The sequence below is a fragment of the Barbatula barbatula genome (genome assembly GCF_947034865.1).
Source record: "Barbatula barbatula genome assembly, chromosome: 21".
NCBI classification, from domain to species: Eukaryota; Metazoa; Chordata; class Actinopteri; order Cypriniformes; family Nemacheilidae; genus Barbatula; species Barbatula barbatula.
In genome coordinates, this window is record NC_136784.1 from 21078332 (window position 1) to 21149172 (window position 70841).

Consider the following 70841-nt stretch of genomic DNA (forward strand, 5'->3'; position numbering starts at 1 on the left):
AAAAAGTTAAACTGGCAAATTTCAGGGTGGGGGGGTCATCATAATGGAATTATGCTTAGGGCACCAATATGACTAGCAGCGGCACTGGGTGTGGATATGGCAATTAAAGTTCGAGCATATTGTTTGCAAACTACAATTGATTAATTAATTAAAAACAAAGTAGTTGATATGCTGTGTTGTTTTATTTGTTTAGTAGCATTAATATGCAGTTATTACCCGTGTCCACTGTATTTTCTGTTGGTTTTCATGAGACCCCCCTTTAAATGACCAGGACCCCCCATTGACCCCCCAATCAAAATTGTCTGGAGCCGCTACTGCCAGTATGTATGAGATCTTGTCCTGTTGTTGTGTCAGTGTTGTGTCAGTGTTGTGTGTGTTGTGTCAGTGTTGTGTGTGTTGTGTCAGTGTTGTGTCAGTGTTGTGTGTGTTGTGTCAGTGTTGTGTCAGTGTTGTGTTGTGTGTGTTGTGTCAGTGTTGTGTGTGTTGTGTCAGTGTTGTGTCAGTGTTGTGTGTGTTGTGTCAGTGTTGTGTGTGTTGTGTCAGTGTTGTGTGTGTTGTGTCACTGTTGTGTGTGTTGTGTCAGTGTTGTGTGTGTTGTGTGTGTTGTGTCACTGTTGTGTCAGTGTTGTGTGTGTTGTGTCTGTGTTGTGTTTTGTGTGTTGTGTCAGTGTTGTGTTGTGTTGTGTCTGTGTTGTGTCAGTGTTGTGTTGTGTTGTGTTGTGCTGGTTGTTTCTCTTCTGTCGTGACAGGACTTGACGTATCTCGCCGTCAGGTTTGAGCTGATGGGCTTTTCTCCCAGTATGTATGAGATCTTGTCCTGTTGTTGTGTCAGTGTTGTGTGTGTTGTGTCAGTGTTGTGTGTGTTGTGTCAGTGTTGTGTCAGTGTTGTGTGTGTTGTGCTGGTTGTTTCTCTTCTGTCGTGACAGGACTTGACGTATCTCGCCGTCAGGTTTGAGCTGATGGTTTTTTCTCCCAGTATGTATGAGATCTCGTCCTGTTGTTGTGTCAGTGTTGTGTGTGTTGTGTCAGTGTTGTGTGTGTTGTGTTGTGTGTGTTGTGTCAGTGTTGTGTGTGTTGTGTCAGTGTTGTGTCAGTGTTGTGTGTGTTGTGTCAGTGTTGTGTGTGTTGTGTCAGTGTTGTGTTCTGTAGTGCTGGTTGTTGCTCTTCTGTCGTGACAGGACTTGACGTATCTCGCCGTCAGGTTTGAGCTGATGGGCTTTTCTCCCAGTATGTATGAGATCTTGTCCTGTTGTTGTGTCAGTGTTGTGTGTGTTGTGTCAGTGTTGTGTCAGTGTTGTGTGTGTTGTGTGTGTTGTGTCAGTGTTGTGTCAGTATTGTGTGTGTTGTGTCAGTGTTGTGTCAGTGTTGTGTGTGTTGTGCTGGTTGTTTCTCTTCTGTCGTGACAGGACTTGACGTATCTCGCCGTCAGGTTTGAGCTGATGGTTTTTTCTCCCAGTATGTATGAGATCTCGTCCTGTTGTTGTGTCAGTGTTGTGTGTGTTGTGTCAGTGTTGTGTGTGTTGTGTTGTGTGTGTTGTGTGTGTTGTGTCAGTGTTGTGTCAGTGTTGTGTGTGTTGTGTCTGTGTTGTGTGTGTGTTGTGCTGGTTGTTGCTCTTCTGTCGTGACAGGACTTGACGTATCTCGCCGTCAGGTTTGAGCTGATGGGCTTTTCTCCCAGTATGTATGAGATCTTGTCCTGTTGTTGTGTCAGTGTTGTGTGTGTTGTGTCAGTGTTGTGTGTGTTGTGTTGTGTCAGTGTTGTGTGTGTTGTGTCTGTGTTGTGTGTGTTGTGCTGGTTGTTGCTCTTCTGTCGTGACAGGACTTGACGTATCTCGCCGTCAGGTTTGAGCTGATGGGCTTTTCTCCCAGTATGTATGAGATCTTGTCCTGTTGTTGTGTCAGTGTTGTGTCAGTGTTGTGTCAGTGTTGTGTGTGTTGTGTCAGTGTTGTGTGTGTTGTGTGTGTTGTGTCAGTGTTGTGTGTGTTGTGTCTGTGTTGTGTGTGTGTTGTGCTGGTTGTTGCTCTTCTGTCGTGACAGGACTTGACGTATCTCGCCGTCAGGTTTGAGCTGATGGTTTTTTCTCCCAGTATGTATGAGATCTCGTCCTGTTGTTGTGTCAATGTTGTGTGTGTTGTGTCAGTGTTGTGTGTGTTGTGTTGTGTGTGTTGTGTCAGTGTTGTGTGTGTTGTGTGTTGTGTCAGTGTTGTGTCAGTGTTGTGTGTGTTGTGTCAGTGTTGTGTGTGTTGTGTGTGTGTTGTGTCAGTGTTGTGTTCTGTTGTGGTGGTTGTTGCTCTTCTGTCGTGACAGGACTTGACGTATCTCGCCGTCAGGTTTGAGCTGATGGGCTTTTCTCCCAGTATGTATGAGATCTTGTCCTGTTGTTGTGTCAGTGTTGTGTGTGTTGTGTCAGTGTTGTGTCAGTGTTGTGTGTGTTGTGTCAGTGTTGTGTCAGTGTTGTGTGTGTTGTGTCAGTGTTGTGTCAGTATTGTGTGTGTTGTGTCAGTGTTGTGTCAGTGTTGTGTGTGTTGTGTTGTGTCAGTGTTGTGTGTGTTGTGTCAGTGTTGTGTCAGTGTTGTGTGTGTTGTGTCAGTGTTGTGTGTGTTGTGTGTGTGTTGTGTCAGTGTTGTGTGTGTTGTGCTGGTTGTCGCTCTTCTGTCGTGACAGGACTTGACGTATCTCGCCGTCAGGTTTGAGCTGATGGGCTTTTCTCCCAGTATGTATGAGATCTTGTCCTGTTGTTGTGTCAGTGTTGTGTGTGTTGTGTCAGTGTTGTGTGTGTTGTGTCAGTGTTGTGTGTGTTGTGTCAGTGTTGTGTGTGTTGTGTTGTGTCAGTGTTGTGTGTGTGTTGTGTCAGTGTTGTGTTGTGTTGTGCTGGTTGTTGCTCTTCTGTCGTGACAGGACTTGACGTATCTCGCCGCCAGGTTTGAGCTGATGGGCTTTTCTCCCAGTATGTATGAGATCTTGTCCTGTTGTTGTGTCAGTGTTGTGTGTGTTGTGTCAGTGTTGTGTGTGTTGTGTCAGTGTTGTGTCTGTGTTGTGTTGTGCTGGTTGTTGCTCTTCTGTCGTGACAGGACTTGACGTATCTCGCCGCCAGGTTTGAGCTGATGGGCTTTACTCCCAGTATGTATGAGATCTTGTCCTGTTGTTGAAACTGCTTGAAGTCTTTGTGGAAGTTTGTGAACTGGGGGAAGAATGTTTCTCTGATGTCCGTATAGTTTGAACACGAGGTTAAGAAGTGCAGCTCTGTTTCCACTTGTCTCTGTGTGCAGTGTGGACACAGTCGCTCTTCTCTTGGAGTCCATGTCTGTCTGTGTCGGCCCGTCTCAACAGTGAGCTTGTGTTCACTGAGTCTGTACGTGGTCAACACTTTTCTTAGTTTAGGGTCTGATACGCTTTTGAGGTATTCTGCCGCTTTATATTCTCTGTTTAATGACCGATAGCATTCAAGTTTACTTTGCTGAGCTGTTGCTTCTGTCCAGTGTTTGAGATATTTTTCTTTTTGTGTTTTTATCATTTGGTTAATTCTGGCTGGAGTTTGGGGTTCAGTTGGACACGTTTGGGGTTTTAGAGTTAGTTCTGAGATCAGTTGGATGAGACAACTTTTCTCTGGGTTCAGCTCCTGATGACGTAAGGCTTTGTGATGGAGTGTTTCTGTATCGCTGTTCTTAAGCTGTTCTCTCTCTCTGTCTTTCTCTCTCTCTCTGTCTCTCTCTCTGTCTTTCTCTCTCTCTCTGTCTCTCTCAGTCTCTGTGTCTCTCTCTCTTTCTGTCTCTGTGTCTCTCTCTCTGTCTCTCTCTCTCAGTCTCTGTGTCTCTCTCTCACTCTCACTCTCTCTCTCTCTCTCTCTCTCTCTCTCTCTCTCTCTCTCTCTCTCTCTCTCTCAGTAAATCGCTCATAAATTAATCCAGACCTGCATCTGTTCGCTAATTCTCCCGTTTGATATGTAGGTCAGCTGCTGTCCTCACGTGCATCATAGAACACTTTGTGTGGACAGCTCCGCACCGGTTGGCTTGATAATAAGATACTTCTTGCAATTAAATCAGTTCCCAGCAACAGGCAAGTGTTCCAACATTTAAAAACAGGAAAATGTATTCAGTTTTGTATAAGTAATTATAAATATAAAAAATAAATAAATAGTTACATTTAACTGAATAAGACTCACACTGAACCAGACTCACAATGAACCAGACTCACACTAAACCAGACTCACACTGAACCAGACTCACATTGAACCAGACTCACATTAAACCAGACTCACATTGAACCTGACTCACACTGAACCAGACGCACATTAAACCAGACTGGAATAGCGCGCTTATCTGACGTGCGTACTGGACACAACACGGTTCCTCCGTCTAATTTACTAAATGGTCCGTGAAGGCCAAGCCAGGATCTCAGCACCACGTGGGAGTTGCCCTGCCCGAACTCTAGGCTCTCACTCATTGGACACAGAGAGTGTGTGCAGATCCCCTACACTCTTGATGAAAGCGAGTGCCACTAGGAGAACCGCTTTCATTGTGAGATGAGATAGAGCGGCTTCTCTTAGGGGCTCCAATGGGGCCTTACCACATTTAGTTGACACTTTTATCCAAAGCGACTTACAAAGAGTTAAGGGATCAATAAACGATATGTCATAAAAGAGCAATAATACAATAGGTGCTAATAAAAAGTTAGTTTCAACAAACGCTAGACCACTACCTGCTGAGAGAAGAGAGAGAGAGGGTTAGTGTACTTTATTTTTATTCATTTGTCTGTCTAGTATTCACAGAAGAGGTGTGTTTTAAGTAGTTTTTTGAAGGTTGTGAGAGATGTGGTTGACCGGACCGCATTGGGAATAATGTTCCACCAGGAAGGAGTTGTGAAGGAGAATGAGCGGGGAAGGGATTCTTATGAGAAGACAATACAAGACGCTGCTCGTTTGCTGAACGCAGGGATCTTGTTGGGGTGTAGGAGGCTGTGGAGGTTCTTTATGCGGTGTAGGAGGTTGTGAAGGTTCTTGATGGGGTGTAGGAGTTTAGGAGGGTGTGCAGGTTCTTGATGGGGTGGAGGAGTGTAGGAGGGTGTGAAGGTTCTTGATGGGGTGGAGGAGTGTAGGAAGACGTGAAGGTTCTTGATGGGGTGTAGGAGTGTGTGAAGGTTCTTGATGGGGTGTAGGAGTGTGTGAATGTTCTTGATTGGGTGTAGGAGTGTAGGAGGGTGTGAAGGTTCTTGATGGGGTGGAGGAGTGTAGGAAGGCGTGAAGGTTCTTGATGGGGTGTAGGAGTGTGTGAAGGTTCTTGATGGGGTGTAGGAGTGTGTGAAGGTTCTTGATGGGGTAGAGGAGTGTAGTAGGGTGTGAAGGTTCTTGATGGGGTGTAGGAGGGTGTGAAGGTTCTTGATGGGGTGTAGGAGTGTAGTAGGGTGTGAAGGTTCTTGATGGGGTGTAGGTGTGTAGCAGGGCGTGAAGGTTCTTGATGGGGTGTAGGAGTGTAGTAGGGTGTGAAGGTTCTTGATGGGGTGTAGGTGTGTAGCAGGGCGTGAAGGTTCTTGATGGGGTGTAGGAGTGTAGTAGGGTGTGAAGGTTCTTGATGGGGTGTAGGTGTGTAGCAGGGCGTGAAGGTTCTTGATGGAGTGTAGGAGGGTGTGAAGGTTCTTGATGGGGTGGAGGAGTGTAGGAGGGTGTGAAGGTTCTTGATGGGGTGGAGGAGTGTAGGAGGGTGTGAAGGTTCTTGATGGGGTGGAGGAGTGTAGGAAGGCGTGAAGGTTCTTGATGGGGCGTAGGAGTGTGTGAAGGTTCTTGATGGGGTGTAGGAGTGTGTGAAGGTTCTTGATGGGGTGGAGGAGTGTAGTAGGGTGTGAAGGTTCTTGATGGGGTGTAGGAGGGTGTGAAGGTTCTTGATGGGGTGTAGGAGTGTAGTAGGGTGTGAAGGTTCTTGATGGGGTGTAGGTGTGTAGCAGGGCGTGAAGGTTCTTGATGGGGTGTAGGAGTGTAGTAGGGTGTGAAGGTTCTTGATGGGGTGTAGGAGGGTGTGAAGGTTCTTGATGGGGTGTAGGAGTGTAGTAGGGTTTGAAGGTTCTTGATGGGGTGTAGGAGTGTAGTAGAGTGTGAAGGTTCTTGATGGGGTGGAGGAGTGTAGTAGGGTATGAAGGTTCTTGATGGGGTGTAGGAGTGTGTGAAGGTTCTTGATGGGGTGTAGGAGTGTTTGAGGCTGTGAAGGTTCTTGATGGGGTGTAGGAGTGTAGTAGAGTGTGAAGGTTCTTGATGGGGTGTAGGAGTGTAGTAGAGTGTGAAGGTTCTTGATGGGGTGGAGGAGTGTAGTAGGGTATGAAGGTTCTTGATGGGGTGTAGGAGTGTGTGAAGGTTCTTGATGGGGTGTAGGAGTGTGTGAAGGTTCTTGATGGGGTGTAGGAGTGTGTGAAGGTTCTTGATGGGGTGGAGGAGTGTAGTAGGGTGTGAAGGTTCTTGATGGGGTGTAGGAGGGTGTGAAGGTTCTTGATGGGGTGGAGGAGTGTAGGAGGGTGTGAAGGAGCTTGATGGGGTGTAGGAGTGTTTGAGGCTGTGAAGGTTCTTGATGGGGTGTAGGAGTATAGTAGAGTGTGAAGGTTCTTGATGGGGTGTAGGAGTGTAGTAGAGTGTGAAGGTTCTTGAAGGGGTGGAGGAGTGTAGTAGGGTGTGGAGGTTCTTGATGGGGTGGAGGAGTGCAGGAGGGTGTGAAGGTTCTTGATGGGGTGTAGGTGTGTAGGAGGGTGTGAAGGTTCTTGATGGGGTGTAGGAGTGTAGTAGGGTGTGAAGGTTCTTGATGGAGTGTAGTAGGGTGTGAAGGTTCTTGATGGGGTGGAGGACTGTAGTAGGGTGTGAAGGTTCTTGATGGGGTGTAGGTGTGTAGGAGGGTGTGAAGGTTCTTGATGGGGTGTAGGAGTGTAGTAGGGTGTGAAGGTTCTTGATGGGGTGTAGGAGTGTAGTAGGGTGTGAAGGTTCTTGATGGGGTGGAGGAGTGTAGTAGGGTGTGAAGGTTCTTGATGGTGTGTAGGAGGGCGTGAAGGTTCTTGATGGAGTGTAGTAGGTTGTGAAGGTTCTTGATGGGGTGTAGGTGTGTAGGAGGGTGTGAAGGTTCTTGATGGGGTGGAGGAGTGTAGTAGGGTGTGAAGGTTCTTGATGGGGTGTAGGAGTGTAGGAGGGTGTGAAGGTTCTTGATTTGGTGTAGGTGTGTAGGAGGGTGTGAAGGTTCTTGATGGGGTGTAGGAGTGTAGGAGGGTGTGAAGGTTCTTGATGAGGTGTAGGTGTGTAGGAGGGTGTGAAGGTTCTTGATGGGGTGTAGGAGTGTAGTAGGGTGTGAAGGTTCTTGATGGAGTGTAGTAGGGTGTGAAGGTTCTTGATGGGGTGTAGGTGTGTCGGAGGGTGTGAAGGTTCTTGATGGGGTGTAGGAGTGTAGTAGGGTGTGAAGGTTCTTGATGGGGTGGAGGAGTGTAGTAGGGTTGAAGGTTCTTGATGGGGTGGAGGAGTGTAGTAGGGTGTGAAGGTTCTTGATGGGGTGTAGGAGTGTGTGAAGGTTCTTGATGGGGTGTAGGAGGGTGTGAATGTTCTTGATGGGGTGGAGGAGTGTAGGAGGGTGTGGAGGTTCTTGATGGAGTGTAGGAGTGTAGGAGGGTGTGAATGTTCTTGATGGGGTGGAGGAGTGTAGGAGGGTGTGAAGGTTCTTGATGGGATGTAGGAGTGTAGGAGGGTGTGAATGTTCTTGATGGGGTGGAGGAGTGTAGGAGGGTGTGAAGGTTCTTGATGGAGTGTAGGAGGGTGTGAAGGTTCTTGATGGGGTGGAGGAGTGTAGGAGGGTGTGAAGGTTCTTAATGGGGTGTAGGAGTGTAGGAGGATGTGAAGGTTCTTGATGGAGTGTAGGATGGTGTGAAGGTTCTTGATGGGGTGGAGGAGTGTAGGAGGGTGTGAATGTTCTTGATGGGGTGGAGGAGTGTAGCAGGGTGTGAAGGTTCTTTATGGGGTGTAGGAGGGTGTGAAGGTTCTTGATGGGGTGTAGGAGTGTAGTAGGGTGTGAAGGTTCTTGATGGGGTGTAGGAGGGTGTGAAGGTTCTTGATGGGGTGTAAGAGTGTAGTAGGGTGTGAAGGTTCTTTATGGGGTGTAGGAGTGTAACAGGGCGTGAAGGTTCTTGATGGGGTGGAGGAGTGTAGTAGGGTGTGAAGGTTCTTGATGGGGTGGAGGAGTGTAGTAGGGTGTGAAGGTTCTTGATGGGGTGTAGGAGTGAAGTAGGGTGTGAAGGTTCTTGATGGGGTGTAGGAGGGTGTGAAGGTTCTTGATGGGGTGTAAGAGTGTAGTAGGGTGTGAAGGTTCTTGATGGGGTGTAGGTGTGTAACAGGGCGTGAAGGTTCTTGATGGGGTGGAGGAGTGTAGTAGGGTGTGAAGGTTCTTGATGGGGTGGAGGAGTGTAGTAGGGTGTGAAGGTTCTTGATGGGGTGTAGGAGTGTGTGAAGGTTCTTGATGGGGTGTAGGAGTGTGTGAAGGTTCTTGATGGGGTGTAGGAGTGTAGGAGGGTGTGAAGGTTCTTGATGGGGTGGAGGAGTGTAGTAGGCTGTGAAGGTTCTTGATGGGGTGTAGGAGTGTAGGAGGGTGTGAAGGTTCTTGATGGAGTGTAGGAGGGTGTGAAGGTTCTTGATGAGGTGTAGGTGTGTAGGAGGGTGTGAAGGTTCTTGATGGGGTGTAGGAGTGTAGTAGGGTGTGAAGGTTCTTGATGGAGTGTAGTAGGGTGTGAAGGTTCTTGATGGGGTGTAGGTGTGTAGGAGGGTGTGAAGGTTCTTGATGGGGTGTAGGAGTGTAGTAGGGTGTGAAGGTTCTTGATGGGGTGGAGGAGTGTAGTAGGGTGTGAAGGTTCTTGATGGGGTGGAGGAGTGTAGTAGGGTGTGAAGGTTCTTGATGGGGTGTAGGAGTGTGTGAAGGTTCTTGATGGGGTGTAGGAGGGTGTGAATGTTCTTGATGGGGTGGAGGAGTGTAGGAGGGTGTGGAGGTTCTTGATGGAGTGTAGGAGTGTAGGAGGGTGTGAATGTTCTTGATGGGGTGGAGGAGTGTAGGAGGGTGTGAAGGTTCTTGATGGGATGTAGGAGTGTAGGAGGGTGTGAATGTTCTTGATGGGGTGGAGGAGTGTAGGAGGGTGTGAAGGTTCTTGATGGAGTGTAGGAGGGTGTGAAGGTTCTTGATGGGGTGGAGGAGTGTAGGAGGGTGTGAAGGTTCTTAATGGGGTGTAGGAGTGTAGGAGGATGTGAAGGTTCTTGATGGAGTGTAGGATGGTGTGAAGGTTCTTGATGGGGTGGAGGAGTGTAGGAGGGTGTGAATGTTCTTGATGGGGTGGAGGAGTGTAGCAGGGTGTGAAGGTTCTTTATGGGGTGTAGGAGGGTGTGAAGGTTCTTGATGGGGTGTAGGAGTGTAGTAGGGTGTGAAGGTTCTTGATGGGGTGTAGGAGGGTGTGAAGGTTCTTGATGGGGTGTAAGAGTGTAGTAGGGTGTGAAGGTTCTTTATGGAGTGTAGGAGTGTAACAGGGCGTGAAGGTTCTTGATGGGGTGGAGGAGTGTAGTAGGGTGTGAAGGTTCTTGATGGGGTGGAGGAGTGTAGTAGGGTGTGAAGGTTCTTGATGGGGTGTAGGAGTGAAGTAGGGTGTGAAGGTTCTTGATGGGGTGTAGGAGGGTGTGAAGGTTCTTGATGGGGTGTAAGAGTGTAGTAGGGTGTGAAGGTTCTTGATGGGGTGTAGGTGTGTAACAGGGCGTGAAGGTTCTTGATGGGGTGGAGGAGTGTAGTAGGGTGTGAAGGTTCTTGATGGGGTGGAGGAGTGTAGTAGGGTGTGAAGGTTCTTGATGGGGTGTAGGAGTGTGTGAAGGTTCTTGATGGGGTGTAGGAGTGTGTGAAGGTTCTTGATGGGGTGTAGGAGTGTAGGAGGGTGTGAAGGTTCTTGATGGGGTGGAGGAGTGTAGTAGGCTGTGAAGGTTCTTGATGGGGTGTAGGAGTGTAGGAGGGTGTGAAGGTTCTTGATGGAGTGTAGGAGGGTGTGAAGGTTCTTGATGGGGTGGAGGAGTGTAGGAGGGTGTGAAGGTTCTTGATGTGGTGGAGGAGTGTAGCAGGGTGTGAAGGTTCTTGATGGGGTGGAGGACTGTAGTAGGGTGTGAAGGTTCTTGATGGGGTGGAGGAGTGTAGTAGGGTGTGAAGGTTCTTGATGGGGTGGAGGAGTGTAGTAGGGTGTGAAGGTTCTTGATGGGGTGGAGGAGTGTAGTAGGGTGTGAAGGTTCTTGATGGGGTGGAGGAGTGTAGTAGGGTGTGAAGGTTCTTGATGGTGTGTAGGAGGGCGTGAAGGTTCTTGATGGAGTGTAGTAGGGTGTGAAGGTTCTTGATGGGGTGTAGGTGTGTAGGAGGGTGTGAAGGTTCTTGATGGGGTGGAGGAGTGTAGCAGGGTGTGAAGGTTCTTGATGGGGTGGAGGACTGTAGTAGGATGTGAAGGTTCTTGATGGGGTGGAGGAGTGTAGTAGGGTGTGAAGGTTCTTGATGGAGTGTAGGAGGTTGTGAAGGTTCTTGATGGGGTGGAGGAGTGTAGGAGGGTGTGAAGGTTCTTGATGGGGTGGAGGAGTGTAGTAGGGTGTGAAGGTTCTTGATGGGGTGTAGGTGTGTAACAGGGCGTGAAGGTTCTTGATGGGGTGGAGGAGTGTAGTAGGGTGTGAAGGTTCTTGATGGGGTGGAGGAGTGTAGTAGGGTGTGAAGGTTCTTGATGGGGTGTAGGAGTGTGTGAAGGTTCTTGATGGGGTGGAGGAGTGTAGGAGGTTGTGAAGGTTCTTGATGGGGTGGAGGAGTGTAGGAGGGTGTGAAGGTTCTTGATGGGGTGTAAGAGTGTAGTAGGGTGTGAAGGTTCTTGATGGGGTGTAGGAGTGTAGGAGGTTGTGAAGGTTCTTGATGGGGTGGAGGAGTGTAGGAGGGTGTGAAGGTTCTTGATGGGGTGTAAGAGTGTAGTAGGGTGTGAAGGTTCTTGATGGGGTGTAGGAGGTTGTGAAGGTTCTTGATGGGGTGGAGGAGTGTAGGAGGTTGTGAAGGTTCTTGATGGGGTGGAGGAGTGTAGGAGGGTGTGAAGGTTCTTGATGGGGTGTAAGAGTGTAGTAGGGTGTGAAGGTTCTTGATGGGGTGTAGGAGGTTGTGAAGGTTCTTGATGGGGTGGAGGAGTGTAGGAGGTTGTGAAGGTTCTTGATGGGGTGGAGGAGTGTAGGAGGGTGTGAAGGTTCTTGATGGGGTGTAAGAGTGTAGTAGGGTGTGAAGGTTCTTGATGGGGTGTAGGTGTGTAACAGGGCGTGAAGGTTCTTGATGGGGTGGAGGAGTGTAGTAGGGTGTGAAGGTTCTTGATGGGGTGGAGGAGTGTAGTAGGGTGTGAAGGTTCTTGATGGGGTGTAGGAGTGTGTGAAGGTTCTTGATGGGGTGGAGGAGTGTAGGAGGGTGTGAAGGTTCTTGATGGGGTGTAAGAGTGTAGTAGGGTGTGAAGGTTCTTGATGGGGTGGAGGAGTGTAGTAGGGTGTGAAGGTTCTTGATGGGGTGTAGGAGGTTGTGAAGGTTCTTGATGGGGTGGAGGAGTGTAGGAGGGTGTGAAGGTTCTTGATGGGGTGTAAGAGTGTAGTAGGGTGTGAAGGATCTTGATGGAGTGTAGTAGGGTGTGAAGGTTCTTGATGGGGTGGAGGAGTGTAGGAGGTTGTGAAGGTTCTTGATGGGGTGGAGGAGTGTAGGAGGGTGTGAAGGTTCTTGATGGGGTGTAAGAGTGTAGTAGGGTGTGAAGGTTCTTGATGGGGTGTAGGAGGTTGTGAAGGTTCTTGATGGGGTGGAGGAGTGTAGGAGGTTGTGAAGGTTCTTGATGGGGTGGAGGAGTGTAGGAGGGTGTGAAGGTTCTTGATGGGGTGTAAGAGTGTAGTAGGGTGTGAAGGTTCTTGATGGGGTGGAGGAGTGTAGTAGGGTGTGAAGGTTCTTGATGGGGTGGAGGAGTGTAGTAGGGCGTGAAGGTTCTTGATGGGGTGGAGGAGTGTAGTAGGGTGTGAAGGTTCTTGATGGGGTGGAGGAGTGTAGTAGGGTGTGAAGGTTCTTGATGGGGTGTAGGAGTGTGTGAAGGTTCTTGATGGGGTGTAGGAGTGTGTGAAGGTTCTTGATGGGGTGTAGGAGTGTAGGAGGGTGTGAAGGTTCTTGATGGGGTGGAGGAGTGTAGTAGGCTGTGAAGGTTCTTGATGGGGTGTAGGAGGGTGTGAAGGTTCTTGATGGAGTGTAGGAGGGTGTGAAGGTTCTTGATGGGGTGGAGGAGTGTAGGAGGGTGTGAAGGTTCTTGATGTGGTGGAGGAGTGTAGCAGGGTGTGAAGGTTCTTGATGGGGTGGAGGACTGTAGTAGGGTGTGAAGGTTCTTGATGGGGTGGAGGAGTGTAGTAGGGTGTGAAGGTTCTTGATGGGGTGGAGGAGTGTAGTAGGGTGTGAAGGTTCTTGATGGGGTGGAGGAGTGTAGTAGGGTGTGAAGGTTCTTGATGGGGTGGAGGAGTGTAGTAGGGTGTGAAGGTTCTTGATGGTGTGTAGGAGGGCGTGAAGGTTCTTGATGGAGTGTAGTAGGGTGTGAAGGTTCTTGATGGGGTAGGTGTGTAGGAGGGTGTGAAGGTTCTTGATGGGGTGGAGGAGTGTAGCAGGGTGTGAAGGTTCTTGATGGGGTGGAGGACTGTAGTAGGATGTGAAGGTTCTTGATGGGGTGGAGGAGTGTAGTAGGGTGTGAAGGTTCTTGATGGAGTGTAGGAGGTTGTGAAGGTTCTTGATGGGGTGGAGGAGTGTAGGAGGGTGTGAAGGTTCTTGATGGGGTGGAGGAGTGTAGCAGGGTGTGAAGGTTCTTGATGGGGTGGAGGACTGTAGTAGGGTGTGAAGGTTCTTGATGGGGTGGAGGAGTGTAGTAGGGTGTGAAGGTTCTTGATGGAGTGGAGGAGTGTAGTAGGGTGTGAAGGTTCTTGATGGGGTGGAGGAGTGTAGTAGGGTGTGAAGGTTCTTGATGGGGTGGAGGAGTGTAGTAGGGTGTGAAGGTTCTTGATGGGGTGGAGGAGTGTAGTAGGGTGTGAAGGTTCTTGATGGGGTGGAGGAGTGTAGTAGGGTGTGAAGGTTCTTGATGGTGTGTAGGAGGGCGTGAAGGTTCTTGATGGAGTGTAGTAGGGTGTGAAGGTTCTTGATGGGGTGTAGGTGTGTAACAGGGTGTGAAGGTTCTTGATGGGGTGGAGGAGTGTAGTAGGGTGTGAAGGTTCTTGATGGGGTGTAGGAGTGTAGGAGGGTGTGAAGGTTCTTGATGAGGTGTAGGTGTGTAGGAGGGTGTGAAGGTTCTTGATGGGGTGTAGGAGTGTAGGAGGGTGTGAAGGTTCTTTATGAGGTGTAGGTGTGTAGGAGGGTGTGAAGGTTCTTGATGGGGTGTAGGAGTGTAGTAGGGTGTGAAGGTTCTTGATGGGGTGTAGGAGGGTGTGAAGGTTCTTGATGGGGTGGAGGAGTGTAGCAGGGTGTGAAGGTTCTTGATGGGGTGGAGGACTGTAGTAGGGTGTGAAGGTTCTTGATGGGGTGGAGGAGTGTAGTAGGGTGTGAAGGTTCTTGATGGGGTGGAGGAGTGTAGTAGGGTGTGAAGGTTCTTGATGGGGTGGAGGAGTGTAGTAGGGTGTGAAGGTTCTTGATGGGGTGGAGGAGTGTAGTAGGGTGTGAAGGTTCTTGATGGTGTGTAGGAGGGCGTGAAGTTTCTTGATGGAGTGTAGTAGGGTGTGAAGGTTCTTGATGGGGTGTAGGTGTGTAGGAGGGTGTGAAGGTTCTTGATGGGGTGGAGGAGTGTAGTAGGGTGTGAAGGTTCTTGATGGGGTGTAGGAGTGTAGGAGGGTGTGAAGGTTCTTGATGAGGTGTAGGTGTGTAGGAGGGTGTGAAGGTTCTTGATGGGGTGTAGGAGTGTAGGAGGGTGTGAAGGTTCTTGATGGGGTGTAGGAGTGTAGTAGGGTGTGAAGGTTCTTGATGGAGTGTAGTAGGGTGTGAAGGTTCTTGATGGGGTGTAGGTGTGTAGGAGGGTGTGAAGGTTCTTGATGGGGTGTAGGAGTGTAGTAGGGTGTGAAGGTTCTTGATGGGGTGGAGGAGTGTAGTAGGGTGTGAAGGTTCTTGATGGGGTGGAGGAGTGTAGTAGGGTGTGAAGGTTCTTGATGTGGTATAGGAGTGTGTGAAGGTTCTTGATGGGGTGTAGGAGGGTGTGAATGTTCTTGATAGGGTGGAGGAGTGTAGGAGGGTGTGGAGGTTCTTGATGGAGTGTAGGAGGTTGTGAATGTTCTTGATGGGGTGGAGGAGTGTAGGAGGGTGTGAAGGTTCTTGATGGGGTGTAGGAGTGTAGGAGGGTGTGAATGTTCTTGATGGGGTGGAGGAGTGTAGGAGGGTGTGAAGGTTCTTGATGGAGTGTAGGAGGGTGTGAAGGTTCTTGATGGGGTGGAGGAGTGTAGGAGGGTGTGAAGGTTCTTAATGGGGTGTAGGAGTGTAGGAGGATGTGAAGGTTCTTGATGGAGTGTAGGATGGTGTGAAGGTTCTTGATGGGGTGGAGGAGTGTAGGAGGGTGTGAATGTTCTTGATGGGGTGGAGGAGTGTAGCAGGGTGTGAAGGTTCTTGATGGGGTGTAGGAGTGTAGGAGGGTGTGAAGGTTCTTGATGGGGTGTAGGAGTGTAGTAGGGTGTGAAGGTTCTTGATGGAGTGTAGTAGGGTGTGAAGGTTCTTGGTGGGGTGTAGGTGTGTAGGAGGGTGTGAAGGTTCTTTATGAGGTGCAGGTGTGTAGGAGGGTGTGAAGGTTCTTGATGGGGTGTAGGAGTGTAGTAGGGTGTGAAGGTTCTTGATGGGGTGTAGGAGTGTAGTAGGGTGTGAAGGTTCTTGATGGGGTGTAGGAGGGTGTGAAGGTTCTTGATGGGGTGTAGGAGTGTAGGAGGGTGTGAAGGTTCTTGATGAGGTGTAGGTGTGTAGGAGGGTGTGAAGGTTCTTGATGGGGTGTAGGAGTGTAGGAGGGTGTGAAGGTTCTTTATGAGGTGTAGGTGTGTAGGAGGGTGTGAAGGTTCTTGATGGGGTGTAGGAGTGTAGTAGGGTGTGAAGGTTCTTGATGGGGTGTAGGAGTGTAGTAGGGTGTGAAGGTTCTTGATGGGGTGTAGGAGGGTGTGAAGGTTCTTGATGGGGTGTAAGAGTGTAGTAGGGTGTGAAGGTTCTTGATGGGGTGTAGGTGTGTAACAGGGCGTGAAGGTTCTTGATGGGGTGGAGGAGTGTAGTAGGGTGTGAAGGTTCTTGATGGGGTGGAGGAGTGTAGTAGGGTGTGAAGGTTCTTGATGGGGTGTAGGAGTGTGTGAAGGTTCTTGATGGGGTGTAGGAGTGTGTGAAGGTTCTTGATGGGGTGTAGGAGTGTAGGAGGGTGTGAAGGTTCTTGATGGGGTGGAGGAGTGTAGTAGGCTGTGAAGGTTCTTGATGGGGTGTAGGAGTGTAGGAGGGTGTGAAGGTTCTTGATGGAGTGTAGGAAAGTGTGAAGGTTCTTGATGGAGTGTAGGAGGTTGTGAAGGTTCTTGATGGGGTGGAGGAGTGTAGGAGGGTGTGAAGGTTCTTGATGGGGTGGAGGAGTGTAGCAGGGTGTGAAGGTTCTTGATGGGGTGGAGGACTGTAGTAGGGTGTGAAGGTTCTTGATGGGGTGGAGGAGTGTAGTAGGGTGTGAAGGTTCTTGATGGGGTGGAGGAGTGTAGTAGGGTGTGAAGGTTCTTGATGGGGTGGAGGAGTGTAGTAGGGTGTGAAGGTTCTTGATGGGGTGGAGGAGTGTAGTAGGGTGTGAAGGTTCTTGATGGTGTGTAGGAGGGCGTGAAGGTTCTTGATGGAGTGTAGTAGGGTGTGAAGGTTCTTGATGGGGTGTAGGTTTGTAGGAGGGTGTGAAGGTTCTTGATGGGGTGGAGGAGTGTAGTAGGGTGTGAAGGTTCTTGATGGGGTGTAGGAGTGTAGGAGGGTGTGAAGGTTCTTGATGAGGTGTAGGTGTGTAGGAGGGTGTGAAGATTCTTGATGGGGTGTAGGAGTGTAGGAGGGTGTGAAGGTTCTTGATGGGGTGTAGAAGTGTAGTAGGGTGTGAAGGTTCTTGATGGAGTGTAGTAGGGTGTGAAGGTTCTTGATGGGGTGTAGGTGTGTAGGAGGGTGTGAAGGTTCTTGATGGGGTGTAGGAGTGTAGTAGGGTGTGAAGGTTCTTGATGGGGTGGAGGAGTGTAGTAGGGTGTGAAGGTTCTTGATGGGGTGGAGGAGTGTAGTAGGGTGTGAAGGTTCTTGATGTGGTATAGGAGTGTGTGAAGGTTCTTGATGGGGTGTAGGAGGGTGTGAATGTTCTTGATGGGGTGGAGGAGTGTAGGAGGGTGTGGAGGTTCTTGATGGAGTGTAGGAGTGTAGGAGGTTGTGAATGTTCTTGATGGGGTGGAGGAGTGTAGGAGGGTGTGAAGGTTCTTGATGGGGTGTAGGAGTGTAGGAGGGTGTGAATGTTCTTGATGGGGTGGAGGAGTGTAGGAGGGTGTGAAGGTTCTTGATGGAGTGTAGGAGGGTGTGAAGGTTCTTGATGGGGTGGAGGAGTGTAGGAGGGTGTGAAGGTTCTTAATGGGGTGTAGGAGTGTAGGAGGATGTGAAGGTTCTTGATGGAGTGTAGGATGGTGTGAAGGTTCTTGATGGGGTGGAGGAGTGTAGGAGGGTGTGAATGTTCTTGATGGGGTGGAGGAGTGTAGCAGGGTGTGAAGGTTCTTGATGGGGTGTAGGAGGGTGTGAAGGTTCTTGATGGGGTGTAGGAGTGTAGTAGGGTGTGAAGGTTCTTGATGGGGTGTAGGAGGGTGTGAAGGTTCTTGATGGGGTGTAAGAGTGTAGTAGGGTGTGAAGGTTCTTGATGGGGTGTAGGTGTGTAACAGGGCGTGAAGGTTCTTGATGGGGTGGAGGAGTGTAGTAGGGTGTGAAGGTTCTTTATGGGGTGTAGGAGGGTGTGAAGGTTCTTGATGGGGTGTAGGAGTGTAGTAGGGTGTGAAGGTTCTTGATGGGGTGTAGGAGGGTGTGAAGGTTCTTGATGGGGTGTAAGAGTGTAGTAGGGTGTGAAGGTTCTTGATGGGGTGTAGGTGTGTAACAGGGCGTGAAGGTTCTTGATGGGGTGGAGGAGTGTAGTAGGGTGTGAAGGTTCTTGATGGGGTGGAGGAGTGTAGTAGGGTGTGAAGGTTCTTGATGGGGTGTAGGAGTGTGTGAAGGTTCTTGATGGGGTGTAGGAGTGTGTGAAGGTTCTTGATGGGGTGTAGGAGTGTAGGAGGGTGTGAAGGTTCTTGATGGGGTGGAGGAGTGTAGTAGGCTGTGAAGGTTCTTGATGGGGTGTAGGAGTGTAGGAGGGTGTGAAGGTTCTTGATGGAGTGTAGGAGGGTGTGAAGGTTCTTGATGGAGTGTAGGAGGGTGTGAAGGTTCTTGATGGGGTGGAGGAGTGTAGGAGGGTGTGAAGGTTCTTGATGGGGTGGAGGAGTGTAGCAGGGTGTGAAGGTTCTTGATGGGGTGGAGGACTGTAGTAGTGTGTGAAGGTTCTTGATGGGGTGGAGGAGTGTAGTAGGGTGTGAAGGTTCTTGATGGGGTGGAGGAGTGTGTGAAGGTTCTTGATGGGGTGTAGGAGGGTGTGAAGGTTCTTGATGGGGTGGAGGAGTGTAGTAGGCTGTGAAGGTTCTTGATGGGGTGTAGGAGGGTGTGAAGGTTCTTGATGGAGTGTAGGAGGGTGTGAAGGTTCTTGATGGAGTGTAGGAGGGTGTGAAGGTTCTTGATGGGGTGGAGGAGTGTAGGAGGGTGTGAAGGTTCTTGATGGGGTGGAGGAGTGTAGCAGGGTGTGAAGGTTCTTGATGGGGTGGAGGACTGTAGGAGGGCGTGAAGGTTCTTGATGGGGTGTAGGAGTGTTTGAGGGTGTGAAGGTTCTTGATGGGGTGGAGGAGTGTAGGAGGGTGTGAAGGTTCTTGATGGGGTGGAGGAGTGTAGCAGGGTGTGAAGGTTCTTGATGGGGTGGAGGACTGTAGGAGGGCGTGAAGGTTCTTGATGGGGTGTAGGAGTGTTTGAGGGTGTGAAGGTTCTTGATGGGGTGGAGGAGTGTAGTAGAGTGTGAAAGCATACCAGTGCAGATCCAGTGATAGTCCGGTATGCAAACATCAGTGACTTGAATTTGATCCGGGCTTCAACCGGTAGTCAGTGGAGAGAGATGAAAAGGGGTGTCACATGAGCCCTTTTGGGTTTTTGGAAAATGAGGCGTGCTGCTGCATTTTGAACCAGATGAAGTGATTTGATGGCCTTTGCAGGAAGACCAGCAAGGAGAGCATTGCAGTAGTCCAACCTTGAGATGACCAGGGCCCAACAGGACCACGTTAAAGGCCCAAGAGTGTACGGAGCGCGATAAAAGGTCTCTGTTACATGTTAAGGTACAATCACACTTGTCTTTTTGCCCGATGCAGTATTCTCTTCTTGAGGTCAGTAGTTTTTCTGATGCTTCAGATACAACTCACATTGACTTCCATTCATACCATGCGAATGCGAAAAAACTTTAAACACAAGATTCTGCTGCAAAGTTGCGCATGCTGTTGTGTTCCAAAGTTCAAGTTTGAAGACATGCGACCAGATGGGTTCGTCACATCTAGCCTCTCTCCTGAGTGCATGACCCTCCTCCGTTCTTGCACTAATTTCCTCATTTCCTGCTCCTAGCCCAAATTTACAGCTGCATAAAAGAAATAAATGTATGCTCAAACTGCAATGTGACTGCGGCTTTAGTCTCTCCTCTTTTTCTGTTTTTACATTTGACATTGAATAAGAAGTGCTGAAATACATCACAAGTACATTGAAGACAACTACTCAGCATTTATTGGCCATTTATTGTTATTTTTATTGCTGGGTAACAATTTAAGAAATTAAAACAATAACATGACCTTAAATATTTGATTGTCAATCCTTCATCCAATCTATAAAAAAAATTAATACAAACATTGTGTTGTGCATCTCGGTAAGTGCAAAAGAATAAACATGTTTACTTGAGCATATCATTACTCTACTGTCCCTGAATTGATTATATTCCACATTAACACTTGAATATATGTAGCAACAGTTGTGTTGAGAAATTTATGAAAACAGGCAAACACAGGACACGATATACCGAATGTAAAAAACATAGAAAAACTGCTGAGAAACATTTAGATTGGCATATATAACTTAAATCTAATGGTTGTGGTCCCTTATAAAATAATCTGTCAGACAAGATCTTGTATGGTATTGACTTGGCCTATAAAAGCACTCGATCGGAGTAAAGACACGATCAGTTTGATGTACAGTAGTTTATAAAGTCCCTGTGAAATGTTCCTGCATTAAATATCAACAAACCCATGCGGTGTCCAGCCTCCCTTTCTCAGCTGCGAATCAGACAGAACCCAGGGCTGTTTCTCACACAAGGCCTCATGTGTTTGATCATATTTAGATCAAATATCGCACATATGAGTTCATATGTATGAAAAATATCAGCTTGTGCAGCAGCGTGAGCGGTGACTACTTATGGTGCTGATGTGAATGAGACACAGAAATTAGGTTTATATCTGTTAAAAAAGTGCCAATACTTCATCAGGGGCATCATTTCTCTTGATCTGAACACATTAAACACTAAGCATATTCATATACATGAATTAAAGACCGTTTTAATTGGAAGATTATGATTTTATCATAATTAAAAAAGGGATAGAGGCCATTTTTATATTCTGGAGTGTTATCTCGGCCAATCGCAGACCAGCTGATTCCCTTCATGAAAGAAAAACACTATACACGATTGCTGCTTGTTTTCACGTGTACAGATGTGTGGCCTTAAAACACATCATGCTCACCATAATTCTGCTTGCAAAAACTAGAGAATACAAAACTTCAGTTCGTATTTACGTAATAAGACATCAGGACCAGTGGCGATCCGTGACTCTTCTTCAGGGGAAGCAGTAATGTGACGTTCGGCAAAACACGTATTTAGCCAGTCATGTCAAAATATGTGTTCAGTGAGTCACGTGAACCTATGTGCATCACACATCATTTCAAAATACATGCCTGTTGGAGTGTTTATGATAAAAAAAGATGCTTAAACACTTCTGATTACACATGAGATTAAGTGAGTATCTAGCAAACATGAGCCTCCCTTTTATCATAAACCCTTTTGACGCACGTATTCTCACATGATGCGCGATGCACATTGGTTCACATGACACGCTGTTGAAACACTTGAAACACCGGAAAATGTGGACAGAGAGTGTGTGTTCTTCTACTTGAGAGCCTTCACAACAGTGGAGTAAGCCATGTGAATCTCCTCATCGCTGGGGCAGGTGGAGGAGAACTCCTCGCGAGCATACGCTGCATCCAGATATCTCCAGAGAGCCGTGAGAGAGCGAGGGATGGAGAAACCTCTGAACTTCTGACACACCACCTGTACGAGACACACACACATCATCAAACCCGACACACACTTCCAGACGTTTATTTGCCTTAACGGTCTTACCTTCACAATGTGCAGTTTGGGCAGCAGGTTACAGTCAGCCAGCGTGAGCTCCTGACCGTCCAGAAAGGGGCGGCCAGAGGATGTGACATCATCAGCGCTGTTCTCGTCGATCTCATCCGGGAGAGGGGAGTTCAGGTAATCATCTAACTTCTTTAGGGCCTTCAGTAAACCCTTCTCCAAATCTGAACACACAACACACGCCTTCACTTCACACCAAACACCTTTTCTTCCCTCTTTAATAATGTTGTCAGTGGCTCATTCAGACAAAGAAAAGTGTCATGATTGTAATAACAGAACATTTCAAGATGATTTTTTGCATCACATAAACTAAAGACAATAGAACGCATATTACTATGACATATTAAAAAGCTCACAATTGTATGTATCATGGTATTTAATAAACGCTTCCTCCCATGAAAGAGAATGATGTCTTGTTTACACAATGACCATGGAGTAGAAAATGGAAAGTCTTTTGTTTGGGTTTTTTTTAAGTTGCCAAAACAATCTGTGTTTGTACAGAAAGCAAGCAACACACACACATACGCAGTTTTAGGTCAAAAGTGCTTTTTAACAGCCTTTGTCTGTGTATGTGTGTGTTGAGAGTCTGATGAATGTAAATCTCAGTCCTAGTGGTGCAGTGCATCTACATTGTGCTGGAGAAATGTATGTTGAGTTTGTTACCCAGGGAGCAGATTAAAGGTGCAGCCTAGATGCTCTGTAAGTCGCTGAGTAAAAGCATCAGCCAAATGCATAAATGTGAATGTAACGTTTCTTGGGAATACTCATGCATGCCTACAGACTGAGCATGTGATACACACAATTTACATGGAAACGAGAACTGTCGTTTTTAAAACCGTGCGCATTGAACCCAGTTTTCAAAAGTGCCCCAAAATGCTGCTGTAGCGTAAACGAGTCAAAATTTGAGTCTTTAGTTGAAACGCCTGTCCCTGAGATTTTTTTTTTACTGTAATGAGAATCTGAGCAAAAATAATGATTATTCGTCATAAATAAACAATCCCAAACGTGATGAGTGAAAACGACAAAGCGCACTCACTGTCATTCATCTGAGGGTTGGAATTTTTGATGTATGCTGAGAACTTTGAGAACACATCTAGTCCTGCAGTGTTGGATTCTGGGTTACGCGCTGCCAGTCGTGGGTATCTGTGATGCAGAGAGAGAGAGACAGTTAAACGGACGTCACAGCCGGACGGATGGATACAGGATGAAGTGATGGAGGTACTTCGGAGGGCTGAGGATTTCCTCCAGAAACTCTTCAATCTTGTTGGTGTCCGTCTTCACCTCAGTGCCGTACAGCAGGAACGGAGGCTGAGCGCCCGGAGCCAAATCTTTCAGAATATCTGGCTTCCTACAGAACACAGAAGAGAGAAACGTCACTCTCCCTTCAGTCAGAAACACTCATAAACTACACAACACAAACCTCTTCATGTCCACGGTGGTGACATTAAACGTCACTCCTTTGAGCCACAGAACCATGAAGAGCCGCTGAGAGAACGGACAGTTCCCGATACTCTGACCATCACTCCCTGCCTACACACACACACACACACACACACACACAGTTAAACGCGTACAAACGTTTCTTTTCATTCACTCACTCCTGCGTGGAGCGCGCGGAAGCAGCAGGTTACGCGAACGCGCCTTAACGGAAGCAAACCGTGCAAACAAAAGCAGCTTTTAGGATTTCAACGTAAAAACAAAACGTTGTTTTTGAACGTTATCAAAAATTCAGAATGAAATTAAAACACGAATACAAAATAATCATTCATGTTATTCTTGTAAAACGGTGTATTTGCACCGTTAGACAGAAAGCGGAAGGCTCGAGGGACAACGCCCCTCATAATAAACTTCTTTATTTTATAAACTATACTCAAATATACAACACAAACACGACTGAATGAATCACGACGTGTACATCTATTTAAAACACACACTGATTCTGAATTTCCTCTAAATTTAGCTCTAAATGATACTTTATAACACGTATGAATAAAAGTGTAGTTATAAGCGCTGTTATTAACTCACCTTCACAAACAGCTCGACCTCTGACCTCTGTTCACTCATCCTGAAGACTTGATGAGAACGATAAAGAAATAAACACACAACAGATAAACGACGTGTACACGCTTCACAGTGAGTTCATTTCCGTCTAAACCGCTTTACCCTTCAGACGCGACGGAATGAAGCAAGTGCAAATATTCGCTACAGTTTACAAACTAAACCCAAAGCAGCCGCTGGACTTATAGACAAAGATGCTGTTCGCGTTTCAATCGAAAGCTAACAGTAAAACTTCCTTCAGCTAGTAACCGGTGAGCTGCGTTGAGTGACGCCGATCCCTCTGCCGGTAGAGTGTCGCGATGACACCGCGGTCCGTTAGAAGCAGTTCTTCTGGAAGCTTTTCACGCGTCGACATCCTTTACTTCATATGTTTACGGTAATTACTACACGCCACCGCCATGTTGGACCGGGCAATACATAGAAGTGAATGGGGTGTTGCTGTTTTACTGGATATAAATAAACCTGTCGTCTGCATTTCTCACAAGTACTCGTTACAGTTAGTAGTTTAATGCAACTGTTTGAACCTTTTTGTACCTCAGGTAGATTGTAATCGCCTGACAATTGTATCATAAATTACTTCTGTGTGTTTAAAGGACACTCTTGCCCGATCCAAACTGGCGGCACCGTTCTGCCTGTCAACCCTGCGCATCGACGCAAGTCATCCGTTAATCGCCCACGCGTATATACATGTTGTGAAGATATCTGTGCTAACTGCAGTGGCGGTCATCGGTCACAATGTTAAACAATCGGTGAGGGATTTAGGTCTTAAAAGGGCACCACAACGTGATCAAAATTCAAGGGCCATGCAAATGTTATATAATCATGCAAAACACACCAACGAGTCGTTTAAAAGGCTTCTATACTCAAATTGTAATAGGCTGTTGATATAGGCTTCTGTCTTGTTTTATTTGCAAGTCTAATTCATAGATGCAGCAAACACCTGTCACGTGAATAGCATGCTTCTTTATGGAAATCTGTAATCCCCATGAATGTCAGTTGGAAATGTAAATGAAACAATTGATGCACATAATTGGTTATATGTATTTTCCTGGTAACAACTGCCTATAAGCTGTAGTAATAAGTAACCTGTGTAGCTCAGTGGTCGAGCATTACACTAGCATTGCAAAAGCTGTGTATAAGGGAACACAATAGTGATGTCACCATGAGCCGCGGGATCACACGATCACATACAATAGTGATGTCACCACACCACGGAATATATGTGCTTTTCGAACTCTTAGAGATCTGCACCCCATTTACATCCATGTAAACTTCAGCGCAAGTTCTGCTGGGAAGACTCAATGCTACGTCACTCATTACTTATAGACCTAACCAATCATCATTTAACACCTGTAGTTTATAAAATCGTTTTGCTTGCTCTCTGTATGCGTTTGCATTTGAAGCCGCTGATATTACGCCAAAGAACTTTGCATTACAATATTGTTTTATATAATATTATGTTAAATATCTTTAACAGCTGTTTATCAAATGTTCATTGTCACTCGTCTTGCCTCCTGAGTCTTTCTGGTAGAAATGATATGAAGCACAGAGGACTGCGGACTCGAGAGAAAATGTCACCTACATCTCGGATGGCCAGAGGGCGAGTAAATAAACAACAAACCTGAAAACCTGAATTCTAGGGTGAACTATCGCTTTAACTACATGATGTCACATTATTGCTGCAGTCACACATGACCTTTAGTATATGGACGTTATACAGAGATATAGTGTTGTTTCCTTAACAAGACTTCACTTGAATCATTGTGATATATGTGTGGATATCTGACGACATAGCCAACAAAGAACTGCACACTGGCATATTTGCATTGAAACAATAGTGAAGATTCATCAAAAGCTCGACTATAGGGGAACTCATCCCATGTGTAAAAAAGTCTACACAAACTTCAAAAGCACGTTTATCTGACACTGGAGTTTTATTTTCCCGTTGGCACATAACAACATAAGGTTTTCGAAAAATAGCTTTCAGCTTGTGTGCTCAGTGATGTGCAACCACTCAGAACAAACAAACAAAAGCCTGAAAGTCATCACAGTGTTTTGTGGCCAATGCATGTACACCTGTGACGCACTGTGTGTTCTGTACTCATGAGGACTGTGCTGATGAAGAGAAGAAGTTTATTCACATGTGTTATTGTAAAGGCTTTAAACGCATCAACTCTTTATCTAATGCTAGATCTTTCGACAGCAATAGAAAGTCACCTCGGCTGGTGTGGTGTTAGATGTCATGAGTGAAATTTACCGACAGGGGGCGCCGTATGTCAACACATTGCGTGCTGTCATGTTTCGTGTGTTCATCACGTGTCTGTAGCTCAGTTGATAGAGCTCACGGCTTTTATGTTTTTAGTTATACTACACACAATATATCTAAAGTGTATTCAAAACATTGCACAAAAAATTGCGAGAATTAAAATTGCAACACCATCCAATTGATGAATCTTCTCCCCTGTGTAAGGGTAGGACATTAGGACCCAGGAGGTGCCACCTCAGAGCGCTTAATTGCTCAGTCGGCTATTTAGGGAGACGCAGTCAGAGCGACAAGCAAAACTAGCGTTCCAGCATAGCGTGTCGTTACAGCGTGGGGAATGAAAGCACCAGGATTGTGGGTTTAAACTAGTGCTGTTGTCGTTGCTTGAGGCTGGAGATTGGCCAATGGACAAATCTGTTGTTTTGGGCAAACTGTTGCAGTAACGCAGTGTGAGATTGTGGTGAAGACACATTGTGCAAACATTTGTTTGCTACTGAGGGAACGTGTCCAGTCACTATTTTTTTCTAATTATTTTAGCTATACCAACTGCCTACCATAATTTACAACCTACTGTTGCCAACACCCTAGAGAGAGAGAGAGAGAGAGAGAGAGGGGGAGGGGGGGTTGTGTTTTACATTGTATGTATGTTTATGTTGGGTCCTTTTTTATAATCTGATGTATACGCTGTGGGGTTCATTTATTTGAAATACTTATTGGGTAACGAGTAGTTTTCCAAGGAGACAAACGCCTGCAGTGGTGTGTGTGAAGTGAAGGGTGGAGAATTTTTTGTAAATCACGGCTACCATATTTAACTGTGGTGTTTTACCTGTGTATTCTTAACGTATTTATTAAGTGATGTGTGGTGTGCTGTGAATTCTGACACGTCTCCGGAAAAAAACTCACTCTTAACCATTTGGTGTTTTGATTAAGGGAAGTTTCATAAATAATTGATTTGAAATTCCACCCATTATGAAACAAAAATAAATAATGCAATATATTACACAACACATTTAAGTGCATCTGTTGCTGATGAATGTATGAAAAGTGGCAATTCTTTGTGTATTATTCATTATATTGTATATATTTTAACTCAAAATGCCATTCTATGTATTTTTAAATCTATATTTAATGATTTTATATTTTTTGAATAGATCATTTAATTGAGAGAAACACTTATTTTCTTTCGGAGTAGCCTAGTGTCAGTCTTTGCACCCTGTAATGGAAGTGTTGATTCTGTAAAATGAGAGTTTCTGTAAAATGAAGTGTTTATCCCTGCCCTCCATTCCGAAGTGATCATCCCTGCGCTCCATTCACTTTGCGCTCCATTCTGAAGAGATCATCGCTGCCCTCCATTCCGAAGTGATCATCCTTGCGCTCCATTCACTTTGCGCTCCATTCACTTTGCGCTCCATTCCGAAGTGATCATCCCTGCCCTCCATTCCGAAGTGATCATCCCTGCGCTCCATTCCGAAGTGATCATCCCTGCCCTCCATTCCGAAGTGATCATCCCTGCGCTCCAATCCGAAGTGATCATCGTTGCACTCCAATCCGAAGTGATCATCCCTTCGCTCCATTCCGAAGTGATCATCCCTGCCCTCCATTCCGAAGTGATCATCCCTGCCCTCCATTCCGAAGTGATCATCCCTGCCCTCCATTCCGAAGTGGTCATCCCTGCCCTCCATTCCGAAGTGGTCATCCCTGCCCTCCATTCCGAAGTGGTCATCCCTGCCCTCCATTCCGAAGTGATCATCCCTGCCCTCCATTCCGAAGTGGTCATCCCTGCCCTCCATTCCGAAGTGGTAATCCCTGCGCTCCATTCCGAAGTGATCATCCCTGCGCTCCATTCACTTTGGGCTCCATTCTGAAGAGATCATCGCTGCCCTCCATTCCGAAGTGATCATCCTTGCGCTCCATTCACTTTGCGCTCCATTCACTTTGCGCTCCATTCCGAAGTGATCATCCCTGCCCTCCATTCCGAAGTGATCATCCCTGCGCTCCATTCCGAAGTGATCATCCCTGCCCTCCATTCCGAAGTGATCATCCCTGCGCTCCAATCCGAAGTGATCATCGTTGCGCTCCAATCCGAAGTGATCATCGCTGCGCTCCATTCCAAAGTGATCATCCCTTCGCTCCATTCCGAAGTGATCATCCCTGCCCTCCATTCCGAAGTGATCATCCCTGCCCTCCATTCCGAAGTGATCATCCCTGCCCTCCATTCCGAAGTGATCATCCCTGCCCTCCATTCCGAAGTGATCATCCCTGCCCTCCATTCCGAAGTGATCATCCCTGCCCTCCATTCCGAAGTGATCATCCCTGCGCTCCATTTACTTTGCGCTCTATTCTGAAGTGATCATCTCTGCCCTCCATTCCGAAGTGATCATCCCTGCCCTCCATTCCAAAGTGATCATCCCTGCGCTCCATTCCGAAGTGATCATCCCTGCCCTACATTCCGAAGTGATCATCCCTGCCCTCCATTCCGAAGTGATCATCCCTGCGCTCTATTCCGAAGTGATCATCCCTGCGCTCCATTCCGAAGTGATCATCCATGCCCTCCATTCCGAAGTGATCATCCCTGCCCTCCATTCCGAAGTGATCATCCCTGCCCTTTATTCCGAAGTGATCATCGCTGCGCTCCATTCCGAAGTGATCATCCCTGCGCTCCAATCCGAAGTGATCATCCCTGCACTCCATTACGAAGTGATCATCCCTGCGCTCAATTCACTTTGCGCTCCATTCTGAAGAGATCATCGCTGCCCTCCATTCCGAAGTGATCATCCTTGCGCTCCATTCACTTTGCGCTCCATTCACTGTGCGCTCCATTCACTTTGCGCTCCATTCTGAAGTGATCATCCCTGCCCTCCATTCCGAAGTGATCATCCCTGCGCTCCATTCCGAAGTGATCATCGTTGCGCTCCATTCCGAAGTGATCATCGCTGTGCTCCATTCCGAAGTGATCATCCCTTCGCTCCATTCCGAAGTGATCATCCCTGCCCTCCATTCCGAAGTGATCATCGCTGCCCTCCATTCCGAAGTGATCATCCCTGCGCTCCATTCCGAAGTGATCATCTCTGCGCTCCATTCCGAAGTGATCGTCCCTGCGCTGTGATTGGTCGGTTTGAATCTCTCCCTCGGTTAAAAAAAACTCTGCGTTAGCGTCATGTTTACTCAATCGCATTTCTGAATGAATTATGGAAGTCAATTATTTGTTCTTCTGTATTTAAGGTGACATTTTACTTGCCACTATCACTGCTAATGCTTCTCAAACGAGCTGCTTCTTCTTCGCCTCTTGTCGTGGTTACACAAGCAACATGTGCATGGACACTGACGCCTAGTGGTCAATGCCTGTCGACACGAACAACGACGCAGAAGCTTAAATGAAAACCGACACGTAGCCTACAGCGTAGGTAGGTCCGATGCACAAGTAAAAGCTCTTGATGTGTAAACTCCAGATGGAAAAACCCAATTGTATCTCTTAAAGTGTCTGTTTAAAATTCACTTGGTAAAAGGAGCAATAAAAAAACACAATTTTCTCTTTATTTTGTGTGGTGTCCTTTTCCCGGAGAGCCCTTCGGAGGGTGATATATGCAGTTTGGAAGACACCATCTGTATTTTCTGAGCACCCTACTGAACACTTAATACGGAGTAACCCGGAAGTAAGGTTTGATTAACAAAGGTTTATGATGTTTACAAGTTTTGTCCGTATCATCTTTACAGATTAACACAACATTTGTTACTTTTGAAGCTGAAATACAATCGGCAGAAGTAAATAGTCCATCCTAAATCATATACATACAGACATCTTCTAGAAGTCCATATGACATCTGACAGCAACAATCTCAGAGACGTATTACAGATGAGCAAACTATGTATTGTAGATGTCAAATATACGTAAACCAGATGTTGTGCGCTATCAGGGAATGGAGGGTATGGACGCGTCGTCACTTTGCCATGTGAGCATGCCGGAGCGTGCCCTCCTGGGTTGCAAAATACTCAGCAAAATGACTGCTCACAATATCAGGAGATGCAATCTCGCGCAACATTTCAGTGTCCAGGAACACCGGATTCCTTTGTAAGTCATAGTGAAGTTGTAAGGATCACCATCGAGTCTAGCTGCTTGTAATTTCAGGAAATAATTGCGTGTTTTAGTCACAGTTTCATTGTTTCTCCTATTCTCCTCAGCCATTTTGCTGCATGTTTTACCACTCAAGGGAACATGTCCTGGCACTCAAGGTGGGCGTGTCCAGACGTGTTCACATGGGAAAGTGATGTCAATGCATTCTCTATATAAATGTTTAACAAAATCACGAGCGGGTTATTACTGGTGTTTAACTTTATTTATAAAGCGTTCTTACAAAGTAGCTGTACATGGGAACATCTAAACAATAAGAAATAGGCTACGTTCAATTTATAAAATAGAAAATTATCAAGATCAAAGAGAATGGATACACCGTGGCAAGCGTATCAATGCCCAATCATCGTCGCCATGGAAACTGCCCAATCACGTTGGCACACCTGCTCCCAATCAAGCCTCCCCTGATAGAAAGAGAACCAGCAGGCGAGGATTGGCAGATTTACATCACTTATCACCCACAGAGCTGTCTCAGAAAGAGTCACAACCACAGCGGACTGAGCTATTTCCCCACGCCACGCCTCACAGTGAATAAATCACCTTCTATGGCTATTTTCTGAACTTCTGTGCCTGTCATATTACTCTGCCTCCCACAACTCTCATGCACAGCGGACATACACAAAATACAGGCACACACTCAGCAAACACAAACAGTCGCAGAACCCATACGCTTGCCCGCCCACACCGAACATAACATACACTCACTGACACACACACACACACACACACACCAAACATACATACATACATACATGCACACGGAAACACACAAATTCCTATATGGTGTATAGCATAAAACACAAGTCCACATGCACAGAGCACAAAATACCCAAACACACACATTGTGGTTATCACAGACAAGCACACATTTAAGATAAAAGAGAGAAACACAGGTGAAATATTATACAGACTATAAATTCCTAAATATAATAAAAAAAAGAATTTTACATTTAAAAGTTATATTTGTCATGATAACGGGTGGTGAGACAAGGACAGAGGACTCAGGTGCAGACAGCCGGAAAAGGGTTAACAGAGACTTTACTATAAATAACAAAACAAAGACTCCCAATGGGGTAACATAACAAAACATGGATACAACGACATGACAAGAACCAGGAACATGGACAGGACAGGACAGGACAGGACAAGACAAGACAAGACAAGACTGAAGATAACTAGACTGTACTACACTAACAAGACATGAACTCACCAAACAACCACAATGTACCAGCACAAGACAGAAGACAGAAGGGCATTAAATAAGGGACCCATCAAAAGGGGAACAGGTGAAGGGCATGAATCCATGACAAGAGGATGGGAACACAGACAAGACCGGAGAGAGTGTATGGAAGTACACAAGAGCCATAAATACCTCTCTCCACACAAAACATGAGACTCTGCCATGATCCTGCCACTAAATCAAGAAAAACATGACGCGGCAGAATCTTGACAATATTAGTACGAGATTAAATTCTAATGCTGATGTCAGCACCCCCCCCAGTCTTGCAAACAGTATGTAAACTATGGCACCGAAAACCGTCTCTTTGGGAGAACCCAGACCCTACCAGGGGAACCAGTTCTCCTCTGGCAAAAGCTGCAGCCTCTGCACAAGCTTAACGCTAAATAAACAATAGCTGTGATGAAACTGCCGTTTCAACTACTTTAGAAATGAAAGGTTGATTTGATATAAGTCTATAGTTGGCCTATAGGTCCATAGGGTCAAGTTAATATTTTTTGACAAGGGGGCCTTATAACAGCCACCTTATATGGCCTTATAGGGACATGTCCTTATGACAAAGAGGAGTTAATAATTCTAAGCAGAGGATTTATAATTTCAGGGAGCATCTCTTTCAATAACTTAGTAGGTATAGGATCTAGCATGCATGATGTTGATTTAGATCATCTTGCTGCGGCAAGAGTGGTCTTCAATGAACCAAAGAGAGCGCATGTAACTCCGCTCCTCATCAGGTTACACTGGCTCCCTTGTTGCCGCCCGCATAAAGTTCAAAGCTATGCATGTGGCCTACAAGACCAACACCGGGTCTGCACCATCGTATCTCCACTCGCTAATGCAGATCTATGTTCCTGCCAGATCACTGCGGTCTGCAAAGGAACAACGACTAGTAGTACCATCCCAAAAAGGAAAAAAAGTCACTCTCCCGTACCTTCTCTGGATCTGTTCCACATTGGTGGAATGATCTACCAGCTACTACAAGATCATCAGACTCGGTTGCCATCTTTAAAAAACGCCTAAAAACGCATCTCTTCCGTCAACACGTCGCTGTTAAAAAAACACGTACTAACCTCACTATTCTTAGCTTTGTATACTGTGCTAGGCTTTAATGGACTAGTTTGATTCACTTATGTATTTTGTTGCCTATGTTGTTATAATTGCTTCCAATGTTTTCTCGTCTGCTAAAAAAAAAAATTAAATGTAGATGATCTAATGATTTTAAACCTCATCCTGACCTACAGTAGATAATTATTGCAATTGCTCCTGAGGGGAGCTGATATTTATTATGATTATCCTCAATCACTCTCTTTTGAATCTCTCTCAGGCGGATTACATTATTGGCAATGACCATGTTTTCAAGCTCCCTCTCTTGCTCCTCTGACAAAAGTCTTATCCTGCCCCCACCAGGTGGTGATCTCTGTGTCCTACAATGCATAGAAGCACTCATTACTGTAACATACTGAAACTGGTAATTTATTGCATTTCTTTACAGTTTTACAGTAATATAGTGCAACAGTGTATGTGTTGTCACAGCACAGAGCACAGCACTCAAGTTACTGTACAGAGCTGTCTTACTTAAAGTACACCTTTCTGTTTTACTCCCTGAAGGTTCAGACGATGGAGGCGACTGTACTTGTTGCCCAGCCTCCCTCATATTCAACCAAGGTGTGTCTCTGCCGATCGTTTTAGGCGCTGGTCTCTGTGGGAAATAAGCAAAACAAAGCATTAGCGTTTAGACTTCAGTCCGGAGAACAAGCTCACCCTCTTCTCCTCTGCTTCTGCTTATATCTTGTGTGTTTGATGAGGCGCAGGTGAAAACGATCGGCAGGTGCCGAGGCTTGATTGGGGTGTATCCATGGCGACTCTGATTGGCCATTGGCCCGCTCGCCACAGTATGTACTATGAACAATATATACAGAAACATGAACATTAATGTACAGGTGGGGACAGCTGTTGCCTGGTGGTAAGAGAGTTGGGCTTGTGATCAGATTCTGGTTCTAATCTCAGTGTCAGCAGGTCATGACTGAAGGGCCCTTGAGCAAGACACCTTACCACTGATTGCTCTGCAGTAATGTGCCACTGTAAAAAAACTACTTGTAAGTCGCTTTGGATAAAAGTGTCTGCCAAATGAATAAATGTAAATGTAAATGTAGGTGGCTATGAACAGATAATAATTTAGACTAAACAATAGTGCAAGTGACTTAAGTGTGCATAGATTGACATTAGCTATTAAAGTTGCAATGCAATACATGGGTTAATGCGGTTATTAAAGTTACAGTGCAGTGTATGACTTAATAATAGGTTGCAGTCCAGAAGAGGAGTAGATGCAGTTAATTAGGTTACAGTGCAGTAGATTAGTTAATGCAGTTATTGAAGTTACAGTGCAATAGATGAGTAGATGCAGTTAATGGAGAAACAGTGCAGTAGATTAGTTAGTGCAGTTATGAAAGTGGTCCATTAGTGCAAATGAGCATTCCGTATAATATTCCTGGTGTGCAAGTGAGCAGTATAGAGTGTACATTCACTTTCAGTTCTCTATTGTTCTCTATTCCTGTTCTGACAGTTCCTCTGAACCCTGAATTTTAAGTGTTTTATTTTATCTTACAAACTTAAAATTCTTTAAATATACACTCAAGAAACACTATATTTTCTAAGATACCTAATGAAAAACAGTGGATGGTATTCATACTTTGAGATTTTGTTGGATACTATCTTGGCCTACTTGATCAGCTGAAGCCTGAGGATTTCCTAGTAGAGAATCTCAGCACACCATGCCACCCAAGAAGGACCAAAGCAGCAACCAAAGTAATGGAGAAGAGTTGGTGTCGCTTTCACAAATAAAGGATCTAATGAGTCAACAAAGGGATCTGTTCATGCAACTTCTACAGCAGCAAGAAAGTAACTTTAAGACTGTTGTGGAAGTAATTGTGAACAATGTGAACACTCGGATTGACAAATTGATCAAGGAGACACAGGAGCTGAGAAGCAGCTTGCAATTCTCCCAGAAGGACATTGATGATCTAATGAAGAAAAATGATAAAACTGAGTCAGAAAGGACAATTGTTTGTGCTGAAACCAAAATAATACAGGCGCAATTGGTAGAGATGACTGAGAAAGCAGATTACTTGGAGGGTCAAACAAGAAGGAATAACCTTGTTGTGGATGGTATTCCTGAGGCCCAGAATGAAAGCTGGAAGGAGACTGAGGACAAAGTCAGGTATGTGATAAATGAGAAACTTCACCTGGACAGTAGCCAGATGGTGATTGAACGTGCACATAGGACTGGCAATCCATCCGGATATGCTGGAAAGAGACCTAGGCCTATCATGGTCAAATTCCTCAGATATAAAGATAAAATGGCTGTTTTGGGAAAGACTAAGGATCTTAAAGGCACCAACATCTATGTGAATGAGGACTACACTGAAGCCGTCAGGCAAAAGCATAAGGCACTCATTCCATCCATGAAAGCTGCCAGAGAACGAGGTGACATAGCCTACATCCGACATGACAAGCTTATTGTCCATCCCCCTGCCCAAAAGCATAAGGATAGGAAAAGCACCAACAGCCAGGAGTTGGAGCCAAGAGCTGGAGCGAGAGACTAGTTCTCTGGTTTCCTTAACTTGAGCTCATATAGACTGAACTGATTTTAAAGAAAAAAAAAATTATAATAATTATGGATAGTAGGCCTATTGATGATAAACATCTCCTTTCTGTTTCAAAGGGTCTTGTTATGGCCCATTTGAATGTTTGCAGCATCAGAAATAAGGTATTTGAACTTAATAACCCAATTACAAAAAACACCATTAATATCTTGGCAGTATCAGAGACTCATCTAGATGCTACTGTTCTTGATACTGAGGTTTCCATTGATGGCTATAATATTTTTAGAAGGGACAGGAATAAATATGGGGGTGGCATAGCATTATATATCAGAGATAACTTTCCGGCAACACTATGCTCTGAGTTTATCTCAGATGGTTTAGAAATGTTATGGGTTAAAGTGCATCTTCCTCACCTAAAGCCGGTGCTAATCGGTTGCTGCTATAGACCTCCTGGGGCTGATGAGCAATACCTGAATGATTTATGTGTGTTAATTGACAGAGTTACAGATGTGAATAATGATATTTTTTTACTTGGGGATATGAACATTGACTGGTTTGCGAAACAATGTCCAATGAAACAAAAGATAGTTTCATGAATCCTGCATTAAACCAGTTTCTCGATCTGTGGGTTTTAGTGACCATAATATCATAACAATTACCAGAAAAACAAAAATTCCAAAATGTAGAGTCAATATAGTTCATAAAAGGATGTTTAAGAAATTTATTCCGGAGAGTTTTTTGGCAGATGTTGGTGGTATCGATTGGACTGATGTGTATGCTGCTGAGGAGCCTGAGGCTGCCTTAAATATATTTATGGAAAGATTTATGAAGATTGTTGATAGGCATGCCCCTATGAGAAAGTGTATTGTAAAAGGGAGAACAGCCCCATGGCTGAATGAAAGTATAATGAGCCTCATGAAGGAAAGAGACAAAGCCAAATCTATATTGGTAAAGACTGGATTGGTGGAGGACAGATTCATGTACTGTCAACTGAGAAACCAGGTTACTAAACTGAATAGATCGATGAAAAAAGAATATTATATGAAGAGAATAAATGCTGTAAAGCAAGATGGTAAAGAGCTCTGGAAAACCCTTAATGAAATAATGGGGAGGCAAACATCTGGAGGGGCTTCCTTTGTGGAGTCAGAAGGCAAGTTTTTGACCAAACCATCTGATATAGCAAATTATTTTAATGATTTTTATATAAATAGGGTCCATGCACTAAGGCAGAATATGGACAATACTGATTCGAATTACCTAAAGCTCATAAAAAATCATGTGATGTTAGATAAGAGTTGCACTTTCCAGTTTAATAGTGTAGAGGAGCCGGAAGTTAGAAAGTTGTTGAAGTCTCTGCCCGACCACAGCTCAGTAGGTACTGACCTGATGGACAGTAAAGTACTTAGCCTGGCAGCTGACTATGTTTGCGGTCCATTATGTCAAATATTAAATGCATGCTTAATGAAAGGTGTTTTTCCCACTATTTGGAAAGAAGGTAAAATTATTCCCATACCTAAAGATGGCAGGCTAGCACTTACTGGGAAGAACAGTAGACCTATTACTATTCTCCCAGTTCTTAGTAAGCTGATGGAGAGAATAGTTCACTCACAAGTAAAGGAATACTTTGAATGTAATGGTTTGAACACAGATTTCCAACATGCTTATAGACATAACCATTCAACTTGTTCTGCCCTTACAGTAATGACAGATGACTGGCTCAAGGAAATGGATAATTTAAAAATGACTGGTGCTGTATTACTTGATTTTAGTGCGGCATTTGATGTCATAGATCACAATCTACTCATTAGTAAACTAGAATGCTATGGATTTAGTCCAACTGCCATTCATTTTATGAAGAGTTATCTCACATGTAGGACGCAAAGGGTTTATTACACTGGCAGCTGGTCTCACTCTAAGGTCTTGGACTGTGGGGTCCCGCAAGGGAGCTGCCTGGGACCTCTTTTATATGCCATCTTCACTAATGATTTACCATCTGTTTTATGTAAAGCAACTGTACAAATGTATGCTGATGATTCCACATTGTATTATGCTGCAAAAACTGTCAGTGAACTGGATTATGTTTTATCAGCTGAGTTAAAAATGGTTTCTGATTGGATAAAACGAAATAAGTTGGTGTTGAATGTTTAAAAAACCAAATCAATTATCTTGGGATCGAGTCATAAATTGTCATTTACACCAAAGTCAAGTCAAGTCAGCTTTATTTATATAGCGCTTTTTACAATTTTCATTGTTACAAAGCAGCTGTACAAGAAGAAAATGACTATAAGTAAAACATAAAAGGTTATGGAATTCAAAACACAGGTCAAATATCAGACACACAATAAATTCCTATATGCAGTGTTAATTAAATAAGACAACCAAATTCTAGCAGCCCCCCCGGCCAGGCAAAACAGTGCAAAACAGTATGCAAACGGTGGCGAGGAACCCAAAACTCCATTGGAGGAGAAAAAAAACCTCGGAGGGAAACCAGGCCTAACCAGGGGATTCCAGTTCCCCTCTGGCAAAAACTGCAGCCTCTGCACAAGCTCAACAGTGCTTGCACAACAAGGCGAAAATAAAAAAAAAATTAGATTTAAAATTATCATTAATAATCTAATAGTGGCTGAAGTTTTGTAGGGACGTCACTTCCTTCGTCCAGCATTTGTCAGGTCTAGGAATGGATTGCGCCCTGCCCGCTCCGCTCTTGTAACCTTGGAACAATGAGACAAGACTGGCTGAGAGTAGAGTACTGTTCTGTACTCTTTGATGCAACAAATGCATCAGTTGTTATTGGAAGTGTCCCTGGTTCCGGTTGATCTAACTAGTGCAGCCTAGATCTTTGAAATACATGTATTATGATAATCTAGTGTATGCAAGATTAAAAAGATGCGTCTTTAGTCTAGATTTAAACTTACAGAGTGTGTCCGCCTCCCGGACATTGCAGGGAAGACTGTTCCAAAGTTTAGGCGCTAGATAAGAAAAGGATCTGCCGCCTGCACTTGATTTTGAAATTCTAGGTATTACCAACTGACCTGACGCCTGAGAGCGTAGTGCACGTGATGGACTATAAAACGTAAGAAGTTCTCTCAAGTAGTGAGGAGCTAAACCATGCAAGGCTTTATAGGTAATAAGCAAGATTTTAAAATTTATGCGATGCTTTATAGGTAACCAGTGCAAGGTTGACAGAATCGGGCTAATATGCTCATACTTTTTTGTACGTGTAAGAACTCGAGCTGCCGCATTTTGGACCAGTTGGAGTTTTTGTAATAGGCCTGCAGGGCAACCACCTAATAGTGCATTACAGTAATCTAGTCTTGATGTCATAAAGGCATGTATAAGCTTCTCCGCATCTGATGATGACAGCATATGACGTAATTTTGATATATTTTTAAGATGGAAAAACGCAATCTTACAGGTGTTGGCGACCTGGTTCTCAAATGACAGAGTACTATCGAATATAAAGCCAAGATTCTTAGCTGAAGATGAGGGTTTTATGGAACATCCATCAATAGTTAAGCAGTATTCTTGGTTGTTACGTAGGGCGGTTTTCGGTCCGATAAGTAACACTTCAGTTTTGTCCGAGTTCAGTAATAAAAAAATTGCTACTCATCCACTTTTTTATATCGACAATGCATTCCACTATTCGATGGAATTGCTGTGTTTCGTGAGGCTTCGAGGAAATATAAAGTTGCGTATCATCAGCATAGCAGTGAAAGCTTATTCCGTGTCGCTTTATTATATCTCCTAGGGGTAACATGTATAATGCGAAGAGCATAGGCCCTAGTACTGAGCCCTGTGGTACACCGTACTGGACTTGCGATTTGCGTGATACCTCATTGTTTATTTTTACATATTGGAAACGGTCGCATAAATAAGATCTAAGCCATTTCAAAGCTATTTCCTTAATACCGACATCATTTTCAAGTCTATGTAGGAGCATGCTGTGGTCAATGGTGTCGAATGCAGCACTAAGATCTAGCAGCACCAATAAGGAGATACAACCTCGGTCGGACGCCATAAACAGATCATTTGTAACTCTAATCAGAGCAGTCTCTGTACTGTGATGTGCTCTAAATCCAGACTGGAAATCTTCATTAATCTCATTCCTTTGGAGGAAGGAACATATTTGAGTTGAGACTACTTTTTCCAGAACCTTAGATAAGAAAGGTAGATTCGAAATAGGTCTATAGTTAACTAGTTCTCCAGGGTCCAGATGGGGTTTTTTGACAAGGGGCCTTATAACAGCCACTTTATATGCTTTAGGCACATGTCCTAATGTCAGAGATGAGTTAATAATGCTAAGTAGAGGATCTATAATTTCTGGGAGCATCTCTTTCAGAAGATTTGTAGGTATAGGGTCTAGCATGCATGTAGTCGATTTAGATGATCTAATGATTTTCGATAGTTCATCGTGATCTATAGTAGAAAATAAACATAGTTTCTCCTTAGGGGTGCTGTAGTTAGTCATATGTTCAGCGGGTTTCGCATCTGGTTGCATAGTTATAATTTTCTCTCGAATATCTTGGATTTTATTTGTGAAATAGTTCATAAATTCATCACTGCTATGCTGGTATACAGCATCAGAAGTCGCAGACGATTTATTTTTGGTTAATTTAGCCACTGTATCAAATAAAAACCTAGGGTTATTTTGGTTTTCTTCTATTAATGATGAAATGTAGGCGGATCGAGACGTTTTTAGGGCTTTCCTGTATTTTTTTGTACTATCCTTCCAGGCAGTACGAAATACCTCTAATTTAGTCTTTTTAAAGTTGCGCTCCATTTTTCGTGCCGCTTTCTTTAGAGCCTGAGTGTGTTCATTTTTCCACGGTGTCGGTCTGTCATTTTTAATCTTCTTTAAGCGCAAGGGAGCAACTATGTCTAGCGTTTCCGAGAAGGTGGCATTAATATTTTCAATAGTAAAGTCAAGATCTTCAACGTTATTACTCATGCTAGAGATTTGAGACAATTCAGGCAAATTATCAAGAAACGCACCTTTTGTAGTCGAAGTTATTGTTCTACAATATTTGTAACTTGGAGTTTGATTTGCCACCATTGGGTATTGAAGCAAGCATGATACCAGATAATGATCTGAGATGTCTTCGCTCTGCTGAAGGATTTTAACATCGACCACGTTTATACCGTAAGACAAAATTAAATCTAAAGTATGATTACGAAGGTGAGTAGGTCCTGACACATGTTGACTAACGCCCATGGAGTTAAGAGTGTCTTTAAAAGCCATTCCTAAAGCATCTGTATCATTATCTACATGAATGTTAAAGTCCCCGGCAACAAGGACTCTGTCTGCAGCCAGTACTAGTTCTGATAAGAACCCACCAAATTCTTTAATAAAATCAGTGTGGTGCCCTGGAGGCCTATATACGATAGCCAGAATAAATTTTAAAGATGTTTTGTCCTTAGTATTAGGTATTGATGCATCAAGTACCATGACTTCAAAAGAATTGTATTTAGGTTTAGACTTCTGAGAAATGCTAAAAGAGTTACGGTAAAGTGCAGCAACACCTCCCCCTCTGCCTTTTAGGCGAGGCTCGTGTTTATAATAATAATCTTGGGGGACAGACTCATTTAACGCAATATAATCATCTGGCTTTAGCCATGTTTCTGTGAGACAGAGCATGTCTATTTTATGATCTGTTATCATATCATTAACAAAAAGTGCTTTATTAGAGAGAGATCTAATATTAAGCAATCCGAGTCGTAACAGTTGATTATCTGTATTATGTTCATGTTTAGTTAGTTTAACGTTAACTAAATTACCTTTGAGAGGTTTACGCTTTATTTTATGTTTACTAATCCGGGGGACAGACACAGTCTCTATTTTATGATGTTTGGGAGAAAGTATTATCGCATGTTGTGTATTATGTGTGTTCTGCAACGTGAGACGGCAAGCAGACCGTTGGTGAAGCCATTCAGTCTGCTCCCTGACCTGGGCCCCAGTGAGTCAAGTTTTAGCATTAAGACTATGTGCCATATTTCTAGAGAGTAGAGAAGCTCCAGCCCAGGAGGGGTGGAGACCATCTCTTTTCAACAGGTCAGGTCTGCCCTCAAAACTCTTCCAGTTATTTATAAAAACAATATCATTCTGCAGGCACCACTCAGACAACCAGCCATTTAGTGATGATATTCTGCTATGTATCTCATCACCACGATAAGTGGGGAGGGGGCCAGAGAATATTACAGTTTCTGACATCGTGCTTGCGAGCTCACACACCTCTTTAATATTATCTTTAGTGATCTCCGATTGACGGAGTCGAACATCATTCGTGCCGACGTGAATAACAATCTTACTGAATTTACGATTAGCCTTAGCCAGCACATTTAAATTTGACTTGATGTCAGGCGCTCTGGCTCCCGGTAAACATTTGACTATGGTGGCTGGTGCCTCTATGTTAACGTTCCGAACAATAGAATCACCGATAACTAGGGCACTTTCAGCAGGTTTCTCAGTCGGTGCGTCGCTGAGCGGGGCAAACCTGTTCGAGACTGTAGTCGGAACGTTTGAGTGGTGTTTTGACCTGCGACTACACCGTCTCACAGTCACAAAGTTTCCCAGCTGCGGGGGTTGTTCAACCGGAACCGAACTGTGCGCGCTAATATTGCTCGCATCCAAAGTGTTTTCTAAGCTCCTTACATTCTTACTATCCTCAGATAAAGATTGGATGCGAGACTCTAATTCTGAGATCTTCTCTGTCAGCCTAGCTATTTCCCTGCATTTATCGCATGTAAAACCCTCGCCGCTGACAGAGAAGGCTAAGCTAAACATATGACATGAGGTGCAAGTGACAATAATAAGAGAAGAAGCCATAACTCACCGGGTTTGAAGAGTAATTCCAACTTACCAAGGCTGCTCGGTGATTCTTAGTATATACGCTTTAGAGAGAAACCGTTAGCACACAAGACAGCTAGAAGGCGAGATGATATTTAGCAGTGTAAACAGAAAGCCCGCTAGCACGCTTGTGCTATGCTAACGGCGCTGAGTGTTTTGGTTTAAGATTTTCAAGTAAATAACCAGGAGAGGTTATTGAGATATCAGGATAAGTTAGCAACGACAGTGATAATTAACAATGTATGCTGTGAATAAAATACACTAATATGAAAGAAGTGCAAGTTAAGTGATACAACCTGATTCCGTGTTGTATTAGAGGGGAGAGGATGAGTTTGAAATTCAAAAGATGAGTTTGAATTTGTCTGGGGAACCTATAGAACAGGTAGATAAAGTAAAATTACTCGGCACAATAGTGGATAGTAAGCTGTCATGGGTAGAACATATTGATATCATAGTGAAGAAGATGGGTAGTGGAATCTCTATGGTGAGGAAATGTCTTAGTTATGTCCCTACACACATTGTGGAGCAGGTGGCTAAATCTTTAATTTTATGTCATTTAGATTATTGTGCCCCTGTGTGGTCATCTATATCTAAAGGTCAACTAAGAAAATTACAAACAACCCAAAATAGAGCTGCCAGGTTAGTATTACATTGTCCGATTAGAACAAACATTATAAGTATGCACTGTCAGCTCTCATGGTTAATGGTGGAGAAAAGGCTTGTTTTTAATACAACTAAGTTTTTTAGAAATATTGTCTATTCTTCCGAACCAGTTTTTTTATATAACCAAATTGTTAGGTGTGATCAGTTACATTCTCATGTGACTAGGTCTGCGGATGATGGCCTGGTGATGTTACCACGGCCAAAATCCAATGCTTTGAAGAGAACTGTTATTTATCGTGCCATCAGTCATTGGAATAACTGCCCATTGAATATACGTAAAATGAATGGCAAAGACTCTTTTAGGTACCATCTAAGAATGTACTATTTAAATTGTGAATAAGGACATATTTTGTAATATTACTAAATTATTCAGACTAATTTATGATGATGTGGTAATGATGTCTATAATATTATAATGTTATACTGTTGTACATTAACATTGTTATGTGATTTCTTTTTTTTGTTGTGGACCCCAGGAAGACTAGCTTGTTGACTTTGGTGACAGCTAATGGGGATCCTTTTTACAATAAACATTTACATTTACATTTATTCATTTGGCAGACGCTTTTATCCAGAGCGACTCACAAGTAGTTTTTTACAGTGACACATTACTGCAGAGCAATCAGGGGTAAGGTGTCTTGCTCAAGGGCACTTCAGTCATGACCTGCTGGCACTGAGATTTGAACCAGCAACCTTCGGATCACAAGCCCAACGCTCTAACCCCCAGGCCACAACTGACCCTAAACAATAAACAATAGAGTGCAAATGATGCTGTGTGTGTGTAAACAGTCCGGTAGAGCAGATAAACATGAAGTACTGGTGTGTACAGTTCAGTCATGCATGCAGCCCTGTAGTGCAATGTAAACAATGTTATAGCAGCATTGGAGTTAAAGGTAAGAGAGGTAGTGGAATCAGTGGCGGTTCTACATTGAATTGCACCCCGGGCGAGACCACCTTTGAGCGCCCCCCCCCCTCCCCGAAAAATGTATAAATAAAAATAAAACACACACAAAAAATGATGACAAACCGTCATATTTTTTATAACAACATAAGTGCAAGAGAAAATTATATTTCTCAATAGCACAAATCCGGTTTTCAATCAACAGATTTCCCCCCGCCCCCCAACACTGTCACTCAGGAAACGAGTCACGGCCATAATCGTTTTGTATTACTTATTTTTTATAAGCCATTTCAGACAATTCAGAAAAACAAAAATGTGCAGGAACTATATTCATTACATTATGGATAAAATGTGCATTATTTAGAGGAAAGTCAAGGTGGTGTGTGACTGACTTTAGCCCACTATTTTAATTCGCGTCATGGGAGGGGCTTCTGCCGCTCGCCAAGTCATAATAATTTCTTCCAAATAACGCACATCTTGAGCGAATAGCTTTCAGAAAAATAAAATAAAGCAATTAATGGCTGGTGAGCCTTCTTGACCAGGCATGAGGTGTTGGTGGTCCAGGACAGGTCCTCCGAAATATGAGTCCACAGGAACTTAAAACTGGAACCACGTTCAACAATCATCCCATTAATGTGGATGGGGTCGTGTGTGCCTCCTTTCGCCTTCCTGAAGTCCACGATGATCTCCTTTGTCTTGGAGGTGTTAAGTAGCAGGTTGTTGTCGGTGCACCATGTGGCCAGGTGCCGGACCTCCTCCCTGTATGCAGTCTCATCGTTGTTGCTGATGAGACAAATCCCCGTTGTATCGTCTGCAAACTTGATGAAGGAGTTAGATCCGGTCACAGACCTGCAGTCGAGTGTGAAAAGGGAGTAGAGAAAGGGGCTCAGTACGCAGCCCTGTGGTACACCAGTGTTGAGGGTGATGGTGGTGGAGCAGATGTGGCCTAACCTAACAAGCTGAGGCCTGTTCATCAGGAAGTCCATAATCCAGGGTTGTTAATGCCCAGGTTTCCAAGTTTGACGATTAGCTTGGAAGAGATGACGTGCAACATGCGTGCATAGGTGTCCTTATTGTCGAGATGTGTGAGCACGGAGTGCAGCGCCATGGACACTGCATCATCTGTGCTCCTATTGTTGCGATAGGCAAAACGGTACGGGTCCAGTGTGGGTGATAGAGAGACCTTTAGGTGTACCAGGACCAGCCGCTCAAAGCACTTCATAACAATGGGTGTGAGTGCTACAGGGTGGTAGTCATTAAGGCACGTCGGGTAAGAATGTTTTGGAATGGGCACAATGGAGGTGGATTTAAAACAGTTGTGGCCTGGGGGTTAGAGCATTGGGCTTGTGATCAGAAGGTTGCAGGTTCAAATCTCAGTGCCAGCAGGTCATGACTGAAGTGCCCTTGAGCAAGACACCTTACCCCTGATTGCTCTGCAGTAATGTGTCACTGTTAAAAAAAAAAAAAACTACTTGTAAGTCGCTTTGGATAAAAGCGTCTGCCAAATGAATAAATGTAAATGTAAAACATGCTGGAACCACTGCTTTGGCGAGGGACAGGTTGAAGATGTCCGTGAAGACCCTAGGGAGCTGCTCCGCACATGCCCTGAGTACACGACCAGGGATGCCATCTGGGCCAGCAGCCTTGCGCGCGTTGATCCGGCTTAGTGCAGTGTGAACATCAGTGGAGTTTAGTGTGATGATTGGGTGGTCAGCAGAGGGTGTGAGCTTGGTAGCTGTTTCCTTATTGTCTCTCTCAAAGCGAGCATAAAAGTTGTTAAGCTTGTTCAGGAAGACGGCATCTGTGGCTATGGGGGTGGAGTGGTTGGGTTTGTAGTCACTGATGGCCTGGATGCCCTGCCACATGCGTCGAGGGTCAGAATTGGAAAAATGCTCCTCTAGCTTCAGCTTGCAGCAGTGCTTGGCCTTTTTGATGCCCCTCTTCAGATTTGCCCTAGAAGTACTATAGGCCTGTGCATCATCCAATCAGAAGGCAGCGACTCGTCCTTGTTTGCCAGCAAGTCTTCTTGCTTTCTGAAGATGCATTCACTCCGAATCCTTCCATTTGCCACATTTTCTAAGAGCGCAAGATCAGCCATTGTGCGTCATTAAGCATTGTGATGGGGCATTTTATTTCCATCCATTTAATTGCATTTGACAAGCTACAGATATCGGTTATAATCTACGTGGAAATGGGAAATAGTTCAGTGCAAATGTAATTTCTTGCAGCTTTCTGAATGGTTGAGACATACATCATATGTTATTTTATCAAAAATTAAACAAACTAAAGGCATATGCATGAATACCATGATTCCGTAGCTGATGAAGAAATTTTTACTATGAAAACAACTTTCCCGAGTGGACAATCTATCTATCTCTATCTCTCTATCTCTCTATCTCTCTATCTATCTATCTATCTATCTATCTATCTATCTATCTATCTATCTATCTATCTATCTATCTATCTATCTATCTATCTATCTATCTATCTATCTATCTATCTATCTATCTATCTATCTATCTATCTATCTATATTATTTATGAGGATGAATTTCATAACATGCCAAGATTATTGCAGAACATATTTCACTTTTCTTTCTGCAAATATGTGTTCATTTGCATTTCTGTTGTAATTTTCGTTTGATTTTGTTTGTTTAACACTGCAGATCGATCAAACGGGTGTTCGTGTAGGCTGTTAACTGTAAGACTTGCTTTGTGAAGTCTTCATGTTATTTACGAGAGGTAGTATTGCCATTTCTTTTACACAACGGTCTACAGTTTCACACACTTTCACATGTTTCTTCCATCTGCCGACGGTGTTGCCATTTCTCATTTCACCCATGTTTGTGCGTACGCCTGGGTCAGACCTTGCGTGAAGGACCGCACATTTTCCCGTCAAGTTTGCTTTTTATAAATACCAATTATTGCGTAGAGAGCGGCGTACGCCTTCTTTTGTGCGTACGCAACGTTTATTAATGACGCCCCAGGACTTTATGTTTTGTTTTGTTTGTATGAATGGCCAACAGTCGATCGTCAGGGAGCTGCCGGCATTTTAAGTTCGTTTTATTGTTTGGTAATTTAATTAAATGTTGTTGTTACATTCGCCGGTTCCCGCCTCCTTCCTTCCTTTTATTGAAACTTTGTACAAAACTTTTTGCAAAACTTTAAACGCAAAAAACTGCAATACAGCAGTTGTTGTTTGTGTTTCATTATGAAAATACTTTCATAACATTTACAATTCTACACACATTTACAGACACCAAAGTGATGGTGTAGTGCAGTTTATTTATTTCACCCACATGTCATGTTTTACATCACGTATTGTCATAGTCCTCCGTATTATTATTTATACCACTCATCCATGGAATATAATAAAATACAACAACAGACAGAGTGAATTCATACAGATTTCATATAATAGATGGACTATAGATCACAGAAAAATAACATTTTGTAATAAGACTGGCAAAGTGTGAACAGATGTACAAAAATACAGTAAAGTTTCAGAAGGTTCTAGGATTTCATCTTGAGGTGTTGTGAGAGGAGCATCACATGTAACTGCTCCAGAATGTGGCCAGCAGGGCGGCGCTCACAGCTCCAGCAATGGACACGTGTGCGGCACTGGCTCCGTTACACAGATCAACAGTACAGCAGGTTTTGCTGATGGTGTATCCGGCACCCATGACACTGCCGACCGTGTTATTACAGTCAGACGTACAACCGCTCGTAGACAAACTTAAAAATCCTGTCACGTTGAACTCTGTGAAAAAAACAAAACAAATTTATACCTCAACACATAATATCAACTGTATAGCACACGTATAGACTGAAGTGTTTGATATGGATGTACGTATATGTTTACTGCAAGTTTAACACAACAGCACTTTTATTGATCGAATTCTTCAAAATGCGTGTGGCTTATAGTTAAATGAGTGTGTCTGTGTGTCCCTATTGACTCCGGTAGCCATATTGAAGGTTGAATGGTCAAACACCACCCAAGAGGCCATATGACTGACAGATACATCACATGAGCGGTGTGCATTCAAGAACGTCTCAAACGTTTACAACATTTATGAGTTTATTCTTTTATGAATTCAGCATTTAGTTGAAAATGTCTTGCGATGTCTTGATGTGTTGTGTTGTTTTTTATCTGACCTTTAGCAGTGAAGCATTTGGTCTCAGAGATGTGTGTGTTGTGTGGTGTGTTGTGTTGTGTGTGTGTTGTGTGTTGTTTGGTCTGACCTGCTTTAGCATTGAAGCATTTGGTTTCAGAGGTGTGTGTGTTGTGTGTGTGTGTGTGTGTTGTGTTGTGTGTTGTGTGGTCTGACCTGCTTTAACATTGAAGCATTTGGTTTCAGAGATGTGTGTGTTGTGTGGTGTGTTGTGTTGTGTGTTGTGTTGTGTTGTGTGTTGTCTGACCTGCTTTAGCATTGAAGCATTTGGTTTCAGAGGTGTGTGTGTTGTGTGTGTGTGTGTGTGTTGTGTGTTGTGTGGTCTGACCTGCTTTAGCATTGAAGCATTTGGTTTCAGAGGTGTGTGTGTTGTGTTGTGTTGTGTGTGTGTGTTGTGTTGTGTGTTGTGTGGCCTGACCTGCTTTAGCATTGAAGCATTTGGCTTCAGAGGTGTGTGTGTTGTGTGTGTGTGTGTGTGTGTGTGTGTGTGTGTTGTGTTGTGTGTGTGTTGTGTGGTCTGACCTGCTTTAGCATTGAAGCATTTGGTTTCAGAGGTGTGTGTGTTGTGTGTGTGTGTGTGTGTGTGTGTGTGTGTGTGTGTGTGTGTGTGTGTGTGTGTGTGTGTGTTGTGTTGTGTGTTGTGTGGTCTGACTGCTTTAGCATTGAAGCATTTGGTTTCAGAGGTGTGTGTGTTGTGTTGTGTGTGTGTTGTGTTGTGTGTGTGTGTTGTGTGGTCTGACCTGCTTTAGCATTTAAGCATTTGGTTTCAGAGGTGTGTGTGTTGTGTGTGTTGTGTTGTGTTGTGTGTGTGTTGTGTTGTGTGTTGTGTGGTCTGACCTGCCTTAGCATTGAAGCACTTGGTTTCAGAGGTATGTGTGTTGTGTGTGTGTGTGTGTGTGTGTTGTGTTGTGTGTTGTGTGGTCTGACTGCTTTAGCATTGAAGCATTTGGTTTTAGAGGTGTGTGTGTTGTGTATGTGTTGTGTTGTGTGTGTGTGTTGTGTGGTCTGACCTGCTTTAGCATTTAAGCATTTGGTTTCAGAGGTGTGTGTGTTGTGTGTGTTGTGTTGTGTGTGTGTTGTGTTGTGTGTTGTGTGGTCTGACCTGCCTTAGCATTGAAGCACTTGGTTTCAGAGGTGTGTGTGTTGTGTGTGTGTTTATGTGGTCTGACCTGCTTTAGCATTGAAGCATTTGGTTTCAGAGATGTGTGTGTTGTGTGTAGTGTGTTGTGTGTGTGTTTTGTGTTGTGTTGTGTGGTCTGACCTGCTTTAGCATTGAAGCATTTGGTTTCAGAGATGTGTGTGTTGTGTGTTGTGTTGTGTCTGTGTTGTGTGTTGTGTTGTGTTGTGTGGACTGACCTGCTTTAGCATTGAAGCATTTGGTTTCAGAGATGTGTGTGTTGTGTGTGTGTGTTGTGTGTGTGTGTGTGTGTTGTGTGTGTGTGTGTTGTGTGGTCTGACCTGCTTTAGCATTGAAGCATTTGGTTTCAGAGATGTGTGTGTTGTGTGTTGTGTTGTGTGTGTGTTGTGTGTGTGTTGTGTGTTGTGTGTAGTGTGTTGTGTGTGTGTTGTGTTGTGTGTTGTGCGTTCTGACCTGCTTTAGCATTGAAGCATTTGGTTTCAGAGATGTGTGTGTTGTGTGTGTTGTGTTGTGTGTTGTGTGTTGTGTTGTGTGTGTGTTGTGTGTGTGTTTTGTGTTGTGTTGTGTGTGTGTGTGTGTGTTGTGTTGTGTGTGTGTTGTGTGTTGTGTGGTCTGACCTGCTTTAGCATTGAAGCATTTGGTTTCAGAGATGTGTGTGTTGTGTGTGTGTTGTGTGTAGTGTGTTGTGTGTGTGTTTTGTGTTGTGTTGTGTGGTCTGACCTGCTTTAGCATTGAAGCATTTGGTTTCAGAGATGTGTGTGCTGTGTGTGTTGTGTTGTGTTGTGTGTGTGCTGTGTGTGTGCTGTGTGTGTTGTGTTGTGTGTTGTGTTGTGTGTGTGTGTGCTGTGTGTGTTGTGTTGTGTGTTGTGTTGTGTTGTGTGTGTGTTGTGTGCTGTGTGTGTGTTTTGTGTTGTGTTGTGTGGTCTGACCTGCTTTAGCATTGAAGCATTTGGTTTCAGAGATGTGTGTGTTGTGTGTGTTGTGTGTTGTGTTGTGTGTGTGTTGTGTGTTGTGTGTTGTGTGTGTGTTGTGTGTTGTGTTGTGTGGTCTGACCTGCTTTAGCATTGAAGCATTTGGTCTCAGAATCAGCACACGTGCCTTCAGATTTGAATAAGCATTTTCCCAGAATGCCGACTTTACATGAGTTACACTTCAGAGCTTCAGCTGGAGAAACAAAGACACAACATGAGCAGAGCATTCACACAAACATGTAGACTGACACATTAACATCAGTGTCACATCACACTTCTGTTTGACTTGACAAAACACATCATAACAGACACACACACTACACAAATATAAATGGCTCCAGAACTATGAAGAGCGTGACTTCATGAAGTTTGCATTGTATCGAATGAATAGGTGACTTGTGACATCTTTTCTTTTGGTGTACAGTTTCACAGTTCAATGTGACCTTTGACATTGTTGTCTATGCTCACCGGTATGTTCGTATGTATGAGCAAACTGAGATAAAGACAAATCTTCAACCACACAAACGTCTCACCTTTCACACACATCTGTACACCCACAGCACACTACACAACACTCCATCGACAGGTGTGTGTGAACAAACCCTTCATTACAGCTGCTTGACTTCAATACAATACTCGATTGTGATTGACTAGTCCTGAGGTCAGTTAACCTCCGGTTGATGCCGTGAGTCATCTTTACCGCTGCAGTTTAACATGACGCATTCATTCGTAACATAAATGACATTATATTTAGAACGGATGAAAGCAAACAGCATGTACATGTTTTACGCAAGATTTCAAATCAATATGAATAACGATCAGTGTGATGATGTCAGGGTTAATTCTGTCCTAACCATCGGCTCAATGGACACCACCATCTCTTTTGTCCAGCGTGTGTCTTCTGGCTGATGTAATATATGATGTGTGATTTGTTGTAGTCTGATGAAGAGCCTGTGTGCTGGAAAGTCTTTTAAATAATAAAGAATTTCTGATATATTTTTGGAGCTTTTGTGTGCCGACTTTTCTTATTCCTTTGATTTACTCTCTTGGTCGAGCACCCATTTGAGATTGATGTGCGTGTTTTTGTCCTCTCTTTGTTTCAGCTCATCAACATTAAACAACATTAACATTAGAAATATAAATGCATCAATTGATCATGTTGATGTGTACAGTAAATGTGTCAATTGTTTTGTCAAACCATTGAGCTGATGAGGATTGTTGAAATGAAATCAATGACTTACATAAGGTGAAGAGCGCGACGACGACGACGACTCCAAACACAACTCTGTTCATCATGACGGTGATGTGAAGACCTCAAGAGAGATGCTGCTGTAAATGTGATGTGTGATGTCTGGAGGAGCGCTCACATATATGCTGAAGATAAAGAGGGTGGGGTCGTGTGTGGGGAGATCTAGTTTGGCCACATTTCAGGTGTCAATGCTCACAAGTCATATGTAAACTTTCCTCATCGCCAAACCATCTGATCATGAGCAGCAAGAAACCTCAAGATCAGTGAACGTCACAGCGCTCATGTAACCGGTTCTACTGGAGCTGGGTCGGTCCGGCATGGGAGTCGGGCACTCTAACAAGGAGGCTGAAGACCACGGCCCCAGCGTCTGTCGCCAGTTTACACACTGCACCGCTCTCCACTAGCTGGCCTCCGTCACACTCCTGATTTATGGTTCTTCAGTCACATAACTAACTTCAATATCTGATGAATGTCTTCCTCATTCTTACACACATGTATTCATAGAAAAGAACTGTATCTATAGAGGAACACTAGCCATCACTGGGGTACGTCTACAGGCCAGAAAACCCTTTGGCTCCATAACTCTACACTAAGAACCGTGTGTCCCTGGACTTCTCAGAGCTCAAAATCACCTGAAACATGAAGTGACATATCGTGATTTTCTCTGAAAAATGTGTTTTTTTGAAGTCACACACGAGGGTCATTTTCTGGATGTAAGTGATGTCTTTGCGGTAAACATTTATCAGTTGTTGACTGTGATGAGTATCAGTAGTGTCCTTGTTGTCAATCGTGTTCAATGTGTCTCAGAGGTGTTAATGCTCCAAGAGTTTCAGGTTGTCACATTCAGCCAGAGCTCGTGACACAGTTTTGTTTCTCACTCATCACAGATGTGGATCTATAACAGTAAAAAAGCATCAGTACTCAGTCATGAATAAAGCAATCCCACTGTAAGCTTTAGAATTACAATTTTAAGTTTGACTTAATTTATATTGCATATAGGAATTTAAATGTTTCTCTCTTCTCAATCTCAAATGTGTGGAGTGTTTGTGTTTGGGTGTGTCTGAATCTATGTGTGTCTGTCTTCTGTGTTTTCACCTTTTTTGTTTTTACTAGTATAAAATTACATGTTTTGCTTCTAGTCAATATATTTCTTGTACAGCTGCTTTGTTACAATGAAAATAGTAAAAAGTGCTTTATAAATAAAGCTGACTTGACTTGACTATGGTCACAAAATGGCTTGTGAACACATCTCTGTGTGTTGTCCCTTTCACACAAAACCAACACTAGGTTTGTTAAAATGACACATAATGTGTTAAATAGCGTAGCACTAACAGTGTGTAATAATAACATTAACACAAATAGAAATATGCTATTTCATTCTTAAAAGAATGATCGATGATAGTGTCAGGGCTTTCCACCAAAAATATAAAGTGACAAAATAAAGAATGACTCCAATATCAACCAAAGCCAAACTCTTTTATTATGATTCTGCCACTTTTCATTTTCCATTATGATAACAATTCAAACACCTGATCAGTACAATTACACATGACATCATCTCAGGCCTGTCCAATAACAAAACAAAACACAGTCAATTTGGCTGATAAATCATGTGAGTGATAAAAATATCTTCTGTCTTATAACTGAAAGTGCGCAAATAAAGAAATAAAAACATAAAAATGCACAGTAATATAGTCCTCTAAAGAATGATCAAGCAAACACATGACTGACTGAGGGGGCTTATATCTATATTAATAAATGTTTCTTTTCAAGCTCTTTACTAAGTTTATGATTGACAGATTAGGACATTACAGTATTATAAACTATAACTTTACACCTGAGGACAAACAGATTTATTCATTTTCCACTGAGAAACTGTGTTTGTTAAGTCTATGAAATGTTCTCATTGTGTGTGTGTGTGTACGTGTGTGCTCTTCTTCACATGATGAATTTGACGGCGGTGACGGCAGCGAGCGTCATCACGAGAGCAGACACGTGCGAGCGGCCCGGGGCAGAGTTACACAGGTCTGTATTGCAGCACGTTTTTGTAAAAGTGTACACATTGGTGGAGTTGGACGGAAAATTCACGTTCTCGGTTTTATTGCACATGTTCACTTCGAGACATCCTTTTGTCTTTATTTCCAAAAAGCTAGCTGAAAGGATAAAAGAAAGCAAGATTACAATCTTATATTCACGATTACGTGTCATGATTCTTTTCTTTCAGAAAGCTCAATCTCTGTACCTGCTGTACCCACACCGCTGAAGCATCGCTCGCCGGATGGTGCGCAGGTCTTTTTAGTTGTGTAGCACAAACTTCCTAAACCAAGACTACATTGGTAACACTCCAGACCATGAGCTGAAAAACAACAACAACTCATCTGTTAGTCAAAGTCATTCTCTAGTGAGGATCTCTCGTATCTCCTTCATGTCTTCTCTTAGCACTCCTAGTGCACTACATTTATTTCACTGCTTCATGTTTTTTAACTGCTGAGCTATGAAGGAATTTGACGTGTGTTTAGTTCAAAATGTTTCTATAATCTCTTGATAATAATAGTTTGTCCCAGACATCAATGAGATTCAGAGGAGAATGAATAGATCAAATCCACATGCACATTTCTATTCATACTATTCATACATGTTGACTTATGATCAAATGATGTAAACTGTTTGAACAGAACACACACACACACAATATATAAACGGTTTCAATCATGTTTTATTAGTCTGGGACAAGACGTAAGCCTGTCAGGAAAACTCGAACTTCTAAAATGAAATTTCTCTATATTATCAAGAATCTCATCTCTGACTGTTTCTATAAGGAGAATCATGTGAATCATCTGTAAAGTATCACAGTATACAAGAAACACACAAGTATGGGAGACACTTAAAGTATGTCAGTTACACAGGTAAAAAAAGTCGGAATTCCAGTAAAATGCAGTCGCACTGGTCTGAGGACATAAAGCACAGAAGTCACACAGACAAACCTTCAGTTAGGAAACACAAATAACTGATGTACTTATCACCCCTGTGCTTAGGGCAGGTGTCCACATGAACACATTCAATCCTAGTTGAGCTTTCTGAGCATGGAGAAGAGCCCACGACACAAATACTTCTCTTACACTGAGTGGTTTCGGTCACACCCGAAAACCGTCATGTTAAAGGCCATTGGTAAAGATTATTACACACACACTCGGTAAAATCAAGCTCGACGACCACAGCACAACACATGTTATTGATTTCTTCATAAAAATGATTTGCATGTTTATGTGAGCGGGGGAACAATGTAGAGCAATTCATGACTAGTCAAGATAACTGCCAGAAACGTAAAACTCAGTTTGAAGTGTTTCTGTGAATTCGTGTCAAAAGTCGTGGTTAACCTGGTTCTTCAGGTACGTTACGCAAAGGCGGGGGGTTTACATTACTGCGGCTGAACCCACTGTGAGATGTGAGGCTTATAGTCCTGAATGTTTGAAGAGCAATACATGGTTTAACAGTATCACCTCATAAACACAACTGAAGAGCTTTTAACAGAAGGAAAGAATGAATGTGTGTGCAGATGTTCTTCTTGCCTGCAGGAGTTTCGCTCACATCATTAACATTCCCAAAAGAAACATTTCATTCTTATCTGAAGAAAACAGAACAAAAGGCGGGTTCCACACAAGCCAACAAAGAGCAAATATTGGAAGAAATATGTAATATAGGATACATAAGATAAGTAAATTTGGTTCAATTTGCATATCTCAGTATTTGACTGAGCTAATATTTGACTAGATGAAAAATGTCTTGTTTAACCTGTAAACGCTGAAAATCATCATCGGACACATCGCAGGGGTAGAGCTTTTCAAAACAACATCATGTCAGATATGACCGCGTGTGTAAATAGCCTAACTGGGACTTTATTTCAGTGATTAACAATGTAGTTTTAGGATAACATTAAATTGTAATATTTATTACTGTAAGTAATAAAATAATTTGTAAAGTATTATAATTATTGATTAATAATAGATGTTGTATATATGTATGTGTGTGTGTGTGTGTGTATGTAATGTTGTGTATATATTATTCTGATATCAATTATCTATTGAAAGTTTAAGCGGCTTATAGTTCGAGTCTGAATCTGTCAATAACTGAAGCAGCAGCGCCCCCTGGGGTCAACACACTGATGACGCGGATGCCTTTGCATTACAGTTTTAAGGTTAACCATATTATTTAACTTCATTTATCTTAGTAATGATAAACTGATAATGATAACGTGTTTATATGTGTTTTGATATGTTTAGAGTTCTGTTCCACACACAAATGCTTATCACAAGATGAGAGTGTCATCTGTCCAGGTTCATGTGCACTTATGGGCCCAAAATGACTTCACAACCTCTATGAATGACTAAATGTCTTTTCTATGAAAACAGAGCTATAAATAATTAATATTGTGAACAATAAAAGTACTAAAAAAAGTACTGAGCAGGGAAGTTAAAAAGTGAAAACACATTACACTGTAAAAAATACAACTTCAAAAAAGATAATTAAGTCATTTGAACAAAGGTTTTGAAGTAGAAGAAGAAGAATGAGAATGTATTATTTTGGGTTAACTGAACACAATGAGTCTTAATGTGGAAACTAAAAGGATTCATTGATGGACTGGACTGTGATATCTAAGTGATTGTCCAAAGCGCCTCAAGACGTTTCACCAACTTGAATCTCAAAAAACAATTCTAGTGTCTGAAAGTTCCCAGCATGCATTGCAGAATTTTCAATTGGCAGGATAAAAGAATTCTTATGCTTGCTATTTCAGTGTATGCTGCTATATGTTTTTTTTGTTGTCATTGTAAGTTACCTTCTTTATTTAGAGTTCCATGATGTTTGATGACTGAGGCTCATGTGCTCAGTGTTGAGGTCTGAAGTAAATGAAACTGTGAGGCTAAAATGACTTAAGCAGCTTCTTAAGTAGAGAGAGTATAATAGCAGAACAAAGAAATATTTACGTCATATAAAATTCATCTTTTGTTTTGAGTCAATTAATCCAGAGTTGAGTGAATGGATTAAGCATATTTGTTTTCAATTGACAGTCATGTGACATTACTCAGTTATTGGAGTTTAGGGAAATACTTGGCCAAATGTTGAGCAAACTCAAAGAAGCTGTGGAGCAAGTTGCCTTGAAATTTGAAGTTAAGTCAACTTTTCATTTTTGACAGTGTAGCTACTCTTTATTAACAGGCCTAGGCCTGACTTTTGTTACAGCTATTTGTCATTGTGTGTAGAAATGACACCTCAACACAACCCTCAAAGTGTAGAAACACAAGTGATTGTGACGTATGCTCAACCACCAGAGGAAATAAAAACACAGCCCAAAGAAATAAAGATTACAGAGTGTGAAGTGATGCTTGTTGTTCAGGAATGTGTTTCTTCCTTCCTCTCTGAGACATGTACTGTCACAAGCTCTCTTTCAATACAACAAACTCTCTCACCCTACACGCAAACTGTGAGAGAGAGACAGACAAGAGATGATCTGACGGGTCTCACTGACACACAAACATTTCTAATCAAATCAAAAACGAAGAATGGATCAGGACTCATGTAATCATGTAGAATGAGTTATAAACCCACCACTGTATATTTATGACTTTATTCATTCAAGAAACTTTAAACCAACAAGCAGAAATAGAAAATCACCTGAAGAGTTTGGTTCCAAAGTGAGATAAATACATTTGAATGATGTTGTTTTTATCGTGTTTTCTTGTTAGTTTGACTTAAATCAAAACCAAACAACGGCAGTTTGATGATATGAAAAAAAAACACGATTTCTGAAAACTTTTTTCTCTTCTTCATGTGATCATCGCCAAGACATTATTCGTTCTTGTGTATTTGATATGACACAGTAAATGTCGGTTATTATTCTTTCCACGCGATCAAGAATGAAATATAATCGAGAGAGACTTACCTCCGACGACACAGAGCGCGAGAGCGAGCGCGAGCACAAAGACTTTCTTCATGTTTCGTGATGTAGATGCGCGTGTTGTTCAGCTGGAGGACCGTTACAGTAACTCCTGTCAAACTCTTGAGATCCACACAGATCCGCTACATTTATACACACACGACACGCCCGTGACACGCGTCATCAGGGCGCGGTGTTCTCTCTTTGTGCCCTTACGTCACGCGCAGAGGTATAATCTTTATTAGGATTAATCAACCCAGAACACCATGCATTTAGAGACATTCACACTGTATAAGAGCTTCATATAGATAAATAAATCATTGTCTGTTTAACATAGAAACAGTGCAGTATTGAGTAAATAGTGTCAGGATTAATCGTTCTTGTTCGCCTAGTTAAGGTCACGTCTGCTGTCTGAGTCAGCCACTCATTTCTCATTAGTCTTCTTGGTTGTTAATTATGTTGATCTGTTTCTAGTTTTGTCCTCAGTGAACGTAAACTCTTTGTTCTCCTTTGCTCTTGGTCAGTCCTTACTCCTGTGTGTTGTGTGTCCTGCTATGTTGTCTATTCTCCTGTATTTTTGGATTAAAGAGGATTTAAAGAGTTATGCCCCACCAACAGATGACGATAAAAGTGGTCCTTTAAAATGTCTTTTTTTCAAATCTCAATTTATTGTACACATGACAGAGGTAAAATGCTGATAATCTCAAGCAAGGGTGTAACTTTGGTATGAGAAGTGGGGGGGGACACAAAATGGGGGAAAATGTTTTCTATCACAAATTCAAAAAAACGATTTTATTGTTTAAATTCATTAAACCATGAAACTAAAAGGTGTTTTTATTGTGTAGCAAAAGTTGATGTTCACACAGAGGGGAAATACAAATATTGACTGAGGAAAGGAGGAAAACATGCCTTGTAAACCTGAATCTGCGGTCAGAAGAAGATGAGCCGGATGACTTTCTAAAATGCTTAACGAGGTTTAACGTACCTATAAAACGACCAGGAAAGCCAACGGTTCTGTCAAGCCTTGTCATAAACACAGTCCTTAAAGAAAAAACGTAATAAATCACGTTACACGTTTCTTCCAAATTGAAGTCCATTATAAGACAACAGCTTTAGCCTACCGTAACAACAACAACATAAACATTTATATTAAATTCAATTTAAAACCATGTGATTGAAAACAATCTTTCAGTGATCTATTTTAAGAGACACAGGCATATACTCTCTGTGTCCTGCTCGGCCACACCTAGCCTACTTCTCATGTGGTTAAATAATCATTACAAACTAATTTGAGAGTGAAGGGGACACGAACAGGATTTTGAAAAGTTAGGGGGACATGTTCCCCCTGTCCCCAGTGGAAATTACGCCCCTGATAGTTAAAAACAAAAGCACAAGGGAAAATAATTAAATAAAATGTGGATGAACCACAGAAGAGTTAAGAGAAGATGTGTAGTCTGAGCAGAGATAAGTGTTGGGTTTAATAACAGTTGATGAAGCTGATTATAATGATGTACATATGGCATCCTCAATTTCGTAACAGGATACTATAGCAGTGTCACAGAAACACCATGTGGCTCCACCCCACTTCTACCATCTCACTCACCCGAATTTTGAGCACATGCGCCTGCAGTCTCCATCCTCCCTTTCAGATAAAAGACTTTACATTTACATTTATTCATTTGGCAGATGCTTTTATCCAAAGCGACTTACAAGTAGTTTTTTACAGTGTCACATTACTGCAGAGCAATCAGGGGTAAGACGTCTTGCTCAAGGGCCCTTCAGTCATGACCTGCTGGCACTGAGATTAGAACCGGCAACCTTCTGATCACAAGCCCAACACTCTAACCATTAGGCCACAGCTGACCCTATTAAGCCACAGCTGACCCTAACTTAGTTCAGCTCACCCGCTGCGGCGGTGGGAAATAAAGGTAAAGGCCCCCACTGGGGCGTCCCTTCTGCGGCGGTGGGAAATACAGAGAAAGGCTCCTGCTGTATTTTTATTCATAAACGTTTTTCATTTTATTTTATTCAAATTAAAAAACGTCCAAACTTTTCCGGAATTCGGGTTGTACATAATATAATTACAGCCACGGCACATTACAACCACTAGCTGCCTGGCCTGGGCGTGTCACAGATGAGCACTTCTGCAAAGTCACAACCTCCCAGTGTGTGTAGTAAGGCATCACCTCAAGCATGTTGGAAGATGAGAGGCTCTTACCATCGGCCGTCACAGGCAGTGGCCTTCTATCTCTGATGGCAGGATAGTTGCCTGGCACTGCAGGGGACACTGGGAAGTGCTACTGCCTCACGCTACAGAGACCACATCATACTGCAGGGAGGTATCCATGTTGATAAAACTGCATGGTCTCATCCACTGGAGAGAACTCATGGGATCGTGGGTGTTCGGGAAAACTCTACCAATATCCTGCTTGGTAAACAAGCTGCTCTGCCCGGCTCGTTAACCGGAAGTAGCCACGATCACAGGCATCAGGCCACCTAGTATCTGCTCGTGCCGTCCAAGAGCCAGACGCGGAGGTTCCAAATGTCTGGTCTCAGGTACCAAATCATGCCCTTCCCCATCCGGGGAATTGGTTCCGGGGGGAGTTGTCGTCAGAAGCGCCAGTTCTGAGACACAAGGCTGGTTGGGCGCAACTAGAAGCCCTTGAAACTCTTCTACCCAGACCTTGCACAGAGGCTGTGCCAGGAGGCTTACTTGAGGGAGTCCAAAGTTAAGGGGAGCACTGTTTCAGCACTGACTAATATGTTTGTAATGCTGAATGGAAACAGATTCCAGTTCCATACCAAGATAAGAGATGCTCCACTCTAGGGAGTGCTGGCTCTTATCCCAGTTGACCCGAAGGCCCAATCGGTTTAGGTGCCAGAGCATAAAGGCAGCTGAATAGGACCAAACCGAAGGGCGGAAACTAGTACTAAATGCCCAGCCCTCGACAGAGGGAAAATCGAGCCATGAAGTATGTATCCTTTAGGTTGATTGCAACAAAGCGATCCTGAAGCCGAGCACCACGTCATGAGCACCAGGATGCATCAACAACCTGAACAGTATACTCAACCAGAACGGTATACATGCACGTCACGATAAAAAATCTTGTGCCTCGAGGGCCAAGGAGCAGGAGACATGTCAAGTCAACATTATTTATATAGCACTTTTTACACTTTTCAAAGCAGCTGTACATGAAACATATTGACGGATGAATGGTTACAGAGTCGGACTTGTTACCAGAAGGTTGCCGGTTCAACTCTCAGGGCAAGGCACCTTGTCCCTACCTGGTGCTGTAGTGATAGCTGCCCACTGCTCCAGGTGTATGTGTGTTGAGGCGGATGGACACAGCCTGGGCTGCCATATGACCTTATAACAATGCGTCACACACCCAGGTCTGATCACCCTGTGGTGGGCCTCCCTTGGCTGAGGGTTTCTTTTGATAAAGGGCTGAAACACCCAATGAGGCGGGGGTGCACAACTGACCATTACATGGGGCATTATCAGCAGCACCTCACCAAAAGGCATCTTTCACCCAGGATATTCAATGTGATGAAAGTGGGATTGGACTCACAACTCATGAGATGTCAGGAAGCAGACAGAATGGCATAGCCAACGGTCTGCTTGCCGTCTCACGTTGCAGAACACACAAAATGCACAACATGCGATAATGCTTTCTCCTGTACATCATAAAATAGAGACTGTGTCTGTCCCTTGGATTAGCAAACATAAAATGATTCGTAAACCTCTCAAAGGTAATTTAATTAACGCAAAACTAACTAAACATGAACATAATACAGATAATCAACTGTTTCAACTCGGATTGGTAAATATTAGATCTCTCTCTGATAAAGCACTTTTTGTTAATGATATGATAACAGATCATAAAATAACATGCTCTGTCTCACAGAAACATGGCTAAAGCCAGATGATTATATTGCTTTAAATGAGTCTGTCCCCCAAGATTATTATTATAAACACGAGCCTCGCCTAAAAGGCAGAGGGGGAGGTGTTGCTACCAGGGCCGGATTGGGACTCATTTTCAGCCCTGGAGTTTCATGCCTTAGACCGGCCCACTTTAGTTTACGACTGACTATATTAAAATAATGATAATTAAAACCTAAGTCTGCAATAGCGCAATGTTCTCTACAGCCTTGAATTCATTGTCATTCAGTGAAAATAAAGTTTTGCTTCACAGTGAAGATTTATTAGAACAGGACAGTATCAGAATCTATTTTCTTTAAGAATAAGTGTTCATAAATATCCAAACATTGAAATAAGGAAAAACATATAAATTACAAAAGATTAAAATAAAATGTATTGCACTGTCTAATGACACTATAATTTATTTTAAATAAACATCTGCTTTACAACTTCAAATATTTTTTTACAAATATGAGAACATTAGTTAAATAATAAAACTATTGGACTGTTATCTGACTTTTCTTTCACAATGATTTCTAATGATTGTTTCATCTCTTTTTCCTCTGCATAAGTGTAGCTTCAAGGAAACATGGACAACCCTAAAACATTAATTAGCGCGGGCTTCGAACCGACGTCTGTCCGAATGGGGGACGGGCGCTCTAACAATGAGCTAGCTTGCACCTATTGAGACATGCTTTTGCACGGCCACTAGCATCTTGCAGTGCTCCTATTCCTAAATACCTTAACGTTAGCTTACCGGCCGTCTCGTCGTCTTCATTTGCTTTGAGAAAAAATGTGGTCTTCTTAGAACATTTGGTCAGTTTCCAGAGCTTTCTTGCTTTTTATTCTGGACTTTTCAGCGCCGCCTTTGCGCTTTCTGTCATCCATTTTTATTTCTGACGGTTTTTTATTTTGAGCAACTTGCAGTGGCGCTGTCGGGGGCGGGGCCAGGGAGTCAAAAGATAATCACGTCATCATTAACCTGCAGGCTGCGCTCTGAGTTGGGCTGCGAAAAAATATGAAATAAAAAAGAGTGGGGCTGCGATAAAATAATAAATAAAAAGATTAGGGCTGCTGTGAGTAAAGGCAGCCTATGGAAAGCCACATTTCAACCGTGCCATGACAATACCGGCCCTCGCGGCCAAAAAAACTGACCGGCCCACCGGGAATTCTCCTGGTGCTCCCGATTACCCAATCCGGGGCTGGTTGCTACACTTTACCGTAACTCTTTTAGCATTTCTAAGAAGTCTAATCCTAAATATAATAATTTTGAAGTCATGTTACTTCATGCATCAACACCTAATACTAATACTTTTGAAGTGCTGTGCCATTTATTTTTTTCATGGCAACCACTGTGCCATTTTAACATCAACGTATTACATGTAATTGTACCACAATCGTATTTTTTTAGATTGACACTATTCGTATACTTATACTATATGGCTATAAAACTGAAATATAAAGATTTAGAATCTTTATTTTTCAATAAAACTAAATAACACAGATGTCTTTAAAAATGTAAACTGTTTATACAAAACATTTTGCTCCTTTTAAAAGGAAGACATATATAAATATGTATATATATATATATATATATATATATAGGGTATAAAACACAAATAGTATTGGAATCCAGTTCTAATGCTGCTTTTTCACATTTGTTATAGTTACCATCTTAATTTTTAAAACACGTATTTGCACATATTTCTTTAATAACTGAAATTGTTACATATGTATATAAAACTTTTTTAAAGAACAAAAAGCAGAGCAGCAAGAGTTTGGAAAACAAATAGTAGCCTGGAATCACGTTTAATGCTGCTTTTCAGTGTTAAGCCAAGGAATACCAACATGGTCCTGTAGGCTAATGCAAGATTAAACAGTGGTATTTATTAATACAGTACATCTGAGTGTGAGCCCTGGTCCTGTTTTCCTTTGATGAGCTCTGTTATCTTGGGAGTGTAGTGCGTCACCTTAAGTTTCACGCATGCTTCACCGCTAAACACCGTTGCATCCTTCAGCCCAGCTGTTTGCTGCTCATTGACACTTTCTGCCATTTCTATGTGTCTCTAAAGAGTTCTGACTGACATGGGAATATATTTGATTCTCGATATAATAGTCTCTTTGTAGGTAACCCATCAAACAAGACCTCTGCGCTAGAGAGGAAAGCATCCTTAATGTACTCCCCGTCAGTGAATGGCTTTCCGTGTTTTGCTGTGCAATGAGCAAGTCGGTAACTTGCTTCAGAAGCATTCTTTTTCAGTCTAGTAAAAACACGAAGACTGCCGGTTTGTTTTCTCATAACTGGAGACAGCGCGTCTGATGTACTCTGCCTTATCTGCCTCATCTTTAAAGGATTGTTTGTTGTGGTGAGGAAGGCGGGACGAGAGCCGTGACGCGGGGCCGGTGGCGTGAGTGATAAGTGCAATCAGCTGTGCGCGCACCGGTCCCGCATCTTATCACGGAGGAGATTGGGAGCTTAAATGGATGTTCGTCAGGACTGTTGACGAGAGAGGACCGGGCCCGGACATTTGTTTAGTGTGTGTATGTTTCAGTTACTTCCGTGTTTATTGTTTATTTAATTAAAGTTTTCGTGTTTGAATGTTCGCCGGTTCCCGCCTCCTTCCTTCCCTTCTTACGAACTTTGTTACATTTGTGTTTTGTTTCAAAATGGCGCTTAACGCTGGATGTACGGCACACAACATTTTCTAAACATAAGGTGCATACGGCACGATCTTTTGAAAAACAAAACCAAGTTCTTTTCTCCAAGAGGGCTGAAATGAACGTCCGTTTTTGCCGCCTTTTGCGTAGTAGCCATTTGTGAACCTCGTCTGAAGTTCACCACCACGGTGAGCGCAAACTACACAATCGATGACACGTGACCTCTAAAGCACAGACAACTTTATGTAAAAGTTGAGTACGATTACAGATTAAGGGGCAATTTGTCATGCAAATACGACCAGACGTTCAATATTAAACTTCACAAACACTAGTCTTGTATTAAATACATAATTTATCTAAATGTGCTTGGCGTGCCATTGATTTTCCCTCGGCGTGCCAATAGTGGCATGCGTGCCTTAGGTTGCCTTCCCCTGATCTTGAGTTTACCATTTAAAATTTTAACGCCACCTTCTCGGAAATGCTAGACACAGTTGCTCCCCTGCGCTTAAAGAAGATTAAAAATGACAGTCTGACACCGTGGAATAATGAACACACTCAGGCTTTGAAGAAAGCGGCACGGAAAATGGAGCGCAATTTCAAGAAAACTAAATTAGAGGTATTTCGTACAGCATGGAAGGATAGTATTCGAAAATACAGGAAAGCCCTAAAAACATCTAGATCCTAACCCTAGGTTTTTATTTAACACAGTGGCTAAATTAACCAAAAATAAATCGTCAGCGACTTCTGATTCTGTATACCAGCATAGTAGTAATGAATTTATGAACTATTTCACAAATAAATCCAAGATATTCGAGAAAAAATTATAACTATGCAACCAGAAGTGAAACCTGCTAAACAAACGACTAACTACAGCGGCCCTATAGAGAAATTGTGATTATTTTCTACCAAAGATCACAATGAACTCTATAAAATCATTAGATCATCTAAATCAACTACATGCATGGTAGACCCTATACCTACAAATCTACTGAAAGAGATGCTCCCAGAAATTATAGATCCTCTTCTTAGCATTATTAACTCATCTCTGACACTAGGACATGTGCCTAAAGCATATAAGGTGGCTGTTATAAGGCGACCCTAGAGAACTAGTTAACTACAAACCTATTTCGAATCTACCTTTCATATCTAAAGTTCTGAAAAAGTAGTCTCAACTCAATTATGTTCCTTCCTCCAAATGAAGGACATCAATGAAGATTTCCAGTCTGGATTTAGAGCACATCACAGTACAGAGACTGCTTTGATCAGAGAAACCTCACGAAACACAGCAATTCCATCGAATAGTGGAATGCATAGTCGATATAAAAAAGTGGATGAGTAACAATTTCTTATTCCTGAACTCAGACAAAACTGAAGTGTTACTTATTGGACCGAAAACCGCCCTATGTTACAACCAAGAATACTGCTTAACTATTGATGGATGTTCCATAAAACCCTCATCTTCAGCAAAGAATCTTTTATTCGATAGTACGCTGTCATTTGATAAACAAGTCGCCAACACCCGTAAAATAGCATTATTTCATCTTAAAAATATATCTGAACTACATCATATTCTGTCACCAACAGATTCAGAGAAGCTAATTCATGCCTTTATGACATCAAGACTAGATTACTGTAATGCACTATTAGGTGGTTGCCCTGCAGGACTATCACAAAAACTCCAACTGGTCCAAAATGCGGCAGCTCGAGTTCTTACACGTACAAAAAAGTATGAGCATATTAGCCCGGTTCTGTCAACCTTGCACTGATTACCTATAAAGCATCACATTAACTTTAAAATCTTGCTTTTTGCCTATAAAGCCTTGCATGGTTTAGCTCCTAACTACTTGAGTGAACTTCTCTCGTATTACAGTCCTTCACGTGCACTACGCTCTCAGGTGTCAGGTCAGTTGGTAATACCTAGAATTTCAAGATCCAGCACCTAAACTTTGGAACAGTCTTCCCTGCACTGTCCGGGAGGCAGACACACTCTGTCAGTTTAAATCTAGACTAAAGACGCATCTTTTTAATCTTGCATACACTACACTATCATAATATATATATTCCAAAGATTTAGGCTGCACTAGTTAGATCAACCGGAACCAGGGACACTTCCAATAACAACTGATGCATTTGTTGCATCAAAGAGTGCAGAACAGTACTCTACTCTCAGCCAGTCTTGTCTCATTGTTCCAAGGTTACTAGAGTGGGCAGGATGCAGTCCAAGGTTACCGGAGCGGGCAGGACGCAATCCATACCCAGACCTGACAAATGCTGAGATGATAGAGCTGGACGAAGGACGTGGCGACTCTACAAAATTATTAATGATAATCTTAAATCTAATAATTTTTTATTTTGCCTTGTTGTGCAAGCACTGTTAAGCTTGTGCAGAGGCAGCAGTTTTTGCCAGAGGGGAACTGGAATCCCCTGGTTAGGCCTGGTTCCCTTTCTGTCGGTCTCTCGACGTTGTGTCGAAGCCGACAGATGGGGTTCGCCCTTGAGAACCAGTCATCTCTGACTATTTTGAAAAGGCCAATGAAATTTGGCGAATGAAATTTGCATGCCGGGCCCCGCCCCCGGAAATCCGGGTATATAAGGGGAGCCGGCGTGCTCATTCATTTACCTTTTGTTCTTCGGAGCCTATGCATCGAATGACTACGACAGCTGATTTCCTGACGTGGTGCAGCGGATTGTCCCTTCCGAGCGATCATCCCCCCGGCGTTTCAGCAGTTCCAGAGGTGTTTCTGAAAGAGATATATTCTAAAAGAGCAAATTTCTCAGCGTGGCATGTCCCGCTGCTCTCGTGGTTGCGGTTCCCTCATTGAGGAGGGGGACGGACACGATGCTTGCGTCAGGTGTTTGGGGGTCCAACACGCTGAGGCAGCATTCGTGGAGTCATCCTGCCCGCACTGCGGGCAGATGGCGATACAGAAGTTGCGGTCACGGGTGGCTGCGCTCTTTTCAGAGCCAGCCACCACCTCGTCTGCTTCCCGCTCTGCGACCGCGGTGGCCACAGCCCCGCCGTCAGCAGCGGCGAGCAGCTTGGGTGGCATGGGGATTTCCGTGAGCGTAAACCCGTCAGCCGATGGCTCGCGGACCGTTCACGCCCCGACTCGCTCGTCTGGCCGTTCCCAGGAAGGCGGTTCCACACCGTCTTACTCCTTCGTCACGCAATCGGACTCGATGCGTGACGACGATGAGATGTCCCTCGCAGCATCGGAGGGCGACCTCCTGGCATCCGACCCTGACGATTCCTTCGAGCCGTCTCCGCCCGGAGATAGAGTTCAGGAAAAGGCAGACGTCGAGATGTCAGCCATGCTCTATCGGGCCGCCGCGAGCATCGGGCTGCAGTGCACCGCACCGCCCACGCCCCAACGCTCGCGGCTGGATAATTGGTACATCGGGTCCGAGCGCGGCTCCAAGCCGCGCACGCCCCCTGTACCTTTTTTCCCCGAGGTGCATGAGGAGCTCAGCAAGACTTGGAACGCCCCCTTTTCGGCTCGTTCCCGTCATGCTGACTCTGTCGCCCTTTCTTCCCTCGATGGCGGGGCAGCTAGAGGCTACGTTGATGTCCCCCAGGCTGAACGTGCAGTCGCGGTGCACCTGTGCCCGCAGACGGCGGCCACCTGGAGGTCTCGACCTAGACTCCCGTCCAAGCCGTGTAGGGTTTCGGCATCGCTGGTGTCGAAATCCTATAACGCTGCTGGACAGGCTGCCTCAGCTCTTCATGCCATGGCCATCCTGCAGGTCCATCAGGCCAAGGCACTGAAAGAGCTCCACGAGGGTAAGACCGACCCAAAGATTATGCAGGAGCTCCGCGCTGCCACCGACCTTGCCCTCCGGGCAACGAAGGTGACAGCGCGAGCTTTGGGTCGAGCGATGTCCACACTAGTGGTCCACGAGAGACACCTCTGGCTAAACCTTGCGCAGATGCGTGAAGCCGAGAAAGTTCGCTTCCTCGATGCTCCCATCTCGCAAGGAGGGCTGTTTGGTGACACTGTCGAGGACTTCTCCCAGCAGTTCTCGGCAGTGCAGAAGCAGACGGAGGCCATTAAGCACATCCTGCCCCGCCGCGACCCGACCGCCTTTCGGCCGTCGAGGTCCCGTGGAACGTCTGCCTCCCAGCAGCCCCGGCCTTCCTCTTCGTCAGCTCCGGCTACGGTGCCCCCTCCTCAGGCGGCCCCCCGGAAGAGGACGGACAGGAAGCGACCACCGTCTCGTCAGCAGCCGCCGCGGAAGCAGAAGCGTTCCTGACGAGCCGGACCCGGCGAGATCGAGATCGGGCCCGACCCCAGCCATTCCATCGCTGACGGGTCGGAAATGGACGGTCCCTGCCCCGTCCCAACATCTGCTAGGCCCTTTTCAGGGCCTAGCGCCCACTTCCTCACAAAAAGAGCAGTCTCTCTCTCTGGGTCCCCCTTTCAGCCGCACTCACCCTCCGCAGGACGGTGTTCGGCAACTCGACGTTGCGTTGTGGCGACACGCAAGGCCGAGTATAAAATTGCGCAGCCCTCAGCACTCTCACCTCGACGGTGCGTTGAGCTGCGCCGCCAGGCAGGCAAATCAGCGGAGCCGGCCCCCCCACGAGGCGGGGCCGGCACCGCTAGCCCACGAACCGCCCTCCCCAGGGGCGATGAAGCAGATCGTACCTCTAGTGCCCCTGTCGCAGTCTTTGAGTGCTTGGTTAGCACTCACCAGACCGTCAAGGTGGCTGGAGAACACGATCCGTCTCGGCTACTCGATCCAGTTTGCCAGACCTCCGCCCAGGTTTCGGGGCATCCTCTGTACCTCGGTCAGAGGCAGAGATGCTCCCGTGCTGCGGGAGGAGGTGGCAACCCTTCTGGAGAAGGGAGCGATCGAGTCCGTCCCCTCGGCCGAGATGTCCAGCGGGTTCTACAGCCCGTACTTCATCGTCCCCAAGAAAGGTGGAGGGTTGCGCCCCATTCTAGATCTGCGTGCCCTGAACAGGCACCTCCAGAAGCTGCCGTTCAGGATGCTCACGCAGAGGCGCATCTTGACGTCCGTCAGGCGTCAAGATTGGTTCGTGGCTATCGACCTGAAGGACGCGTACTTTCATGTCTCGATTCTCCCTCGTCACCGGCCGTACCTACGGTTCGCTTTCGAGGGGCGAGCATATCAGTACAGGGTCCTCCCATTCGGTCTGTCCCTGTCCCCACGTGCCTTTACGAAGGTCGTGGAAGCCGCCCTCACTCCCCTCAGGGAGAGAGGTGTGCGGGTACTCAACTATCTCGACGACTGGCTTATCTTAGCACACTCGCGAGAACTGTTGTGTACACACAGGGATCTGGTGCTTCGGCACCTAGACCGTTTGGGGTTACGGGTCAACCGAGAGAAGAGCCAACTCTCCCCTGCGCAGAGTTCCTTTTTTCTCGGTATGGAACTCAACTCTGTCTCCATGACGGCGCGGCTTACGACAGAGCGTGCACAGTCAGTGCTGAACTGCCTGAAACTCTTCAAGCAGCGACCAGCGGTCCCCCTGAAACTTTTTCAGAGGCTCCTGGGCCACATGTCGTCCTCGGCGGGGGTAATTCCCCTCGGGTTGATGCACATGAGACCGCTGCAGCACTGGCTACAGAGACGAGTTCCCTGGAGAGCGTGGCACACAGGCAGGAGGTTGATCGTCATTACACCTCTCTGCCGTCGTATCCTAACCCCGTGGTCATCAGTGACCTTTCTACGGACTGGCGTCCCCATGGGGCAGGTCCCGAGGCGCGTCGTGGTAACGACCGACGCCTCCTTACGGGGTTGGGGTGCGGTGTGCAAGGGGCACACAGTGTCGGGTCTCTGGACGGAGTCCCAGCTGTGTTGGCATATCAACCGCCTAGAGTTGTTGGCTGTTCTGTTGGCACTGAGGGGACTACGGTCCCTCGTGCAGGGCCAGCACGTACTGGTCCGATCAGACAGCACGACTGCCGTAGCGTATATCAACCATCAGGGGGGTATACGCTCACGACAGTTAACGCAACTTGCCCGACGCCTCCTCCTGTGGAGTCAACAGGTGACGAAGTCCCTGCGTGCCACTCACATACCGGGCGACCTGAACCAGACAGCCGATGCGCTCTCTCGTCAGTCGACGCCCCGTGGAGAGTGGCGACTCCACCCCCGTGCGGTCCAGCTTGTTTGGGTGCAGTTCGGGCGGGCACAGGTGGACCTGTTTGCCTCCCTGGACACCACCCATTGCCCGCTTTGGTACTCCCTGACCGAGGGCCCCCTCGGCACGGATGCCCTAGCGCACAGCTGGCCACGGGACAAGTGGAAGTACGCCTTCCCCCCAGTGAGCCTCATTGCACAGGTCCTGTGCAAGGTCAGGGAAGAGGAGCATCAAGTGGTACTAGTTGCGCCGTACTGGCCCAACCGGACTTGGTTCTCGGAGCTAATGCTCCTGACGACAACTCCCCCCTGGCCGATTCCCCTGACGAAGGACCTTCTTTCTCAGGGGAGGGGCATGTTGCGGCACCCGAGACCAGACCTCTGGAACCTCCACGTCTGGCTCCTGGATGGGACGAGGAGATCCTGAGTGGTCTACCCCCCGCGGTGGTGGAGACCATCACTCAGGCTAGGGCACCTGCCACGAGGCGGCTGTACGCCTTTAAGCTGCGCCTCTTCTCGTCTTGGTGTTCTTCTCGCAGAGAAGACCCACGGATTTGCTCGGTCAGGCACGTGCTGTCCTTCCTGCAGGAGAGGTTGGAGAGTAAACTCTCTCCGTCCACACTGAAAGTGTATGTAGCCGCTATCGCCGCTCATCACGAACCAGTTGCTGGAAAACCTTTAGGGCAGCATGACCTGATCATCAGGTTCCTCAGGGGCGCGAGGAGGCTTAACCCACCTCGATCGCGCTCCGTACCCTCTTGGGACCTCAATGTGGTCCTGGCGGGCCTCCAGAGGCCTCCCTTCGAGCCCCTCGGGGAGACCGATCTTTCTCATCTCTCGATGAAGACGGCTCTCCTGACGGCGCTCGCCTCCATCAAGAGGGTGGGGGATCTGCAAGCATTTTCCGTGTCCACAGAGTGCCTAAATTTCGGGCCCGGTGATTCTCACGTGATCCTGAGACCTCGGCCCGGCTACGTGCCCAAGGTTCCCACCACTCCCTTCCGGGACCAGGTGGTGACCTTGCAGGCGCTCCCCACCGGGGAGGAAGACCCAACCCCGTCCGTGTTGTGTCCAGTACGCGCCTTGCGCCTCTACGTGGACCGCACGCAGAGCTTCAGAGGCTCTGAGCAGCTCTTTGTTTGTTTTGGAGGTCAGCAGAAGGGGAAAGCTGTCTCCAAACAGAGACTGGCGCACTGGATCGTGGACGCCGTCATGGCGGCGTACCGATCTCAAGATTGCCCGTGCCCGCTGGCAGTGAGGGCGCACTCCACCAGGGGTGTTGCCTCCTCGTGGGCACTGGCTCGGGGCGCCTCTCTGGCAGACATATGCAGAGCTGCGGGTTGGGCTACGCCCCACACCTTCGCGAGGTTCTACAACCTCCGCGTGGATCCGGTGTCAGCTCGAGTCTTGCAGGATAACACCAGGTAAGACCGGCGGCCGGCAGGGCGTACGCCTGCGACAAGCGCCAGCCCCCCTCTTGGGGGGGGTCAGTGCGCAATCATCTGCCTCCCTTCTTTCCCCTCGGGCGAAGAATAGGCATTCCATCCATCACTAAGCACTCAAGGCAGCGGGCTGGGCGGAGCAGCCTGCCGCCTTTGGCGGGCACAAGTTGAGTTATCTACGTGTGACTCTAACCGACCTCAGTGCTCCAGACGTGGTAACCCCCCAGCAGGGTGGTTCCGTCTGAGATTCCGTCATGAGCTGTTCCCCCGGAACTCGTGACCTTCCCCGGGTGAGCATCCACCCTGCGGATTCTCGCACATACCTCCCATGAGTTCTTCCCTGCCGGTAAGACCATGCTGTTTCTCCACTGTATTCCCCCCGAGGGTGGGAAGTGGTCTCCGTAGCGCACCTCCCACTTGAGGGAATAGCGCTTACCCAGTGGTCCTAAGGCCGGACGGCTCTCGCCATTGGGGCCGTCTGAGTTGACAGAGGACAGGGGCTACCCATCTTTCTTGGAAGCTCTGGGTCCCCCTGTCTAGCTACTGGAAGGTTACAATCTCGCGAGAGCGCTTCGTCTGACTCGCCTAGGCTGGCCAACGTCGCTTCGCTGGAGATTGTGACGCGACTATTGCCGTGGCGTTTTCCATAGGAACCCCATCTGTCGGCTTCGACACAACGTCGAGAGACCGACAGAAAGGGAACGTCTCGGTTACGTATGTAACCTCTGTTCCCTGATGGAGGGAACAAGACGTTGTGTCCTTCTTGCCACGACAATAGCCGTCCGCTGCAGCAGTCACGAGATGCTTTTAGGCTCCTCAGCACACAAGGTAAATGAATGAGCACGCCGGCTCCCCTTATATACCCGGATTTCCGGGGGCGGGGCCCGGCATGCAAATTTCATTCGCCAAATTTCATTGGCCTTTTCAAAATAGTCAGAGATGACTGGTTCTCAAGGGCGAACCCCATCTGTCGGCTTCGACACAACGTCTTGTTCC

At 44.8% G+C, this 70841-nt stretch overlaps 3 protein-coding genes across 3 annotated transcripts; all 3 read right to left on the minus strand.

Moving 5' to 3' along the window:
- Positions 1-18861: 18861 nt before the first annotated feature.
- On the minus strand, positions 18862-22932 carry clic1 (chloride intracellular channel 1). The gene is made up of 7 exons (XM_079485127.1): positions 22724-22932; positions 22586-22632; positions 21981-22090; positions 21783-21908; positions 21597-21703; positions 20543-20724; positions 18862-20470 (listed from the first exon to the last, which is right to left on the minus strand). The coding sequence occupies exons 2-7, from the start codon at positions 22622-22624 to the stop codon at positions 20309-20311; spliced, it is 726 nt and encodes a 241-aa protein (XP_079341253.1). The 5' UTR covers positions 22625-22632; positions 22724-22932; the 3' UTR covers positions 18862-20308.
- Positions 22933-45801: 22869 nt separating this feature from the next.
- lye (lymphocyte antigen-6, epidermis) lies at positions 45802-49830 on the minus strand (the record flags this gene model as incomplete). The annotated part of the gene is made up of 3 exons (XM_079485129.1): positions 45802-46013; positions 48617-48727; positions 49776-49830. The coding sequence occupies 3 exons, from the start codon at positions 49828-49830 to the stop codon at positions 45802-45804; spliced, it is 378 nt and encodes a 125-aa protein (XP_079341255.1).
- Positions 49831-51240: 1410 nt separating this feature from the next.
- On the minus strand, positions 51241-56022 carry LOC306909973 (sperm acrosome membrane-associated protein 4-like). The gene is made up of 3 exons (XM_079484146.1): positions 55722-56022; positions 52026-52139; positions 51241-51936 (listed from the first exon to the last, which is right to left on the minus strand). Exons 1-3 carry the CDS (start codon positions 55771-55773, stop codon positions 51722-51724), a joined length of 381 nt encoding a protein of 126 aa, XP_079340272.1. The 5' UTR covers positions 55774-56022; the 3' UTR covers positions 51241-51721.
- Positions 56023-70841: the final 14819 nt, after the last annotated feature.

Bases quoted from the DNA above. Each gene is read 5' to 3' on its own strand.
- clic1 (XM_079485127.1), bottom strand. From the start codon at position 22,624: ATGAGTGAACAGAGGTCAGAGGTCGAGCTGTTTGTGAAG. The intron at 21,909-21,980 runs GTTTGTGTTGTG...TGTGTTCTGTAG, and splicing joins ACCACCGTGGACATGAAGAG to GAAGCCAGATATTCTGAAAG. The intron at 20,471-20,542 runs GTAAGACCGTTA...TGTCTCGTACAG, and splicing joins CCAAACTGCACATTGTGAAG to GTGGTGTGTCAGAAGTTCAG.
- LOC306909973 (XM_079484146.1), bottom strand. From the start codon at position 55,773: ATGAAGAAAGTCTTTGTGCTCGCGCTCGCTCTCGCGCTCTGTGTCGTC. The intron at 52,140-55,721 runs GTAAGTCTCTCT...GTTGTTTTTCAG, and splicing joins CGCGCTCTGTGTCGTCGGAG to CTCATGGTCTGGAGTGTTAC. The intron at 51,937-52,025 runs GTACAGAGATTG...TTATCCTTTCAG, and splicing joins CAGCGGTGTGGGTACAGCAG to CTAGCTTTTTGGAAATAAAG.